The following is a 72,089-nucleotide window of genomic DNA, read 5'->3' as shown; positions in this document are numbered from 1 at the left end:
AACATTTATACATGTGATTTCTGCCTGCTGTGAAATGTATCTCAATAGAAGTGCTTCATTATTATGGTATTTATACTACTCAGTTGGCTGCTAATGTGCTTTTAAAAAAAGTAATTGCTAAACAAAAGCAGAAACAAGGTGTGGACAAATAACAAAATAAGCCAATAGAACATAAAAATCAGGTCATCCCCAATACATTCCATCGGAAAACCATTGATTTATTTTATTTTATTTTATTTTATTTTATTTTATTTTATTTTATTTTATTTTATTTTATTTTATTTTATTTTATTTTATTTTATTATTTTATTTTATTTTATTTTATTTTATTTTATTATTATTTTATTTTATTTTATTTTATTATTTTATTTTATTTTATTTTATTTTATTTTATTTTATTTATTTTATTTTTTATATTATTTAATTTAATTTAATTTAATTTAATTTTATTTTATTTTACTGGGAGGAGCTACTGATATATTTTGCACATACACAAAGCAGTAAAAGTTTTGAGTCCCTACCTGGGAGGACAAAGATTCAAAGATTGTACTATTTGTTTATTTTTGCTTTATAAATTCTACAACAGAATCTTTGACATATGACTCCAGTGAGGTGAGTGAAAAATGGTTAAATTTATGCAGTTGAGGGACCTGGCTCTTGCATAAGAAGGGCAGTAATCTCATTATTGTCATTGCATGCAAAATGACAGATATCTTACAGAATTCATACTGAAGCATACACTCAGATAACATATATCCTGTAATGACAAAATCTGATAAAAAATCTTTTTTATATGTTCTTTACATGGCAAAAATAATTGCAAATAATTAATGTATAGTCTTTTGTTATTTCTACTTCCCCAGTCTCATCTGGCTGACAATTTCACAGTATCGCAGAATCACAGAATGTTAGGGATTGTAAGGGACCTTGAAAGATCGTGTAGTGCAATCCCCCTGCCAGAGCAGGAACACCTATTTCCTATAAGAGTACCTGTTAATGTCACTGTCCTGAAAGAGCTTCTGCTCTTACTGCTATTCTTTTCAGATTATAACAGTTTTTGGTAGCTGAGTTCATTTTCATGTGTATATTTGTCTTAAGGAGTGAAGTATACACTTGGATGATGCACTTGTTTAATATACCTTGTCACTCTGAGGTATTTCAGAGACAAAATAAAAATCTGTACTGTCTACTGCAAGGAAAAAAATTATTTCCACTCACTGTAAAAATCCACTTTTAATCTCTCTGCATTTTTTTGGGGGGGAGGGTGGGGTGGGGTGGGATGGGGGGGGGGAAGTATGTCTTTCTCTGCCTTTTTTCATAGTGATATTTAAAGCTATTTTACCTGATTCAGCAAACCCCTGCTTGACTTTTTATATACGTTGTATCACTGAATTCAGTGGAGCAAGTTACATCCTTAAAACCAAGTTTATTTCTATTGGTGGTTGGAAAGCATTTGTATGGGTTCATTTAATGCACAACCCATCTTTGAAGACTCCAGTGAAGTAAATCCTACTGTTATTCTACCTAATACAGTGACATGTCCAGGTGTAGCAGTTATTAGGAGCTGAATTTGCTTGGCAACAAGATGATTACCCCCAAATCTGAAATCTCAGTGTTGCAAAGAATTTAACGGATGAGTTTCAGTTGAACTATTCTCATAATTGGACAAGGGCCTGAGCAACCTGGTCTAGTGGTCGGCATCCCTGCCCATAGCAGGGGAGTTGGAACTAGATGCTCTTTAAGGTTCCTTCCAACCCAAGCGATTCTATGATATGATAATTAAAACAGAGGGTGGTGCCTTGCTGATTGAGGGACTAGCCTAACACAAAGCTATGCAAGTGTTTACCTTTGAGGGCTAACAAACACAAATATAGGCCCTTAAGTTTCCACAAAGGATATTGACCCAGGTGACAGGACATTTGACTTTGGCTTAATTACCTTCTTGTTCCAGCTTAACAAAGGAGAAAGCCATTAATCAAGGATGCAGAAGCAAAGATTCCAGCACATCTTGTAAATGTTATCACCAAAATGGAGGAAATTAAAGATTTTTCTGACAGACCATAATCTATTCAGTGATTGCTTTTATGATGGGGCATGTACATATCTGTTAATTTTACTTTTTTTTCCAGTCATTTTATAAAATAATACCAATTGGAATGATTCTAAGAAGAAACAGAAAGAGGATGATAATGTCTACTGAATGTCTCTCACATGGGTGGTCCTGCGTGGAGCTAGGAATTGGATTCAATGATTCTTGTTGGTCCTTTCTAACTCATGATATCCTATGATTCTGTGATCAAAGATGTAGTTAGCATAATCCAGAATTTCTCTTGCCACACTTAGCTTTCAAATTGATGACAGTTTCCTGAAAGCAAAACCAGCCGTACATGAGATACTTACATTTGCGTTTCTTCTTTATGGATGTACTACGTTTGTTTGGAATTCCATGCCTATACATCAGCTTCCATATGCACCCTCAAAGTCAAGATACAGTAACAACAGAAGGAAAAATGAAATGGGGCTCCATTAATGGAAAGAAAAATATCTATCAACTACATAGCACTTCAACTAATATTTTCACTATTTGAAACTTGGATGAGTATTTCCAGAAAGACTACGAAAATTTGGCTCTAGTTTGTGACTTGTGAATTGATTCATATTAGAGCTTTTGGAAAGTCACATAATACTGCTTAGAGGTTAATTATATATGTATTGTATAAACAGAACAGTACAAAATTAAAAGCTACAAAAAAGAAGTTACATCTTTGCAATAATAACTTGATATTTGGTAAGTTTTGCAGATTTCTGTGAATACTATGTGAACATATTATATTTGAAGTTTTCAAGAAAAAAAAATGTTCTGAGTCTCTACTTCTATGCTATGTCTTCCAGCTGAAACATATACACAGGGTTACTTTCTGCCTAATTGCATGCAAATAGAACTGTATTAATACAAAGCAGTATGTCACTGAAGGCTAGGTACATGTTGTTCCCAGAGCTATGTGAAAAATAGCATGAAACAGATAATGTGTCATTCTGGAGAAAAAAGATAACTTCATAAAAAAGTATTTTTATTTGAATACTACTTAAAACATTTCTCTCTCTCTCTCTCTCTTTTTTTTTTTTTTTTAATTTATCAGCTGATCAAACAAGAGTTTTAGCTTTGTAGCTACTGTTCCTCCCTTCACTACACTTTTATTAGCTGCAATTATTTAAGTTAAATTTCCTGTTACTGCTGTAGACAAACAGAAAATTTGTTAATATGCCTCTATCCTTTATTGATGAAATACCAATCTTTAGAAGGCAAATTCTACAGAAAATATATTTACTAGAGATGTCTATAAATGTAATACTTATGGCTTTGGTAGGATTTCTATCCTCTCTCCAATAAAAATAAAAATAAATATAAATGATATTTTTGAGGTTTTGGTTTGACAAAAAAATGCTAGACTAAATTTTGCACTCACTGGAGATGATTCACATCATGCTCATAGTTCTGCCAGAGATGGATGCAGACCTAATAAGGATACAACAGCTCTAGGTGTTTCAGTAATTAGATACTACTGATATTTAGAATAGCACTGATTCTGCAGCTATGACTGTTAGTGTGGACATTCTTCCAGATCTTCTTGTCATACGTAAGTTGAAGTGGCTCTGGTTGTACTATTTTTTTCCCAAATAAAAAGGAAAACATTGAAATTTTGAACCCTAAACCAGCCATTAAGTGAATCAAATGGATCCTTGAAAGCCAAGGATGGTTCATGCTACAATGATGGGATAAGAACCAGAACCTGAATAAGTATTTGATGGTATACTTGTTGTAGGGGAGACCCGGTACATAAAGAATCTATTAAACCAGGAGATGCAATGCCTCTTACTGAAACTGTCATACTCAACACTTTGTAATGGTCTGGATTCACCTGGTCCAAACTGGGGTGTCTTAGAGATTAATTCACAGTGTGTTTTAAGATTTCTAAGGCAGAAGAACATCATTACTTTAATCTTGCAAACTCTCAGCTGTATGAGAAGGCCTGGTGCATGAGGTTTGTGCATGAGGTTTGTGCATGAGGTTTTGACAGTTTCTCTCTGAAAGAAAGTGCCTAAATCCTCCTTAGTCTACTTTTTGGGAAAGGAGTAATCAGTGATGCCAAGTCCCTACATACAATTAGTGAACACTAAGTGGAACTGATACTGTAAAAGCCGGTTGATGAAACTCTCTAAGACTCAATTTGGAGTTTTAGAAAGCAGACATTCTTTATTGTTGTGCCAGGCACACAGGGGATTGCTCTACCTAGTGTGTGCACTGAGTTGCTCAACTACAAAAGTTATATGCAATCAGAATATACTCATCATTAGATTTCCAAGAAATAATTAACATATTCATACTATTTCCCAGAACCCATTAAAATAGGTAAATGTCCCTGAATCATGTGCATTTGTTTCTACTGGTGGTCTTTCAGGGTCTTCTGGTGGTCACTGATAGTCTTCCACACTATGTTCACTGGATGAACCCCATTCTTGCAATTGCTCAGGTCATCTCATTCTTTCTTATTGTTTCAATTTAGGCATGCATACCAAGCTAAATCATTTACATATCCAAGGCCATACGCATACCAGGAGTTCCTCACATAATCTTCTGACACATCCTCGAGCCCAGGTCATCTTGCTTTCATTCTGAGATAAAAGTCTGTATGATCTTACAGATAAAAATGACTAATTAATCAGTAAGGTAGGGTCAGGGTTACAAAGTTTCTAAACTTCCTTCTATCTAACTAAACATAGTAAAAGTTTGATCTATCTGTTCAAAAAGCATTTCAAATTTGAATCCATCACTCTATCGGGGAGAAAACCACATGTCCTTTTGGCTCAGTATCAGAACACAAGCAGTGACAAATACCTTGCAAGAGAATGAGAAGTTAGGGAACAAAGAACAGAATTGCAGAATCACAGAACGGCCGAGGTTGGAAGGGATCTTTGAAGATTATCTAGTCCAACACCCCTACCAAGTAACATTGCCTAGAGTACATTGCACAGGATGGCATTCAGGCAGGTTTTGAATACCTCCAGAGGAGACTCCACAACCTCTCTAGGCTACCTGTTCCAGTGCTCTGTCACCCTCACAGTAAAGAAATACCCTCTCATACTCAGACAGAACTTTCTGTGCTTCAGTTCATGCCTGGAATCATGTTAATAACTTGTTTCAAAACTTTGAATGTTACAAATTTTAATTACATGAAACAAGTACTTGAGCTGTATTTTTTTTTTTTAATTTTATATAAGGTCTTTCTTTATAAGGTCTACTTATTTTTACAAAAGAGAATGGACATTGTAATACATAATGGCCTTCAGTATATGTGTATTTTTGAGGGAGTTATTTAATATTCAAAAGATATATATGTACATATTTAATCTTAACTCCATCAGGTGCTGTGTTGGGAAGGATATTGGAGTGTATGTGTGAAGCACATTTCTTTGGCTCATATCTCTGCGGTGTTGGTTGACCTTGGTCAGCTGCCAGATGCCCACCCAGCCTCTCTTTCACTCTACCTACTCAACACAATGAGGTGAGAAAATAAGACGGAAAGTTCATGTGTTGAGATAAGGGTAGGGAGGTCACTTACCGATTACCATCATCATCAAAACAGACTTGACTTGTGTAAAGTTAATTTATTACCAATTAAAGTAGTTTTTGTCTATTTCTCACCATTCAACCCCTTCTTCCCAGGTACATCATCACTTCTCCATTCCATACTCCTCTATCTCCTGCCCAACCAGGCAGTGCAGGGAGGATGGGGAATGGTGGATTATGGTCAGTCTATTTCACTTCCTCTCTGTTGTTCCTTCCTCCCCACTCTTTTCCCCTGTACCAGTGTAGGTCCTCTCCACAGGCTGCAGTCCTTTTAAGGTAAATCTCCTCCTCTGTGGTTTCTCCACAGGCCACATTTCATAGAATCATAGAATCACAGAATTATAGAATCATGGAATCATAGAATGGTTTAGTTTGGAAGGAATCTTAAAGATCATGTAGTTCCAAGCCCCCTGCCATTGTCAGAGATGCCACCTACTAGACCAGGTTGCTCAAAACCCCATCCAACCTGGCCTTGAACACTTCCAGGAAAGGCGCATCTGCAACTTCTCTGGGAAAGCTGTTCCAGTGCCTTACCACTTAGTAAATAATTTCCTCCTAATATATCAATCTACCCTCCTTTAGTTTAAAACCATTATCCCTTGTCCTATCACTACAGTTCCTTACAAAGAGTCCCTCTCCAGCTTTCTTGTAGATCCTCTTTAGGTACTGGAAGACCACTACAGCTTCCTCATGAGGGGGAGCGGTGAAGGCCATGCTGATCTCTCTCTGGTGACTAGTGATAGGACCCAAGAGAATGGCATGAAGGTGTGTCAAGAGAGGTTCAGATTGTATATTAGGAAAAGACTATTCACTAAGATTGTGGTTGGGCACTTGAACAGACTCCCCAGGGAAGCGGTTATGGCACCAAGCCCACCAGAGTTTTGTGGTAGTCCTTTCTTGAGTTAGGAGCTAGCTCAATGATCCTTGTGGTTCCCTTCTAACTCAGGATATTCTATGATTCTGATTCAAACTGGTCTCTTGGGCTGCAGTCCTATCTCTTCTCTGCTACCTGGACTACCTGCTCCCCCTCCTCCTCCTTCTCTTACCTTGGTGTTTGCAGGGTTCTTTCTTACACTTTGTTTCACTGCCTCACTGCAGTGCAGTGTTTTGTGCTTTCTTAAATATATGTTCTATGAGGTGCCACCAGATCGACTGAGGAGCTTAGCTGTGTTCCGTGGTGGGTCCACCAGAGCTGGCTGGAACTGGCTGATAGTAGTAGTTCCTTTCTGTCCACAAAAGACCTTGACAACTACATCTAATACAATATTTTAATGAAGAAAGACTGATTTATCAGAACTCTTTTTTTTTTTTTTTCATTGCATGAAGTATTTGCAGGGCCCTGTTGAGAAAGAAAATCTGTAGAACACAGAAGATTGGTGGGGTTCACTCTATTGCCTACACCATTCTATCTGATGGCATACTGCAAAGCCAATTATTATGACTCACAGGGATAGGTGGACCCCATTGAATATATGTGACTGTTGCCAGCAGCAAAATAGCTAGGATGAAACAGAAATGCACCCCAGAAGGAAATGAAAGAAAAGCCAAGCATGGGTTTTCATAAAGAAAAAGTTAAAGTGTCTTCTGTGAATAAATCCAATTTTGGAAAGGGTGACCTTTGGATTAAGTGTTAATCAGTTTCAGCTGATAAACTGATAAGTGTGTTGATAAGACCGTGAGAGTCAGGAAAGAGAAAAAGGAAGTGTTTTTTAAGTTAATAATACAATGATTTGCAGTAGAGGTTAAGTTTCCTTGTTTAGCAAAAAGTAAGATGAAAAAGTATACTAATGCCTGCTGCTGCTGCTATTTTTCCAGAGCTTTCCTAAATACCACTTTGTAGGTAAAACGTGTCATATAGTTACTGCCAACGACTCAAATACCTTGTTTGTGTTCTTCTACCTATTTCATTTAAGTTCCAGGCTTTAATCTGTGGTCTGCAATTTCCCACTGATAAGTATTAGCATTTAGTTAGCATTTAGTAATAGCAACTAAGCAGATAATTGTCAAATGACAGTTACAGAAGTCAGACACAAGCATATGCTTACTACCTAAATTATCAGTGTCTTCTTCATGTCTGCTTTTTTTTTTTTTTTTCCTTCTAAGGGCATCACACATTGTAGCACTGAATGTGGTTCTCAGTGTCCTATTTCTGTTATGGTGTCATATAGGAATATTCCATTTTCACAGAGTCACAGAACCATAGAATAGTTAAGGTTGGAAGGGAACTCTGGAGATCATTTAGTCCAAACCGCCGGACAAGCAGAGTCACCACCTAGAGCATAATGCACAGGATCATATTCATGTGTGTTTTGAATATCTCCAGAGAAGGAGACTCTTTTTTTTTTTTTTTTTTTAGGAAAATAAATGGTCAGTTAAGAGAGAATTTTTTTTCCTCAGCTAGCAATTGAGACCAGGACTGATTTTCTTACCTAACTGTTCTTCTCCTATAATTCAATACATTTTTTGGAATGGTTATCTCAGACTTGTTAGTTGCATAATGTTACAATGACTTCAGTCAAAATCTCGATAGGCATAGGAGAGCAACTTTTGCCTTGATTGGCAAGGTTTTATTTCAGGTAGATACAGAGATAAACAAAATAAGGAAAGAATAAGTTTACAAGAATGAATATACAATAAATACCAAAATAGTTCCAGTAAATAATCTTTTTTTTTTATTTTTTTTTAAATCCTATAAATGTAATCAGAAAACCCAAAGTGGTTTCCTTGTGTTTTTGTTGTTGTCTAGTTGTTGTTTGTTTGCTTGTGTTTGTTTATCAATTCAGTTTGGAGAGAAAAAAACATTCTTGCTTCCACCAACCATACACACACACACACACACAAAAAGCAAGATAAACTAAATAATGGAATTTCAGGAGATTAAAGTGCTCAAAATTTTCACTGTATAAGCAATATAATTTTTAATAAATCTACTCAGTGATTCTCGTCAAACGTTCTAATCAACTGAAAAAGCATCAATAGTCTTGTATTTTTTTTCAGCTTTCTAATTAGTTCAGCTTTTTTCCTACCCTGACATTACCTTCTGGAGGAAATTGATATTCACTTCAGTGTTCTCCTGTTTCTACTTTCTCTCATAGTGAGTATCAACTCACTTTCTTAATGCAATTTTCACATAATGAAGACTGGGTCTCAGCTGCTACTAAAGCATAAGAAGATATGTCTCTGCTAATCAGAATTGGAATTTTTAATGTTTATACTACTAGAAACGTGAAGTTCTAAAGAAGATTTTGATTAATATGTGTGCTCTAAATGGGACATGGACATGGGAGATTTTGTATTTGTCATGTTTGTATTTTTATTAATTTGTATTTTTTAGTTTCTTGATTGAACACATAGAGCATATAGGAAGTGATAGATATATATATATTTTAATCATGCACATACTGCATATGGAAGCCTCCATGCATATGGAGACATTTGTCTCCAATAAACACATATTATTATGTGTTTATTGGATCATATATTATTTTCAGAATCACAACACACACCACAATGTCTTCAATTGTTTGTCAACACCTGAGAATGAGCTTGGATTAAGATGAAGAGTAAATGTACAGTAGGTTTGTGATGACCCAGTGAATGAACACTCCTGTTCTGGATAAAGAGTGATTTATTCCTCTTTCACGATAATCCGACTCAGTGCACAGTAGACAAGTTATAAGACAAATCATTCAATTACTGTGAACAAGTCTATAACCCGATGACCAGTAAAATCAACATATCAGTAAAGGATTAATTGAAAAGTTCTATTACTTTGAACAAACCGAACTAATACTGAAGGCAAAGCTACTTTGACAAAATGATCATTCATATATTCAAACCACATATCTTTTCAGCTTAATGTCCTGAATAGGCTAGACAAGCAATCTAGATTTCAAGAGATCTTAAATCTTATTCTGCATTGATCAGTCACCTGTCTGCTTCTTAATTTCAGCAATTATTTTTTATCTACGATTTTTCTCCCAGAATAGAAATACTTAAACCTGAGTTTAGCTCTCTGATCTTTAAACATTACAAATAAACAAACAAAAATCCTATAAACCAGAAATCAGTTTTCTATACACATAAAAACTTTCTTTGACCACAGTAGCTAACTAGTTAACTAGTTATGATACTGATATACATCATGCATCTAGGGAAAAACAAACAAAAAAACCACAACACAATAATATTAGAAACTTGAGAAAACACACAAAAGAAAACCCAAACGCGTATTCAAAACTGGGCTTATGCTTTATATTTCCAAGTGATTGCTATTTATTTCTTGACTGTTATTCTTTTCTGCATTAGAAATTGGAGCATTCATAAATGAGTTCGGCAGAGACTTGTTATATGGTGGCAGCAGATCCAATCTATCAGTGGTAATAGAGATAATATCACTTAAGCTTCCTGGTAAATTAAAGTATATGATATTAGATTTTTGTGCCTAATTTACCTTGTATCAGAAATCCATCTGCCATACTGATTCTTTTCAGGATACCCCTTTTTTTTTTTTTTCCCCCAAGTGATCAGATTATCATATTATTAGTTGCTATTGTAATTTTGTTCTCTGATCTGTTTATAAATTTTAACTCCCCCTTATTAAGTTTTATACTGATGATTCATTGGGCAGTTATTCTATGATGCATTACATTATATGAATTTTACAAATCTATTTTTGAAAACAGAGTACTAAAAATCAGATAATCTAGTCCTCATGAGATTACCAAAGTAAACATCCTCATTCACAAAAGTCAGATTGTACTTACTTGACACTTCTGAAAGTCAAGTCACATATTCTAGAGTTCCATTCTCAGACACTCAAGTCTAATGTGTTAAATACATTTTTCCAAGACATCAAAAGTTGGAACTAACTGCTCGTGTCAATATAACACTCCGGGTAAAGACATTAATAATTTTTAAAGGTGCCTTGAGGAAAAGAACTACAGAAGCCTAGCCTAAGGTTAAGAACTCATCTTAGTCTTTCAAGTACTCCACCTGTGTAATGCTGACATGCACTTTTGTTTATTGCTTAGTGATTTTTTTTGTCCTCTTCTTGACAATTCAGGGATATCCTTTTGGCCCATAGGTTATAAAGTTGCATAGTGGTATCTGAGAACAAGACATCCATTTTGTTATGGAGTTGAAATATACCTAGAAATGAGAAAAAGAATACTATACCCCTTTTCCTTTTCCAGACCTCACTTTTCTTCTTATTCTTTTGAAATACATGTGTATGAGTCGATAAGCTAACTGGGATCAAGGTCATGCTATATAAAAATTCCCCAATCACTCCTCCTTAGTGAGCTTTGTTTTACACTGCAGTGCAGTAATGGAACATGCAAGGTAAATTTCTCTGAGATAGAAATAAACTAGAAGATGGGTCTTTAGCCCACAAGTTCAGTTTATACCTACTGTGAAGTAGCATCTACCCTCATCCCCAAGGTGTGTATGGTATGAAAGTTAGGTCCTCAGCACCAATTTATGTTAAAAATCCAAGCCCATTGGACCAAGTTCTAATACAAATGCAGAATATAACAACTTTTTGTCTACTCCAGACTATATATAGTTATCTAGCCACAAATGTCTGGCAAACACTGAAACAAGAAGTAACCAAAGAAACCAATAATTAACCAAATTAACAGTAGTGAAGTAAGCTAATAAATCACTATCACCGATAGTTTTTCCTCACCAAGGTGTATCTCAAAAATAGCTACCATCCCAACAGAAGGAGGAAACTGTCTGTTTTACCATTTTACCCATACTTGTTTCTGAAGCAGGCTGACATGAATCTGACATTTAAATATTTTCAGAATATAAATCTTTTCTGTTTTAACCCCTTAAAACAGAGAAGGCTAGACGGAGGTGGGTGTGAGAACAGAAATGGTATCTTAGAAATTATGAGTCTGCATAGCACCAGTGAAATCAAGAAGGAAAAGCTATTTTATATTAGTATCTTTTTAGAAGTTTGAGTAGTATTACTGTCTAATAAACTTTTGTAAGAACTTATCAATAAATACTTCTCAGTAATATTTTAGGACTGAAGAAGTAGACCTATGACACGAATTCTTGCAAATGGCATTTGGGGAATGTTTTATCTGCAGCAAACCTTGAGGCTTGTTCTTGACTTTGTAGAACACAGTCAGGCTAGACAGCCCCTTCTTGAATTGTATGTAGAAGAGGAAATAGGCAGAAGATGAAGGAATAATTACTTCACAAAGAGTGATATTCCTAAGGTCAGGTGTAATACATTGGTTTTATCACTTTATCACTTCAAGAAGGCTATGGCAACTGCAGAATTTATTTAAACCTTCAGTGGTGAAGGACAGCTGACCATCTTCTAAAATGTCCCTTGGTAGCCGCATATCAAATATAACAAAATTCAGTTACAAAAAATTCTCTGCTCTTTCAAGTGGTTTTCAGGACATTCATTTAATTTAGTCTGAATCCAGATGAATGAATATTGTGTCAGTTCTGAATAGATACAGTTGCAGGAAATGCAACTTACATGTTTAGTGTTTTATTATTATTATTACTAAAGTAATTTTTCAAAATCAGATTTGCATGAAGTCTGATACATTCTCCTTAAAAAGCTGAATTTGAAGATCTGTACAAAACTGAGAGGAGATGTTGGTTTGAAAACTCATCCTTACAATAACTCAGTAGCATTTCTCAGCACTTAGCAGAGATCTTCAGTCCTTTCTACAAAATTTTATTGACTTATAGCAATGGGTAATTTAAGAAAAAATATCTACACTGGATTAGACCAGTGTTCAGTCCAGCCCTATGCTGACACTAATATTACCAGAACAACAAACTGTAGAGATAGATAATATGAGGTTTATTTAATTTAATTAGCATTGAAGTCCATAGGCATTTCTTATTAATGTAAAAGTCAGTGCTTTGTTTATTTCTTTATAAATTTCAAACTCATTTGAACACCTTTCACTAATGTCAAAAAACACTTTGACACAGTCTTTTTTTGAGAGGCATATCAGTATGAAAACTGTCATACTATTTATTGTTGCTAATAGATATTTTTAATATTAAAAGTTTTGTGAAGTGTGAGCATTAATTTTCCCATATACTCTTTACAGAAAGTCTAACTTAAAGGATTGTTATGGAAATAAGATTGAGATATAGCTACTAGGTAGAAAATTTTACATGAATATAAATTTCATGGTTTAAGTGATGTGACCCACAAGGACATGCTTGTCAAATAAGATCATGGGTGAAGAAATATTAATCTTGTAAAATCTGAAAATGAAAGGAAGTGATACTTTAACCCATTTTACTCAATTGATGACATTTCATGTAATTAATATGTTTCAGTTTACTAGCAAGTAATGTACATGTGTTTCAGATTTCATCAACATGTTGAATGAATCTTGAATTCTTTTGAGTACTTTGATACTTCAATAACAAAAAATAATATCTATATGAGTAGGGGATGTGATGGGACATGCATGTGTACTACATGTGTATTACATACATGTACAAATGTACAACATTTCTGGTTGTAGAAAGTGCAAAAAAATACTTCTATGTTTAAAACTAGAGTTAGACAGTTTCAAAGAAAAATGAGATACAGGCTTTTAGTATTCTTTTTTATAGAAGAGAATGTCTGGTAGCAAGACCTGAGGCAAGGATTTATTTCTGTATGTTTGGCTCTTAGCAAACTATCATAGTAGTCTGGTACCATCATAGCTGTTTTTCTCTCCTGACCACACCTTAAAACCAGTTTTTTCCAGTGAAGCAGTGATGTGGAAAATATCATGGCCACAGTCACAAAGTGAAGTGGAGCTTTAGGAATCAAGTGTGTTACCTGAATGTTTTAGCATGTCTTCAAATTTGTGTTAACTCCAAAATCCTTCTGTTGTAATACCACTCTTTTCCTGCCAGGATTCCTGCACCTGAATAATCCCTAATTGCCATTGTAGTAATTTCACAGCCTTGTCCTGAACCTGAAAGATTATGTCTGTCATCTACTTTTATTTGTTGACTGGAAGACTTAATTTCTCCAACGTTCTTTCACACAAACCCGAGAAAATATCTCCAAATACATTTTAAGCTGATGAAGTCAAAGAACCTGAATAAATGCAGCTAGTCCAATTTTAAACATCATAATAACGAGAAAATACAAAGAGTAGCACAGTAACATTTACCTCCACAGTGGGATAATAAATGCAAATTTAGCACCTGAATTTAACAAATGATTTAAGCATATGAGATAAGTGTGTTCAGGTCAATAGTATTACTGATGTGTTGTTATGCATGAGTGAGAGTTATGCAGATGTTACACCGGAGAAACCAAACCAGTGAACCCAGACATCTTTTCACCTAAAAGTCCTTAAAAAATTTTATGGTTTCCTGTGGAGATCTTAACAATTGCTGACTTCCATCTCACTAGGGTTAACAGGAAAAATTTTGCATCAAGAATATCTACTTTTTCAAGATAACTTTTTTTTTTTTTTTTTTTACACTTGACAGTGCATCTGGCAGCTCATTTAGGTAAAGGACAATTATTAATCACCTTTCTTTATTTCACTTATGATGTATGAAGTCTTTCACACTTGTGAGATTTCAGAAGTATTTAAAGCTTATACCTCCCTCCTGCTAATTTAAAGTTTATTACAAATAGCTTTCTTTGTGGAAACAGCCACCTGTGTTCATTTAGCAGCTCATGGTCACTCTAAAATTCATTACTCTACTGCTGAATTTTGTTTGCTTTCTTCTGGAAAAAGCTACCATTAGATGCTTTTCAATTACCATGCCCTTCAACTCAATTGGCTGGGTTTGTTATGAATCTCTCCTTTTAGAAGTTAATCATGTGCTTAATAGGAGAACATCAGCCATTTCTCACTGTGTTGAAATTGAGAGAGGTCAGAAAATAAATGATAAATTCAGAGCTCAAAAGTGCTCTATTTACAGCAATGTAAAAAAGATGTGAGGTAGAGGGCTTCATAATGCCCCAGCTTATAATAGTTTACCTTCCTTATAATATATCTTTGTTCTCCTGTCCTTCAGTTTTAAAGTCTCGGGCTCTTTGAAGCCAATGCTGCTTTTCCCCACAGCTTCAGTGGTGTCAGGATTTCACCCATATTGTTCATAAGTCTGTGCGTTATGGGAGCAAGTGACACAGGCATTCAGAGTTCAAAGAAAAAACTGTTGTGTTTACCACAGTGAAGGTTTGCAACAAGTGTTTTTGTAAAATGTACATTATGGTTTATGCAGTGGCAGAATCTCGTATAAAACATTGTTGCTTGTTCTTTATCAATTTTTCTGTTTGTTATTTTGTTTGTTTTTTGTTTAATGGCAGTTTAAACATTTTCCTTAAATGTGAAGCTATATGGAAAGTAGCCCAGGTATACTCTCTAACACACCATTTCTCTTCAGTAAATGATAATAATACTAAAAATGTGCTGTGCTCATAAAACATGACATGTTCTTCTGTTGAGTAAATAAGAATCAAGATTATTGTCTTACAATGTTGGAAGTCCATAGTTTATTGAAGGACTTGAAGACTCATATGATTTTTAGACTTAGATTTCAACATGAATCAGAGCTACCTAATCAGGATTTGTAAGATTTGTAAGATTAGAAGTCATTATTTCCTTAAAGAAACAAAATAATTTTATCATGATCATGAAAAAAAAGGCATTTCAGAGTATTCTTTATGTCTCTATAAGTAATCACTTTCTTTGGATTTAAGTAAATTTATCATATTCTGTCCCAAAAAAGCCGCTTCAGTGTTAAAGATCTCCAACATGATATCTGAGTTTGTTTGGCAGTTTGGGAAATGCAAATGGCCTTCCTGCTTCTTCTTAACTTTGTTCTTGCTTTGTTTGCTCCTATTACACAGTTTTTCTATTTCAAGAAAATGTTGAAAAAATAACAATTAAAATTTGCAGCCATTTACCTCATAATGTTCTGAATGAAAGATGAAGAAAATAATGGTGGTGGGGATTAAAATAAGTCTTTAATAATGTGTTAAAAATGAGAATCTTTCACTTAATTTGAATCAAGAGCAGCTATTTTTTAATTATAGAAATTGTGACAGATCAATAGTATCTATTTCAATGGGTCCCATAATGATAATCTGATTGTGATATAATACATTCTAATGCTAATTCATCTGATTTCCTGAGATGATCTTTGCTTTCTCCACAACACACATGTGCAAAAAATAATTAATAAATAAATAAATAGATATGTTTCTGAATTAAATGCATCCTGAAGTTACATAAGTAGGGATTTCTTAGGATTAATAAGGAGCGATTAATATTTCCGTTGGCTTACTGAGTTTGTAAAACTGTCATCAGATCCAATCAAGATCAAATGCCAATTATGACAGATTTTCAAAGGAAAGGATCTAAAATATAATATGTTGTTCTATCTAGAGTGATTAACATGATTCTGGTCTATTATTAAAGTGAAGATAAGAAGATACAGAATTTCTGATGTCTAAATATTTCATTCCTGCTTATAAAGAATGTATTTCCTGTTCATCTCAGTTGGTCAGAACATGGATTGACTTTTTCCATAGACAAAAGGAGTTCTAAAGAGAAACATTTACCTAGATAACCTTCCATATCCATCTTCTAGGGAAAGAGAAAGGAATATATTCATAGAAGGAATATGTACTCGCAGAGCTATATAATGCAAATTTTCTGTATGTGAAGTCCCTTAGAAACCATTTCAAGCTAAGACAACTCCAGATACTCCATCTTTTGCCTTGCCTGGAAAGAACATTTGAATTTGCCTAAGGTAAAGCTCAAAATTCAGACCATGTATTTGACATAAAATTCATCAGTTGATACTCCTGTATTTCCCAGAAGATGAGGTTATTCACATTCATTTACAAGCAGTCATGCAACCAGCTGTCAAATGGGCAGGGGAAGGTGCTGTACCTCAAATCATTGTCCTTAGCCTGCTGTCCAGCTGAGCAGGAAACATATATCAGGCATATGAATGAAGCTGAGAGTAGGCTTTTCTGCAGCTGGTGAACAAGGTGGCCAGGAGACTGGGTATTGCCTGCTTAGAATGGAAGTTCCATCAGTTCATTCATTCTTTTTTCTGTTGTTGTGTAGTCATGTATATGCTATTTGTGTTAATGTTGCATATTTAGTTACTGTAGTTAACAATTTTAAATCTAGGTCAAACCCACAGTATGCAATCAAATCAATATTCATTGTGTTCCTTTCAACATAACAGTCAACAATAACTGAAAAACATGTCTCTTTAAAAAAGACATCTTTAATAACATGGTCCACTAACCATAATAAAGTTAGCCTTCAATGTTCCTTACCCCCTTCTGTGGTTAGTATTAAATTATTTCAGGTTCAGCTGTAAGCAAAATACTGAAACATTAACCACATATATACTTTGTGCTATTCTATAAAAGAATTGTTATCCTAGCTGCAAAACTTATATCATGAGTTTGGCTGGGACAGAGTTAATTTTCTTCACAGAGGCTCACACAATGCTATGTTTTGAAGAAAATGGTGGTGATAACACAGCAATGTGTTTAGTTGTTGCAGAGCAGTGCTTGCACTAAGTCGAGGACTTTTCAGGTTCTCATGCTGCCCAGCCAGCAAGGAGGCTGAGGGTGCACAAGAGGCTGTAAGGGGACACAGCCAGGACAGCTGACCCCGACAGACCAAAGAGATATTCCATGCCAAATGCAATCATGCTCGGCAATAATAGTTTGATTAGAGAAAAAGAATTGGGAGGACTTTCAGAGTGATGGCATTTGTGTTCCTAAGAAGCCATTACAAATGATGAACGCTGCTTTCCTGGATGTTGCTGAACACCTGCCAGCCAATGGGAAATAGTGAATGAATTCCTAGTTTTGCTTTGCTTGCATGCATGTCTATTGCTTTACCTAGTAAGCTGTCTTTATCTCAACAAGAGTTCTTGCATTTTCACCTTTATGATTCTCTCCCCCATCCCACCTGTAGAGTGAGAGAGCAGCTGTGTGATACTGAGCTGCCTGATGGGGCTAAGCCACCACAACATAATAAAATGATATGAATTTCCTCTTGAATTTCTTGCTGAGAAAATGAAAGCTGGAAAGAACAGAGATGAGCCTGAAAGGGTGTGAGTTACCATAGGAAACAAGATTGGACAAACAAGGAGCTGTATTAAACAAAGCAATGTCAAACCTACCCATACATCATCTAAATTTCAGTGGGTACAAATGTAGAATTCTGTATTTTTGGTATAACAAGGATGTATCATTTCCTTTTTCTTAAAAATAATTGAATGATCCATTTCATTAAGTACAACATATACATATGGTTCTTCCATGCAGCCTAGTATCTTATAATTTTACTGTTGGTGTTGAAATTAAGCATATATATCACTGGCTCTAGTCTGAAAGCTTACATATTATACTGAAGGTTAGTATAAGCAATGTTAACATGAAAATTTTATGATCAAATATATTATTTGAATATTCACTCTATAATAATATACAGGTTTTATTTTTTAAATGGACAATGAGTTTGAAATATAAACTGCAAGTGAAGGATAATGGTAGTCCCTATTGTGAAGGGTGGATCATCTGGCGGGTAAGGAATTTCTTCAAAAGCCAGAGAGTAGTGGTCAGTGGTTCCATGTCCAGGTGGAGGTCAGTGACAAGCAATGTCCCTCAGTGGTCTGTTCTGGGACTGGCACTTTTCAATATCTTCATCAATGACATAGAGGGATTGACCCATGTGAACCAAATGAGGTGTAGCAAGTCCAAGTGCAAGTTGCTGCACCTGGGTCAGCACAATCCCAGACAGGAGTACAGACTGGGAGAACTCTTTGAGAGCAACCCTGCAGAGAGAGATTTGGGGGTTCTGGTGGACGAAAGGCAGTGTATGCTTGCAGCCCAGAAGGTCAACTGCATCCTGGGCTGCATCAACAGAGGTGTGATCAGCAAGTCGAGGGAGGTGATTGTCCCCCTCTACTCTTCCCCCATGAGGCCCCACCTGGAGTACTGCATCCAGGTTTGCAACCCCAGCACAAGAAGGATGTGGACCTGTCAGAGCGAGTCCAGAGGAGGGCCATGAAGATGATCAGAGGGCTGGAGCACCTTTCCTATGAAGACAGGCTGAGAGAGCTGGGTACGTTCAGCCTGCAGAAGAGAAGGGGCCGAGACCTCATTGCAACCTTTCAATACTTAAAGTGGTCTTATAAAAAAGTTGGAGAAGGACTCTTTTCTTGGGTAGATAATGATAGGGCAAAGGGGAATGGTTTTAAACTAAAAGAGGGGAGATTAAGATTAGAGGTTAGGAGGAAATTCTTTACTCAGAGGGTGGTGAGGCACTGGAACAGATTGCCCAGAAAAGTTGTGGATGCCCCATCCCTGGAGGTGTTCAGGGCCAGGTTGGATGGGGCCTTGACTAACCTGATCTAGTGGGTGGCATCCCTGCCTATGGCAGAGGAAGGTTGGAGTTAGATGATCTTTAAGGTCCCTTCCAATACGAACAATTCTGTGATTCTATTCCTATTTACATTTGCCTGTAAATGCATTATAAATATTGATTTAGGCACTAGGCTAAAAAGGGGGTACTGTAATGAACAGGAAGTTCATTAGGAAAATCATTACCACATACAAAAAGTATGATCATTTTAAAGTTAGATTTTGCATGAAAATCATGTCCTGCTGTTACACGAAAATTTACGTTCTTTGCAAAAAAAAAAAAAAAAAAGAAAAGTAAAATATCCCAGTACATACTTAACTTTTCCTTGGAGAGGAAACAGTAGGATGGAAATCTGAGTGGCTATTGAGCATAACCAGCCTTCACAGTCATGTACAGCACACTCAGTGCAGGTTCCTCATCATTTTTTTTTTGTTGTTTGTTTGTTTGTTTTTTGAAAGTCAAATTTCTTCATTAAGCTATGTGATTTCTGTCCTGATTTTCACTTCAGCAAGCTAACAGGGAGGGTCAGTTTGGTAGGACAACATGGTGTGCTAAGACATCAGGAAAATTAAAACAAAATAGGAAATATATTGGCTGTTCAAGAAGTAGTTGGTTAGACTTAACTTACTTTGTTATTCTTACTATCTGTTTACTTTAAGGCAAATATTTCTGTTTTCATCATTTTTCTATTGAAAATTTTAAGTTTTCAGACACTGCTCTGCTTCTAACTTTTTTTTCTTTCCTTTTTTTTTTTTTTTTTTCCTCCTCATTCAACTCCCTCTAGATGTCAGTTACCACTTAATATTAGCATCAGCTAAAGAGGAGACATGCCTGTAGACTAAACTCCTGCTGTGATATTTCCAGGAATATCCTGAAATGTCCATTGATCCACAAGTCTCATCATTGCTTATAATTTATAATTTTTGCTCCATTACACATTAGGAGAGCTTAAAGTCATTTTTTTTTTTCCCCTCTGATTCTTTATTTACCAAGTGTCACAGTGGAAAAGGGAAAAGAAGAATGATATGCACTTCACTCGAAAGAGGGAAACAGCAACACGATTGTCCTGGTTCCAGCTAGGACAGAGTTAATTTTCCTCCTAGTAGCTGGTAGGGTGCTATGTTTTGGATTAGGATGAGAAGAGCGCTGATAACATGCTGATGTTTCAATTGTTGCAGAGCAGTGTTTACACCAGGCCAAGGACTTTTCGGCTTCTCGCTCTGTCCTGCCAGCGAGCAGGCTAGGGGTGCTGCAGGAGCTGGGAGGGGATAGACCCAGGACTGCTGACCCAAACCGGCCAAAGGGGTATTCCATACCATCTGACGTCGTGCTACACAATATATAGGGGTGGCTGGCTGGGGTGGGGGGGCCGGCTGCTCGGGGATAGGCTGGGCATCGGTCAGCGGGTGGTGAGCAATTGCATTGTGCATCACTCGTTTCATACACATTATTATTACTAATACTATTATCATTATCATTATTATTATTATTGTTATTATTATTTTCCTGTCTTAATAAACTGTCTTTATCTCAACTCACAGGCTTCACTTTCCCATTTCTCTCCCCCATCCCAGACAGGGAGGGGGGAGGGTGAGCGAACGGCTGTGTGGTGTTTAGCTGCCAGCTGGGTTAAGCCACAACAATTTATTGACAACAGAGCTCATGTGGCTTAAAGATTTAATGATGACAAGATACACCTGATTATAATTGGAAGATATTCATAATCACATACTATATAAAAGACACTATATACTCCTCAAAGACACTAAATGAAAGACATTATACTACATGAAGACTGCAAAAAAGGAACTAGGTTAGGCAACATTGCATCAAGGAGTCTCTTCTGTTGAGTTATGAGGTTCAGACCGCCTTGCTTTCTAAACTCCTTGAGATAAAGAGCCTAGGTGTGGCAGAATTCACTCCTAGTCCCAGACTTGGCCAATGGATAATGTTTAAAAGATTATATGAATTACATAAATCCTGTATGCTACTTAGCTAAGATCTTAAAGGGTGATCACAAAGCACCATTACAGTGCATTAGCATGCTGTTATTTTCTCAATCTGCTTACTGACTCTCTATAGCAGTAAGGGTCCTCTCAATCTGCAGAAGTAATTTTGGGAGGCATCTCTGCCCAAGGGGAGGTCCTGGTGTGCAGCCTGCTGTTGTGTCAGGAGAGCACAAAGGGCTTCTGGGCTGCTCACTCTTTGTGGGGTAAGATGATTGACTGATTGACTTACGGTCACATTTGCATACAGATGTTATTTTCTTCCAAATTTGGCCAGTGCTGTGGTTGGGGTTGGAAGGGTGGGGGTGTGTGCATTGATTAAAGTGGCCGTTGGCTATTTGTGTTCTGTCTCCCCTGCCTCCAGGGTACAGCCATCATGACCAGACACTTCTATCATGACTGCCAGTGATGGTTATCTGCTTAGGCTGGATTCTCTACTTAAGCAGGGAGGTTGTGAAGGGGAGTACACTGTCACATCAAGCCCTATCACAGCTCGGTGGAGAACTGATACCCCAAAAAGTTGGTGGTATTCACAAAAACTGTATATTTGAAGGTAAAAATTTAAGCTAGACCATAACTTATACATTCTACATATCAAATGCTAATTAATCTGACATTTTTGCCATGGTAGATTAGTAGCAAAGTTAAATATATGGTCTATTTTAAATTTAGCATATTATCAATATTTTGAAAGCTTGGAAAAGCTGACTCTAATAATTAGAGAGAAATCTTGGACTATAGTGAGCAGTTCAGGGTGATAAAGATCAAGAATTTATTTTTTATTTCTTTACAGTGAATATCCTACTAATCATGAAAATAGAGCTTGAAATGGTTTAACTTTAACTCAGACGTGATGAGTAGCTCATAGAGTAATTAAGTTTCATGGCCTTTCTAAAGAAAGAAAATTGGTATTTTTTCTCATCATGTCTATGAAAAAATAGTCTTATATTTCCATTAGCTTTGCTAACAAGTAGCAGATGATATTGCTATTGCAAAGTCACATTTAAAGTTCAGGCACTGTGTGTATTTTACTGTTACAGATTCACAAACTAAATCTTCTGGTAATTTCAATCTGACTATAAAACCATAACATCAATAACTTGTGTGCATATCTTAAATGATAGGCTATAAAAATGCAGTTCTATTTTAAACATCTTTCAAGAACCCTTACGTGACTTTTTTATACTTCACACTGTTGAAGTTACCACTATCATCGTTTTCTTATACATCGGGCAACTGATCTATACCACAATACCACAAAAGGTTGCTTGAGTTGCTGACATCAATGAGATTTTAGTGTGCTTCTAAGCAGTTGTTACTGTAACTGTTGAGTTTCAGGAGATAGCAGGTATTTAATATTTCTACTTTTAAAAATACACAAGTCACATAATTGTGGGTTATTAAAATAATACCTTTTTTACTTGTTCTTACCCCAAGTATAGTCTCCATAATCATAAAATGGGCCCTTTGATTCTGTCCCCGCTTCTGCCTCGACATTCCTTCAGGAGTTTCTGTCCAGAGGAGTTCCATTCATTCATTTCCTCTTCTATCATCCATTGGATGCGCTTCTCCACTGTCAGAGATGGGTTCTTGTTTGAATTTACTCTTTTCTGATGATAGCAAAAGTCTTTAGATCAGACAACTATCAATTACTTTCATTCAGCAATTATTCAGAAATATTCTGCTCATCCTTCCATAACTAGGGACACAATATCAATTTCCTTCATATATGTATATATCTATATGGATATTTATATATGTACCAAGATCATTAGTATATGGTCTGAAGGCTGTTGCATGAGCAAGGAAAACTATACTTTCACTGAAATTTCTGAAATTGTTATTTTTTTCCCCTTTTTTAGATACTTTACTGATTTGTACTACATTTCAATGATCTTTAAATTCCATGTGGAGATCAGAAATCAATAATGTAAAGTGTTTTGGTCTGAAAAAAAATCCTTCTGAAAAATTTAATTATTATTATTTTTCTTTTTTAGTTTTACAAAACATATCTTTTGATACAAAATGTTATTTCATTTTAGAGTTTATTGAAGTTGTTGTATGGGCTTTTATTTTTTAAAGATGTTCCTCTGGAAAAAAATCATACATTCAAAAGCCATTTATGAAGTACAGTTCACAAAATATATTAATATATTAAGTCCTTGACTGCCATAATTTCTCCTTAACTCTCCTGCAAAAACTGTACTTTTACTGTCTTTATCTATGCAAGTGGTGTTACTGAACTCTTTAGGACTACTGATTATGCATCAAGTTAAGCAATTAGTATTGCTTTATGTTGCTACTACAATGTCTTATGGACCATGTAAATGGTGCCGCATTGCTAGGATTAGAGAGTGGGCTTGAGACATAAGAATGAAGAATGGTGTAACGTCATACTGACAAAAACTTTGGAAAACAAACAGTTTTATCAAGGCAACACGTCTCCTTTGAGGTTTATATCTAACTCATTTCTTACACCACGTTGTTGATGGCAACAGCCAATTTATACACCCAGTTAGAAAGTTCTCTGTCACAGCAGCAATCTCATCAGACATATGCACTGAGATATTTGATTTCTGATAAGATGCTCAAGTATACAACTGTGAGTTCTTTATTTCCAAGTGGCTTACTTCCAGATGTATGATGTGTTGATTTCACTTATGCAAGTGGAAAATGCAAGAGTTGTTTGGGGTGGAGATTGAAGGCTCAGTGAGGTAAAGTACAAAAAGATTCTAAGTCCATCGCTTATGGACTTGATCTTCACTAGATATAAATGACGTCAAGAGATGCAGAAGTCTTAACTGTGAACTACGGATCCTCTGTAACTATTTTTTTCAGGCCCTAAACCCAACCTGGTTGAAAACGATTCTTAAGTTTTCTATGAACCATAAATTACTTATTTAGCCATAAGTGTTACTTTTGTGGTCTCTGGAACATTCTCATACTTGATATACTCAGGTAATTTCATATTAAGACTTGAAATTAGCCACTATCTGAAAAGAACAGTAGTAATCTTCACACATTTATGAGCTTTATCCAAAAAATTTACATTGTCAAAATATTCATACTAGCATGAACAAATCCTTGTTCATCATTGTTGTGCCACTTTCACCTAAAATTGTTCCCTTCACAGTGCAAAATCATTATGAGAAGAAGTTAAGGAAAATCTGGAAAGAGTTGTGCTCAGAGACATTTATATAATGCAAATGATAAAGTTTAATCAACGATGATTATCCCATTCCAAAGACTGTGTTTAACCTAATAGTCCAAATCCTCAAATCTTCACTTGGCTGCCCTGCACTCAAGTTAATGCATACAGAAAGTTTTATATCAGATTAAGATCTGACCAGAAGTTTTATATTTCTCTGTTAGCACTTAAATTTTTCTTCAGGAAGAGAGCCTGATGGGGTCTTATTTTCTACAAAGCACTGTATTTCAAGTCGAGTGTTATGATTTCACTGAAGAACAAAAATAAAATAAGAATAAATTAATTTATTTTCTTAGAATCCATACTTTTTCTTTGTTTTAGAAACGTCTTTCTACTGGGGTGGCTTTTGACTTTGCTATTTGGATAAACACAGTCACAGGGCACTAAGGGTAGATGAAAGGAATTCTTGCGAGACAAACTTGATTGCTTTTGTTCTGACGTAAGGCTGAATGTCAAGAAAAGATTCTCAACAGTTTATAAGGCAGTGGACTACAATCTCAAGAGAATGGATGAAATATCCCTCTCTCTGGACATTTAAAATTAAATTGAACTAACCCTTGAAATTGTGCTTTGAGGCACAATTGTTTATTAGCAGGAAAATTAAATAGAAGATACATTTCACCTTACCTTCTATGATTCTTATGCTATGTTCTGTGGTCATTTTGTTGTACTAGAGCACATTATTATAGTGCTTCTGGAAATTTTGGCCCACTGAATTAGCTCCTAATACATTTAAAATAAATGAAGAAATGCCAAGAGTCTCATTTGCCTCTAAATGTCTTCCTAAACATAAGTATCTTTGATTAAAATTGAAGTTTGTTTAGCAGCTGTGTTCTTTGATGCCTTTACTGCTTTAAAATTTACCTGCCATGCTTCATTGTTGTAAAGTACAGGGCATGTTTTCTCGTTTTACACTATAAATAAACATATGTATAGATTACTTCTTCTATTAAATTTCTTCACTTAATGGGATTGTCATTTATTGCTTTATTTCTCCTTGTTTATTCATGCTGACCTTTTCTACATTTTAGATTAGCTGAATTTAGATCTGAACTTTTAAAGAGCTTAAGCCTTCCTGTACTGGATAATTATATTTAAAATTGATCCCAGGCTCTATAATAGCAGAACTTTGACAGAATGATGTAAGAAACCAGCAGTGATGGACGGACTGCTGAGTTCATCTATTACTGCATCCCATACAACAGGAATGCATGCTTGATCTTGCAGCAAACAAGAACTTTAGCCTTGCTAGTAATTTAAAGCTACCAGGGAATTAAGGAATCTTCTCTCTTGCCATGGAACAACACATGCTATTTTGCAAGCACTGTGCAATCATAGTGTATGGATTTATATGGCCAGAACACATTATTCTGAGATTTGGGTTGTGGAATGTCTCTGTGGAGACACCCCTGTTCTGCACCAAGGAGGAGACCTGAGCACTGTTGTTCTTTGTCTGTCTGAGGCAAAGTGTGCTCAGCAGTGAATTGCATGGGGATGGGGCACCTGCCTCCTTCATTTCTCCCGATGTGGGGCACTGCTATGGTTGCAGGCAGCACACTGATCACACCACCTGCACCTCTGATTTAGCCTCAGAGGAGGCATTGCTGAGATGCCAACCATGATTCCCCATCTTCTTTTATGACCTCACTGTGAGATCATAGGTTTTATGTTGTTGCCAGAGTATATATTCTGTTAGTCCTTCAACAGATTTCCTTGGAAACTGGGTTCGTACAGATGTGTTTAGAAGTAATGCATGTCAGAATCTTTTTTTTTCTTTTTCTGTTTTCTTGGTATGTTTTTTATTATTATTTTTAGGGGAAGAAGGGAATTGGATTTCATAGGAAGACATGATGTTTGCTTACAAGACTTTCCATCTGAACTTTGAGATGATGCAGTAACAGCAGTGTCTAAAAGTAGAACACAAGGAGAGGCAGAAGTGAAGGTGAGAGGGGTAGTGATTTATTAATCCTTTTCAGATAGCTTGCAACACGTCTTAGGATACTGAAAAGGGATTTAGGATGAGCTGAAAGAAAGGGTAAGCATTGCACCCTATAACTACTCAATTTTAAACTGGAAGGTCAGGAATTTCTACAACCTCTCTCTGGTGCTTGGTAGGCTAAAACACACAGAATTGTTAACCGTGCAGTAAAAATATAAAGCCCAAAAGATTTAGTGAATATCATTTCTAAAAACTGCACTAATGCATGTGCTTATTAGATAACTGCTCCCCATAAGAATCATAAGATACACCAGATAGCTTCTAGACTCATAAGTTTTAGTGCACAATGTAAGTACTCTGTTAAAAGTGTAAAGTGGTTTGTTTAATTAGAAAAGCTATTGTGGGAATTATATAATGTAGACTCATTAGGAGTGGGTTTCTTTGACAAGAACACTGGATAGCAGGGCTCCAATTGTCTGACTATATGCATGACTTACAGATGCATTTTGATGAATGTATATTGATCTCTCTGTCAATATTTCAGAGTATTTGCTAGCTGTCAACACTTCTCAGAATTTTTTTGTAATATACACTTCACAGGAGACCTAAAAACTGTGTAATAACAAAATGAGCACGTGTCTTCGTAAGTATGTGATCCTCGTCATTGGGACTGCTGAATGTTTTTAACATTTTTTTGCCGTGTTTCACCATAGATGATGAAATAGAAGAAAAGAAAAACTGTAAGGAAGGAAGCCTTTTCATCAAAATGATTCTGGCATTCTTTATGAAATAAGAGAGTCTGGGAGGGTCTGACATAATAGACATAAGCATCTAAATGAGAGACAGTATACACTTTAAGAAAGTGTGACAAATAATACATTGACATGAATGTTAAGTATGCCTCTCTGTGTGTTCTGTTTTGAACTGAAATGTATCAATTAAAAAATAACCATATAACCGCATTCAGAAAAAACTTTTGATAAGACTAAACTTTGTGATATGAAAGAGCGGGCATATTTCATCTACTTGTCCAGTAATCTCCATGAATCCAGCAACATTAATAGAGAACCAAGAAATGGAAGAACAATCCTACCATCTTCCAACCTTGTTGCAGAGGTGTGGTTTGAGTGTTGAACTGTTTCTCACTCTCCCAAGACTGGACTTTTCTTTCTTAGGTGTTCCCTGCAACAATAATCTACTATTAAAGCTAATCCTCAAAAATAAGAAAACTTTTTGATGTATAGCATTACCTTCATACAATTTTTACATAAAAAAAAAAGGTTTGTGTTAATATAACACATTATATTGTACATTAAATTACTTTCTACTTAGATGGTGCTAGAATCAAAGTAGAGGTTGTCTTCATTTGCAGCCATTCTGATTATGTTTTGAAATCCCATCTTATTTTTGCTGCTTCTCCCCATGTATGCAGCATAGAGTTTGTGCAGAATTCACAATGCCGCCCTAATGAACACTGCCATGTGGTTTTTGGATGAACATTTTTTACCTCCACAGTGGCCAAACTGGTTTTCCTTGTAGATTTTACTTTGGGGCTCATATTCACAGATGAGTGGTTCATAAACAGTAATGTCTGTGTTCTGACAACACTGTGATAAAAGACTTTATCTTTTTTATATAGATGGAGACTGAGAGACACAGACATTATTGTCTAAAGAACTATTACTTTTAAGTTGTTTAGCTTGAAGCACTTGGGGTTTGTCTTGTCTGTCTCTAATATTGCATAGCATTCACATATTTCAGCACAGTTTCCATTGACTTCATATGCAGCCGTGAGTTTACAGCAGCTCTGCAACTTAAGCTGCACATGTCTTAAGTCGGACACTCAGAAAATAAGGAATATACAATTATAGTGATCATCTCCAGCAGTCTTCAATGTTTACTACTTCCTGCTACAAATGAACTAGGGCACCTTGTGGCAAGAGCCTCCTTCATTGCCCCATCATTCCTACATCATGTTTCATTTTTCAGCCTGATCCCTTCTGTATGACCAGTTGTTTTCCTGAAATTCTGTGGGGAAAAAAATACACAAAAAAAACACCTTCAAATATGTGGTCATAATGTACAGAAGGGGCTGAATTATGTTTATAAACACAGTCTTGATTCTGGCCCTTCTCATCTTCACAGAATCACAGAATAGCTGAGGTTGGAAGGGACCTCTGAATATCATCTAGTCCAACCCTCCTGCCGAACAGGATCACCTAGAGCACTTTGCACAGGATGGCATCCAGGTGGGTTTTGAATATCTCCAGAGAAGGATACTCCATAACTTCTCTGGGCAACCTGTTCTAGTGCTCTGTCACCCTTATAGTAAAGAAATGCCCTCTCATATACAATGAATTAAATTTTGCCTCTTTAAGAATATTCCTTCAATACAAATTTTATGTTTGTATGCATGCGTGAAATTTCCTCTTTTTAGATAATGTTACTATTTTTATAATTTCTGTTTTAATACTGAATTATACTGATAGTCACGTGAATAATCAGTGCTGTTGGGGCTTTTGATCCACCACATAAACTTCTGTTACCTGAGCTAACAGAGCAGCTGATACAGCAGTAAGCTGTAATTCATTCCGTGGGCCTTAATGAAAGGATGAAACTGTCAGAAAATAAAATAGAAAAAAACAAGACCCTGAATTCTGTTCTTAGCTGTAGAGTGAGCACATATTGGGGAATTAATTTCTAAAACAACTATTGTCTATCTTTTCCATGAACTTTTCCCTTTGGAACAGATTTTACCTCAAAACAGCAGAAAGAATGTCTGATACTTGGAGATGGTTCCTCACTTAATTTCAAGTTTCTTCAGGGTGTAATGGTGGCAGCTACATTCCAAACAAACAAACAACAACAACAAAGAAAACATTTCATTAAGGAATTAACAGTGTATTTTCCCCTTGGTCTTGTTCTTTAAAATGATTTAAAATCTTCACAAAAGTTAATAAAGGCAAGATATAATAATAGGTATAATCCATATGGAAATTCTTACCACAACAGCTTAAATTTAATAAAGTTGCAAGTGACTGGCAGACGGGTCCAAGACTGAAAAATGTTGGTGTGCTTTAATAAATGAGAAAACATTTTAATTGTGTTGGATAACTTTAATTAGCTAAAATGGGCTATCAAGGTAATATAGAAACATAGAATCATAGAATCATTAAGGTTGGAAAAGACCTCTAAGATCATCTGGACCAACCATCCCCCTAAAACCACTATCACCCACTAAACCATGTCCCTAATATATTTCTGTGTGGGTCCCTTCCATTAAGAAATGTTACAAATATAGAAAAGATTACAGTTACCTAATTCTTTCTAGCAGAACAATATCTCATCTCTCCTCTATGATAAACAAATATGTCATTTGGTCAAGAAGTTTTAACTCTCCTAGTGAGTAGGGGAAAAAACAGTAATGCAGTGTTCAGCAGTTGTCCCAAGATAATTTTTTTTACTAAAGAAAGAAAACTTTCTGAAATAACAACATACACAATGCAATGGTAAGTTCATTCTAGGAAAAAAATGAAAAATATTCACAACATGTTGTATACTTTTGGCTAGCAAAGTTGTTTCATTGTCAGTGTGTACTAAAAATGATGCTTCTTGATGCCTGTCAAAAAGTGTATCTGAAAAAGGGAAAAGCTTGAGAGTGTATGTGAATAGTAAACAACTATGAAATGAATACACAAAACATTCTATTAAATAAGAAGGTGTCAGTCAAGCTAGCTGCTTTTCAGAAAAGAAATTTACTAATTAAATTTACAATTGTAAAAGTTTTCAAAGCTAGTATGACAATAGCAAATGTTATGTACAGTAGTAACTATGTGTAGATAGTAAGAATAGGACTCATAATGTAAGCTGCAAACATTTCTCTTTCTCTCATATTTCAAATTGATGCTATATTGTTGATCAGAGGCAGTAATTTAATCTCTTAAAGATAGATTTATTAGCTATAACACATCAGTTGGGACATAGATTTTTTTTTTTTTTTAATATAAGAATAATAAGGTAGTCCAGCCTGCCTTTTAACAGGGTAGTATAATTGAGGTTCTCTCAAAACTGGCATTTTAAAAGCATATAAGACTTCTTTGCTAATAAAATCATTCCTTTCAACTTACCAAATAAAAATCTAGACAATGAAAAAATTATTCACTCTGCCATCATTAGAAGAAGCGAATCATCACTTGGAGCAAATGAGTTTTGAATTGGAGTAATTATATTTGAGGCTGTGTAACTTTGCTGTCATTTCAGTGAGATCCTCCTACACTTCCCTTTCACCACTTATTCAGACAATGGAATTTGGGTGAATGTAGATTTGCTGTTAATAAACTAAATTATTTTCTATCTGAAATGCTTTCAGATGATTTTACAGTTCTTTCTTGGCAATAAATAATATTTTTAACCTTTCCATTATAAATCCCTCTTGAAATTTGCTTTAACACATAGAAATAGCTACCATCACAACTTTTTCTGTTTTTTCCTTTCCTTTGAGTTTAATAACTGAACCACGTGGGGAAAACAAACAAACAAAAAAAAAAAAAAACAAAACAAACTAGAAAACAGTCTTTATCTCTGATTATGAAATTCTGAGCTTTTTAATGGAAATTTTACTAGATCTCTATTCCATCAGATTTGTATTGAAACCAGCACTGTTTGCCTGAAATTCACATGAAAGTGTTCTGAAGAGAGGGTGGTTCTCCATACCATTCTCTATATGGTTCCACATATGGTGGAACATATGGCACACCATATGGTTCTCATTCTCCATATATGGTTCTCTACACCCTTCTCTAACAGATTCAAAGTAAAAGATATCACTGACACCCTGAGAATTTTTTTCAGTCACATTGTCCACTGAGCAGCCTATGTAGCGAACCGTGGAGAAATCCATGGAGTACCCCTGAGTGATGGCTTCTTGGCCTCCTACCCCAGTGAGCAGCAGGCAGGTTGTGCTCTGTGTGCCTCAGTTCCAAAACATGTGGTGTCAGGAAAGAGCTGAAATTGCAGGTGAAACTGTCACTGATTATTGTCATTCTCCTGGAGATCACTAGGAGATAAAAACTGTCAACTATATGCAGGTGTGTAATGCAGCAAAACCCCCAAGTTTTCCCCAGCTACGCAGCATATGCCAGCAAATTCTTGCTCTTTGCTCAAAACAAGTGACAGTAGCACAGAACAGCTGGAAGGACATGTTTGTAGCAAAAGTACCAATGAAATTGAGAGGGCTGAACAAACAGAAAAAAAAAAAAGACCAAAAAGGGTGGGATCTTTTAGTCATTTTAGGCCAGTTTTTGCTTTCACGTTCAGCTGTAGTAACAGATGATTTCAATAGACTTAATTCAGCTTTACAGTTCTCTCTGTTTATTATAAACACAGAAATCACTGAGCATATATCATAGACACATAGAATCATAGCATGGTTTGGGATGCAAGGACCTTAAAGATCATCTAATTCCAGCCTCCCTGCCGTGTGCAGGGACACCTCCCACCAGACCAGGTTGCTCAAAGCCCCATCCAACCTGGCTTTGAACACTTCCAGGAATGGGGCATCCACAGCTTCTCTGGGCAACCTGTGCCAGTGCCTCACCACCCTCTGAGTGAAGAATTTATTCCTTGTACCTAATCTAAACCTACTTTCTTTTAGTTTAAAGCCTTTACTCCTTGTCCCATCGCTACACTCCCAGTAAAAGAGTCCCTCCCCAGCTTTTCTGTAGGCCCACTTTAGGTATTGGAAAATTGCTATAAGGTGTCCCAGGAGCCTTCTCTTCTCCAGACGGAACAACCCCAACTCCTTCAGTCTGCCTTCATAAGAGAAGTTCTACAGCCCCCTTGATCATCTTTGTGGCCCTCCTCTGAATTCGTTCTAATAGGTCCATGCCCTTCTTTTGCTGTGGGGGGTCCCAGAGCTGAACACGGTACTGCAGGTGGGGTCTCATGAGAGCAGAGTAGAGGGGGAGAATCACCTCCCTCGACCTGCTGGCCACATTTCTTTTGATGCAGTCCAGGATATGGTTGGCTTTCTGGGCTGCAAGCACAGTGTTATTTCGTGCTGAGCTTCTTGTCAACCAACACCCCCAGGTCCTTCTAATCAGGGTTGCTCTTGATCTATTCCCTGCTCAGCCTCTATTTGTACTTGGGAATGCCCTGATCCAAATGCAGGACCTTGCACTTGACCTTGTTGAACCTCATGAGGTTTGCACAGGCCCAGCTCTCAAGCCTGTCAGTGTTCCTCTGGATGACATATGTTCTCTCCAGCATGTCGACCAGACCACACAGCTTGGTGTTATCAGCAGACTTGCTGAGGTTGCACTCAATCCCACTGTCCATGTCACTGACAAAGATATTAAACAGCACTGGTTCCAGTACTGACCACTGGGGAACACCACTTGTGAATGATTTCCACCTGGACATTGAGCCATTGACCACAATTACTTGAGCATGATCATCCAGCCAATTCCTTACCGACCGAGTGGTCCATCCACCAAATCCATTCCTCTCCAATTTAGTGACAAGGATATCATGGGAGACAGTGTTAAATGCTTTGCTTTTTGCTAGATGTGGTATCGAGATATTGTGATGACCATTTCCCACCCCAAATCAGTATTTATCTATCTATCTATCTATCTATCTATCTATCTATCTATCTATCTATCTATCTATATTTAAAGGCTGCAGGGATTGAAACCAAATATTTTTCATTGGCATTCACTTCCATTGATATCGTGCTTCATTGAATATAATCTTGATCTCCCTTCCTCTAATTCAGCAGGTTATCCTCTGCCCTTAACATAAATGACAAGGAAAATAATTAGTTTTCTTCTTTATAACTAGTTTAAAGACATTTGAAGACTGATGTCTCACACCACAATGCTTTTTATGTGTCTTCATCAATCAGATTTTCTAGACCTCTGCTGCTTCTCAGCGCTCGTCTCTGGCTTCTCTTCTGTTGATCCATATCTTCCTGAAATGTAGTATTCGAAACCAAAATGCTTTGGGAAGCAGCAGATACCAACAGGTCTGAAGAATTACATAATATATTAGGAGTAAAACTGCTTTTACTACATATTTCAAGTATTTGTCATCTCTTCTGCAACAGCGTGACACATCTGACTTATGTGCAGCTTTGTAATACTTATGTCACTTATGTTTTGAAGAGTTATTTTAGCATCTATGCATCATCCACACTTTAAATTCTTATGTGTCCAGGGTATTTTGAATTGCATCCCACATTCTCCAAGGTGCAGCTCCAATTAAAATGGTTTATTATCCTGAGTTCCTGTATATATGCAGCCCCTTCAATTTGTAGACATACATAAGTTAACCTTGTTCTCTACTTTTCATTCATAAATGAAAATCTATCTGAATCTCACCATACAGTGGATAGATCATAGTGAAATCTTATGCAATATGTTTCTTCTGCTTAACCCTATATATTCTAATAATTTAAAAATGAAAAGAAAAATATTTCTAAATAGTTTCAACAAGCAATTTACAAATAATTGATTAGAGTGGTATTTGAAAGAAGACTTGCTTTTTCCTGGTTACGTAACTGCTTACTCACATTTTAGGTATTCATTTAAATTTTCAAATTGAAAGTAGATGATCTTTAAAGTCCCTTCCAACTCAAATCATTCTATGATTATATGCTAATTTTCTCCCTAACAGTGCAGTTCTACTATTGGGGTTACATCAATAGTCTTACTGGATGTGAATCATAATAAATGACAATTTACCTCTTGCCAAATGTATTTTCAAAACATATTTTTTTTTTATATTCTTATAATAACACTTTGTCTTCATGTATCGCTCTGCATCACTGGCTCAGCTACCACATAAACCAATTTAATCATGTCTCTTTGCAGAAGAGAAAGCTGAAGCACCCAAGAGATTTACTTGAGCTTATAGTTGAAAGAAGAATATAAAGCCTGTTTCCTGAAATGAAGTCTGCACATAATCAATATAGTAAGAATTTCTGAGGGAGCTTTTCCCCAGTCATGTCATTTCTGCTGACAAAAAACAATTTACAGATTCATTATCTTACCATTCAAAGTTTTTCCATTTTGGCACTAACATTAAAAAAGGCAAAACAAAACAATTCCCCAAATACTGTCTTAATGTTGGTCTTTTATATATGTGTGCGTGTATGTGTGTGTGTGTGTGAAAACACTGTTAGTAAGTAGTTTTCAGAGACTTTGGTGACCTCAGATATTTTCAGTACTTCTCTGATTCACAAGACTTACACATATACTTTTATATTTTGCAGTTCATCTCTAACTTTAGTGTTTGTACATTAAACAAAAGCACATATGCTAAATGTACTGTTATCTCTGTCTTCATTTCCTCTTCATGCTTGTACTAGAGACATGTATTTACATTCCATTAGTGCTTTTGCTTACTTTTTTTTTTTTTTTTTACTTTCAGTATGAATATTCTGATGAGCCATGTAACTCTGGTCATAGATTTGGTATTGTAATGCTTTATATTTTTATGCTTTGAAAAGTTTCCAGACTACTTATGTCAGTGAGGCTGTTAAGACTGAAAATAAGTGAAGAAGGTATTCAGTAACAAGGTATACTGCACTGGCAGACTGAATATGTTTTCTTGGTCTGGAATATACTGGTGTTGGCTGAAACAAAGGTATATTTTCATTATTATTATATTATTATATTAAAGGTATATTTCATTATTATCCTAAGTGGACGCCAAGTCAGCATGGAAACAGCATATTTCTGCCTCCCCCCTTCAAGAGAGTTCCAGCACAGTTTGCTTCTTGCTTCCTTGCGTTCTTGAGTTGTTTCCCTGGAGGCTTGTCTTTAGTGAAACATGATGCTAACATAACAGCTTTCTCCTTTCAGCCTATGCACAAAAACAAAATTCTGTACTCTCAACCATGTTCTTGTTAACAACACACTGACATTTTTGTCTTCAGTTTTCCTTATATCAGCCACATTGCTCTGGGTGCTATCACAGCCATTTTGCCTTTGAAAATTAGACTGGAAAATGTTTCTTTCACATGAAATCTGCAATTGTAACTGTGAGGTGAGGAGAGGAAAGAATACAGTTTTTGTTTAAAATCAAACTAACAAGCTAAAACAACAAAATGGTTGATGTCCATTTTCAAATAACAGGTTTCTCCTGGTTTTACCTGTGTGTAATTGTTGTGTAGTTACTGAGCATTTGTAGAGTCATCAGTGAGTCTGCTGAAGGAGAAAGGAAATATATGACATAAAATACAAGCTAGGTATGTTTATTAGAACAAATAAACTGGTCTTTCTGTTGAATTTGTATGGGTGACATATAAACTATGTATCCTGTTTGATTTCTCAGATTAAATATGGATTTGATAAGTGGCTTTGTACTAGAACTGAGGAAATTTGTATGTCAGCCAAATTAAAAAGTATTCAAAAATAAGTTTCCCTGATTCTCACACAAATATAAATCAAATGCACATTATCTTCTTTCCTCCCCACCCAATTTCTGAGTAACCAGCTTGTAAGAGCTGAACATCCGTTGGAAGCCCCAGATGGAGTTCTCCACCCAGAATGGCCAAACTCTTGAAGCTTAAACTTTGGTTCTATTTCAGACATAAATTATGATTTCTAAAGGGACCATTTTAATGTTGGAAGTTATGTCTCAGAATCTTATGGTGTAGGGTCTCCTAATCTTTACCTGCATTCTAAGGTATTTCATTTAGGGTTGTTTTCTCTCAATGAATTCATTTTTATAAACAAAAAGAGGAAAGAAATATTCTTAAGTAAAAAGATCTCCATCTGTAGAGGATCTGTGTTGGGTTCTGGAAGATATTTTAGAAACTTAATTGACTTACCTTAAAATAATAATCTTACTCCATTGTAGTTTTCACTCTCTCCCTTTTGTGCTCTTAAGCTCTATGCTCTTCATACACAGCAAATGAATAGAAGCATGGGATTCATTTGCTTTCTGTAATTACAGTCATAAATTTGAAGAGATTCTGGGCACCACCCACAACTCCTTTTGAAAGCAGTTAAGAAACCAGGTTCTTAATATATCTCAAAACTTGAAGCTTTGACAGAACACAAAACAATCCCAGTTTGTCTGTCTGCTATTAATGCAGGACAAAAATATGACACATTTTGTTTTTCTCTCATTTTAACATGACAGTACTTGTAGTCTCCTATGCCTGGAGACATGATTTGAGTTTAGCTTATATATGAAGAGATTTTAAAGAACAATAACTGCACTTTGCCTTTGGGATACCCTAGTCAAACTGCATATTGCTTTTCTTAGCATGTTTCTCCCTTTTTTGTGTTTCTTGATCCCCAGAGCTAAAGGTCTGATTGCCAGCCAGACCTCCGGGCAAAGCTCACTTCTGCTTCCTGAATGGAAATCTGCCTCAGCAGACACAACTGTTTTCCCAGTTTGTGTTTTCACATGAGGAATAGCTACTAAGTATTTGTGAGCCTGTTATGCTCTTCTGAAGCATCCTCAGTGCCAAGATTCTTGATGTGCCATTGCTGGAATATGCCAGAGTGGAGCTGCAGTGTATTGCAGGGCTGCCCAGCTGGTGTCTGATGAGCCTGGCCAGCCCCATCATAGCTCTCTCTGCTGCCTGAGCCATTTTCTCCCATCACATAATGTAAAGCTTACCTGCTATCCATGTCTGGCACGAATGGCTATAAAGGAGAAAAGGCCGTGTCAAGAAGTTGGGCAGAGTTGGTATGTTATGCTCGGAGCAAAATTTTTATTAATCCTATGACTTTTTTCTTGATTAATTTTAATATTATTCATTGAATTACTTTGTGGCTGATGATTTACAGGTGTATATTCTTCTGTAAGTAATAATTCTCAAGTTTTCATATACAGATCCCCGAAACTTTTTAAAAATATTTCCATCATTTGTAAAGTGAAGAAAATAATCTTTATAAGTTCAGCAGCCTGTAGTATTTTACTTGCTGGTGACAAATCTTCATTAGGAGGCTGAAATGTGTTGTAAATGAAGTGCTGATCTGAAACTCTGAAAAAAACATGCTCAGCTGATAATTCAGCTGAGCCACAAACATCCTCTGTGACCCTGGGCTTCACATTTATACTTTTCTGTCTCTATGAAATTGAAACAGTGCTTCCTTTCCTGAAATGGGTGTTGAGAGGTTATATATTTATGTTTACTTATATTGAGAAAGCATAACAAAAAGGGAGAGAAGAAAGAAGAGTAAGGAAGAAAGGAGTGGACCTATTCATACTCAATAGTATATTATTATGGCATCTTCCCTTATATGTAGTACTTTTGAACAAGTCTGTTTTGTGCTTGTTGTAGCGCATGGTTGTGTTGTTTCTTTATAACACAGGGCAAATGATTAATAAGACTAAAAATTATTGAAATATTTTCAAAATAATCACCTATGTTTTCTGTACTATTTAATGTCCCCACACATTTGAGATGTGAAAAAAATGTTTGTGGTGGGTTAACCTTGGCTGACTGTCCCATGCTGACCCAACCACAGCAACACAGGTGGAGGAAATGGGCTGAAAAAACTCATGGGTGGAGATATGGACAGGGAGACTTACCAATTACCATCAAAGGCAAAACAGGCTCCACTTGGGGAAGATTAATTTAATTTATTTCCAATTAATAACAGATAGGATAGTGAGAACTAAAAACAATCTAAAAACACCTTCCTCACTTTCCCACCCCTTCTTCCCAAGCTCAGCTTCACTCTACATGCTTCTACCTCCTCCTCCACTCTGAGTGGTGCAGAGGGATGGGGAATGGATGTTGCAGTCTGTTCATAAATCTTTGTCTCTGCCGCTCCTTACTCCTCACACTCTTCCTCTGCTCCAGTGTGGGCTCCCTCCCAGGGTATATAGTCTTTCATGAACTGCTCAACATGGGTCCTTTCCATGGGCTGCAGCTCTTCACAAACTGCTCCATCATGTGTTTTTTTCCGCATGTTGCTGTTGTTCAGGAACACACTGCTCCTTCATGGGTTCCTTCATGAGCTGCAAATCCTTCCAGTAGCCCGCTTCTGTGTGGGCTGTCCATGAACTGCAGCTTCTTTCAGGGCATGTCTACCTGCTCCAGGGGGTCCTCCACAGGTGTCAGTGATCACTGAACCAACATGGTCCTTCAGGGGTGGTGGTGGGAAAACCCTCTCCAACATGGTCTTCTCCACAGGCTGCAAGGGAACTTCTGCTCCATTGCCTAGAGCACCTCCTTCCCCTCCTTCTTTGCTGACCTTGGTGTCTACAGGGTTGCACCCCCATTACCAAAACCTTGCTACATAAAACCAACAGAGTGAGACAAAATGTTCTTCAGAAAGACTCAGCTATATATATCATCTCAATTAGCCCCCCTTTTCCCATAAACAGTGTAAAAATATCTTGGCTTATTAAACTTATACTGTAAAAATGTTGACTTTGACTATCAGAGTGATTATTCTTTTACAGGAAATAACTTTCAAGGACATGTATATACAATCATAAAATCATAGAATGGCTCAGGTTGGAAGGGACCTTAAAGATCACTCAGTTCCAAACCCCCTGACATAGGCAGGGATGCCACCCACCAGATCAGGTTGCCCCAGCCTGACCTTGAACGCCTCCAGGGATGGGGCATCCACAACCTCTCTGGGCAACATGTTCCAGTGCCTTATCACCCTGTGAGTAAAGAATTTCCTCCTAACCTCTAATGTAAATCTCCCTTATTTTAGTTTAAAACTGTTCCCCCTTGTCCTGTCATCTGATTGAGCAAAGAGTCACTCTCTATCTTTTTTTTATAAGTCCCCTTTAAGTACTGAAAAGCCACATTGAGGTCACCCCAAAACTTTCTCTTCTTTACGCTGAACATTACCAGCTCTGTCAGATTTTCTTCGTAGGTGCTTCAGCCCCTTGATCATCTTTGTGATGAGAGAGAGAGAGAGAGAGGGAGAGAGAGAGAGAGAGAGAAAGAGGAGTTCCAAATCAGAATAATTAATGTCAAATCATTGTGTATGCTTACAATCTGCAAATTTCATATTTGTAGTCTCAGAGATACAGTGTGCCTTGTTGTGTAACACATGCTTGAGCATTCCTGGTCTTTCTTTCAGAAGTACCTCATGGTACCTGCAGCTGTGAAAAGGTTTAGCAAAAGGTCAAGATTTAGCTCTGCAAGTGTCCTTTAAATCTTGTAAATGTTCATGCTTATTCTATTGAGAAACATGAGTGAATAAAATACATTAATCCATAAATATTCTAATACATTTTGGCCATCCTGACAGAATAAATTTTTCAGGTGTTCCCCTAAGTACCAACAGACAGATCAGATGGGCTTATCTTTCTGTAAATTCAGTACAGTCCTTCATGGAATAAGAATGAGCGTTCATCCAAGGACTGTAATATCCAATTCTCTCTCTGTACTTCTCAAACTGCAGAAATCCCAGGCCTACTCCTTCTGGCAAGGCTCCAAATCAAAGCCAAATGATGTGCTATTCCCAGTGTATTCCCTCTAGTATTTGCAGTGCAGCCAATGCGTACAAGGACAGCTGGGGCACTCAAGGGAGCCTGAGAACATGAATACAGATATGAATCTTCCCCTGTGTAATGGTTATGTACTTCTAAAATGTTAAAAGTCACCACCTTTGCAATATGAATACTTCTGGAGAGCATTTGCTATCACAAAGGAAATAGAATGAAAATTATTGTATTGCCTACCTTATTAACTGGAGCTTTCACAAATCAGAAGATAGCAGTATGTAATGACAAAGCCAGAAAGATGGGAAATGCAGAACTCCTGTTTTGGACTACTACTTTTCTTTTTATTTTTATTATAGTGTTTATAACTCATTGGGATGGGATAAATGGATATTAAATCTGTGGGTGAACACATAGATTTCTACTTACAGTCAGAAGACATTAAAAGAAAAGACAGTTTGCTCCTGCTGCTGTTTGCTTCTTACGTGCTCCAGTGAATAGTTGCTGCTAGAATCAATATCAATTACCTATCTAAAACATTTTTGCTGCTACTCTGAGCAGTTTAGGAAGGATTTTAGCAGTAAAACTGGAGTCTTCTGTGGACAGAGTAATTTGCAACAGATCACAAGACTCTGCCTAGACTCTGTTGTTTGAATCATTTTGATTTCAGGTGCTGGAATTTAGCAGAGTGGGAGTACTGGTGGTTGGAAGGTGAGTCTTGTTTTTATCTAGAAGGATTTTAAAGGGTACTCCTGCTAGGTTGCAACTGCCAATTTATATTCCTGCATATCCCTTTTTAAATTACAAGGATTTAAATTTTACAAATCCTATAAAACACATAAAATTATCCTGTCTTCAGTGTCCCCACGGATTAAAAGGATGGGTTATAATTACCTGCTCATTCAGCCTTGATAATCTGGGAGAACTGCACTGGGATTATGGTCACTGGCATTCTCTCAGTTTGGGGGCAGACAGTGACAGAATCTTAAGATGAAGACACTCCACATGTCAGGAAGACACTCCACAAATCTAACATGTTCATTCTGCTCCTGAAATGCCAAAATGTTGTTGGTTTACAACCTTTTGGGAATTAACCCCTGCATCTCCATATTTTCTGAGGCACCTGTATGGCAAATGTAAGTCCCCTGATGGTAGTTTTTTCTTAATTTACCTTTCCACCTCCTTAGAAATAATCTTGGACCCCAGGCCTACATTTTTCATATTAAGCTAAACAGTTTGGGGGACTGGACCTGAGCAATAGCCCACAATCATCCCTTCTGTGAAACTGTTAGCATGCTTCTTATCACATTTGATGTGTGATGATAAATAGAGTCACAAATACCCTCTGGATCATAGGACACCAGGTCTTTATGTGGACCAGGGACCATCACAACACTCAGTTCTGACAGACTGCCTTCACTAGGAAGAAAAGAGTCTTTAGCTATATGGATGACAGCTGTGCCATGCCATGTGACCTCAGACCTACAGAATGGTCCCTTATGCATTCTGTCAAATAGACTTGAGGTCAACAGAGCAGGGAGAGGAAAGGAAAATCACTGTTCTACAAATCCATGCTGTTCAGGTTATCAGTTAATAAATTGAAAGCAAGAAAAAAAAAAAAAAAAAAAAAGAACCAGAGACCAGAGATGAAATAATAGATATGAAGAGCATATAAACATCTCTGTTTAGGAAGATGAGTAAAGATGAAGTATAAATCCAAATTATATTAAACTGACCTGCAATGTAAACAACATAGAAATGAATACAGCAGCTGTTAGTCCTATGTGTTCAGTACACAACTAAGCCAAAGCTTAACTGATTATTGGGTTATTCTTGAAGTATGAATAAATTAACAATGGCTAATTAAGTTTCAATAAAACAAGAGGTTAGGAATAGTAATTTTTAATGTCCTGAAGATTTGGTAAAGGGTATTTTCCATCCTAAAAGTAGAGTGATAATTAAAAATGTTAAAAAATTACAGAGAAAAAGTGTGTTTTTAGGGAGAATTAATCAAATTATTCCACTTCATCATGAAACTTTTTATTTTTTAATGTTACTAATGTCTTGTTTTAATGTTTTTTACTAAGTATAGCTTCAAAATGAAAAGCTATTTGTATAGCTTTTGTAAAACTGATTTGTATGTTGATTTTCAAATATATTTTTTTCCAGTTATTTTGAGGTCAAGAAATTAAAACACCTCTCATCTTTTCCTACACAAGTATTTACTTCCATGACATGCAGTTTTTAAAAGATAATTGTTTGGCCTAAAACCTCCTAGACAACTCCACTGAGGCTCCTTGTCTCCCTGGATCTGAAAGCACAGTTTCCACCAAAGTCAAAACCAAATTAAACCTCTTGACAAGAAGCTTGGTAAGAATACTACATCTCTTTAGCATTGGCTAGATTTATAATTATTTGAAGATCACCATTTTCTCATGACATCTGAACCTTTCTGCTTGTAGTCTGGATTGGATTCAGAGATAAACCACTGCCACATTTCAGAAACTGTCAAATTTTCAAGGATTTTTTTTTTTGTTAATCAATTTCTTTTATCTTTGGATAATATAAATCCGCTATGCATTGATTTATAATTAACATTTTCTATTCTATAAAATCATCTGCCTCAGGAAGTCAAAGACACATTCTGTTGTCCCATACTGTAATGTGAAGTGTTTTTTTCCCAAGGAGTTCTGAAAGATGGACTACATGATGGGGTCTGAGCTCTAATAAGGTTTTTTTTTGTTTGTTTTTTTGCACCAAGAGCCTTAAAGCGGAGTTGAATATAAGTATGGCATAAGGAAAACAACATGGAAGACAAGTTTCCTAGACAATGACAACACCTAGGGAATTGATTTCTGTAAACCTGTGTGATAAACATTGTTTTGAATTGCAATTATAGTATTTCAGTGATACAACTTTTGTTAATTTAAATCACACTTCAAGCGTTCAGAACCTCTCTTAAATGGAGTCCGCTCTGATTCCGTGTGCATGCCTAAGCATGTTAAAAACATTAAATGGAAAGAAGTGTTTGTACTGAGCAAGGAAAATCATAGACAAAAAATTACACAATCTCATGGGTCTTGTAAAGATAGAAGCAGAGTGTGGTGCCAGTACAACTACCCTGCGTTTTCTAGCTTCTCAGAAGATATATTATCATCTTAGATGATACGGGCATATTGATCACCCAGAGTCTCAGATGTTTTTAGTAATTTGTGTCAGGAGACAAAGTAACAATTTATGGAGTACATTTCCAATGAGGTACATATAAGCACTTAGATTTGCAATTTTCATTACTAGTTTCAGAAGATGTATGTTAGCTTCCCCACACATCCAACTAAATATTTTTTCAATATATCAATAGAGCAAATAATTTCTGTAGAACTGCTTTGCAACTAAGAAGTGATTACAAGGACTTTTATGTAGCTACAGATTATGAAAAAAAAAAACACAAAAACAAAAAAACCACTACAAGTCAAAACTGTTTTTTGACTGCACATTTATTCATAAGGTAAGAGGAAAAATTATCAGCCACATCTTCAGTGACAGAACAGTGCTTATATAGTAGCCATTTATGCCTTAACTTGTAGAAAAATGTATACTAAAATCAAGTGCTTCCATTGATTTTTGATTTATAGGCAGCATTGGAGTTTGTGTTACAGTTGCTGTAAAGATTTTCTACTCATTTCATTTAAGCTACTTTGGAGGGTATTCTGTAATTCCAACAAACATGAAATCCATAGTTTTGCGGTACAGATTCAGTGGAATCAGGTTTTTAGACAAATAGCCCTTTCCAGTTCTTAGGATTTGGAAACCTTTAAAATTCCTGCAGGAGAGGTACATTTTTCCAATTCTTTTTTAACATATGTTTGGTAAGGAGACGGTGGCTGGAGAGCAGTGAGGAGGAGTGCTAGAATGCCCTGGAGATGTAATCCATGCACAAATGGCATGCTGTCCTGCCCTCTACAGTCAGGATCAAATGACATCCTTTGGAAAGGGGATCAGATCACGTATACTTCCTCAGGGAAGTGGTGGGCTGAGGTAGAAGGAATATTTAAAGTGCAAGCAGGCCAGGCAGAGACACGAAATCCATAACCTGAGTAAAGTGGCTGCTGAGACGAGCGAGGGTCAGGCAATCAGAGCTCTGAGGAGGTGGAAAGAAGTTTATCCCAGGTGAACCATAACCACTGTGTTATGCTCTCTGCAACTCTGGAAATGGCTGCTTTGGATGGACTCGCTACAGGACTAGGAGAGTGGACATGACCTTCGCTGACATAGTCAATATAGGGAGATTTCTTTTCAACATGTTTTTAAACTATCTGATCCTGCAGATCTCAGTTGCTTCTGTAATAAAGGTGGGTTGTTCAGTTTTTGTTGAAAAAAGTGGATTAAACCATGTGGTTGGTGTGTCCTGATCCACATCAAAGCTAACTTAAAGCCCAATAATAGTTAGAAAGAGCTGACATTTTACCTCATCAAAATGAAACAGATTTTTTTTTCTTTCCTTTTTTTTTTTTTTTTTTTTAGAAACAAATTAACTTTAAATATGAAAAAATGTTCTTATCTCAGTGTTTAATGATGTGACCCCCATGGGAAAACCTTGCTGTTGTTTTCTCTTATTCTTTCAATAGAAAACATCTAAGCAAGAGAGCAAACCCATCTGAAACTAGTTGCCAGTGCATCTATGGCCAAATGGCTCATCACAAGATATTTAAAATTCAAGTAGTCATATTTATGTGCAATTAATTTTTACTAAAGTAGTAGTATGTTAAACAACAGAGAAAATAGTCAAAATTATGTTTACCTCATGTATCTTTGAAACTTATTGTGGCTTGAACCCAGCACTCTGCTTCTGTTTTTGTTAATAAATTGTGTATAGTACTGTCTAGAGGAAATTTAAGCCTTAATATTTGAGCTGGATTCAGAGTTTACACATAAAATACCACAGAGAAATCAGAATGAATCTCTGCACGTTCATGCTCATCTATTTATTTGGAGTAAACCGCACATTCTTATTTCTTGAATTCCCTTGATAACTTTGTTTGTTGTAGTTGGGTCGTTTGATGTAAATAATAGCTTCTGCAGTTTCTTGAAGGTGGTTAGTCAGTATCTGTTGTATTTGAAGCTGTGGTCAGGGACAATGGACAAAACATCTGCTCCCTCTTTTCTCATAAGAGTCTGCAAGTCAAAGAATTCTTACTATATTTAAAGGGCCTCACTTTGCATTGGGATCAAAATAAATACACTTTTTTTTTCTTTCTGTTAAATACAAGATTTTTTTATTAATTAAAATGTTTGTTTTCTAAAACCTTAGAAAATTGCTTACTAGGGTACCTAGCTATCATCTCTAGTTTCCATATTTTTCCCCATTTTTGGTCCCTCTGTTATGCATTTGCACTGCAGATGTAGACTATTCTGTGTACATTGCCCTACATTTACACTCCTTTGTTGAAGACTCTCAGAAGAGTCTCAGTGTAATCTTGAAACTTGTGAACATGAAACAAAGATGGAAAGTATAGCAACAGCTATACTTCTGACCTACATACCAGGTCTCTAAGTGTCCAGCCTGATAGGCATGATGGAATCTAGAAGTAAGGGATACATTTAATCTAGAAATGAGGAACATCACTTGTAGCTGCTTTGAAAAGAGATACAAAATGTTTACAGTCATATCAAAAGGCTTAAGAATAACACAGAGGACAGATTACTCTTTGAAGAGAATGATAAATTAAACTAAATGAGTCCCTGGTACTTATTTAAGATACTCAGAATGCGGCAATTAAGTGCGCAGAACAAATTTATTTAGTTTTGCATAATATTTTTTTTCTGCTTCAATATGTACTACAAAATAAATTTTAAGAAGCAGTTTGTCTAATATTGCAGATGGGGGACCTTGTATAGTATTTCCAAACACCACCAGCATCAATGATCTATGCTTAGTATTATAAATAACATTTTTCAGACTCTATTGCTTGTAAAAATACTCAAGTATAAATATTTGAATTAAATACCTGCTAAAATCAAGAGTATTTAGAGTTTTTATTGACAATAAGCATTTTTATTATTTTAATTATATTTTAAAAATATTTATTTAAAATAAATAGCAGTATATTGTTCTGAAATCAAGTCTACTCAGAATTAACCACAGTTATGATTTGATGGATACATACTTAGGTGGCAAAGAAAAAGCAGCTGAATCTCCCAACACTGCCAATGACTTGCACAGTCAGTCATTTAGCTTTCTATTACTGTTACCTTATATTCCAATTGCCCTAAGTATCTGTGCTTCTACTAGGCCCCATTTACATAAAGTAAATGCACTGTAAGATTTTCTCTATGTCCTGTGAGAGCTTACAATTTCTAAAGATAAAATCTTTAAACCTCAAAGAAAAGGCATCAATGAAAGATAATAACTGAACCAAATCTATCATCCACACCCCACTCTGTCAAATAAGATGTTCACAAATAAGATTCACAAATAAGATGTTCAGGAGTCATTTTCTAAAAGACAACAACCTATGTGGAAGCTTACTAAGAAGGAAAAGGAAGCAGTCAAGCAAACACACAAATGTCAGGAAGAAAAGTAATAAAAGAAAAGTGTTAGTAATTTCCTATTTGAATCTGGCCGGAAAAAGTGATATGCTGTTATGTCCATTAAATAATGGAAAAGAATAAAAGTTTCTCTCTTTTGTAGCTGTCTCTTAATTTTCCCTGCTTCATGACTAGAATCTACTTAGGCTTGTACTCCAAAGCACACTGAAGGAATAAAGTTTATTTCAAGAGTGTCTATGGATTTGGGAATTTGCTAAAGTGATGAAAGCATGTCTATGAAAATTATTTAGTGTTACGTTGAGGGAGGGTCTTTTCTGGAAACCATTCCTCTGATACTTAAACTACTAAGTCTGTTGAGCTACTCAGTCTGTTAAATTTGTGATATGTGAAATAGAAACTCACAGCAATATAATTTTACCTCCAGAATTTCCTTTTCACCCTTAAGAAATTAAGTACAATTTTTGAAGTTGGCAATGAATGCAAAATTAAGTTCCATTCTTCATTGTGTCTTTCTACCTTGATAAAAAAATATAAAAAAATTGTTCCATATATTGTATTTTTCAATGAAATCTGTATTAAATTTAGCAATACCTTTTACCATCCTTCTCAAAGCATAAGAAACTAAAATATTCTCAAATAAGAAAGGTATTTGTAGCTAAACCCTTAAAATGCACTATGTTGTTATTGTCTGTTATTCCTCATGGTTGCAAAAGGTTAATATATATATATATATATATAATCTTTCATTAATGTTGTAGATATTTCCAGAGTGTTTAATCTGAGAACAATATTTTTTGAAATATTAGGAAAATTCCGTATACTATAAGGAAGAAAAAATATTTCTTGTTCCATTAAAGAAGTAAACCACAGGCTGTTATGAACAAATTTCCTTCAATAGTGCTTATGTATTACCTTTTAAAAGAAGTGAATTTTCATTTGATGAAGATGAGAGCTAGAAACTGAAACATCAAACTGTTCTCTAAGTGGTGGCTTGCATTGTGAATTCCTGCTAAAATTGGTAGCTGTATTTGCTGACTTTTTTTCGTACTTTTTTTCTCCAGTCTGTGCTTTCTGTTCAACGAGGTAGATGTTCACTAAGTATTTTATAAAAATAGCTCAAAAAACATCCTCTACCCATTTTAATGTGGAAGGTACATCTAATCTGCATATAAATTAAAACACAACAGATAATGAACCATATAAAATGGATAACTTTTTCTTTTATCTTTTATTTTGATTCCACCACTCTTTTGGTTCCTATTTGTACTGTATCTCAAGGGTGTCATTGACAATTATAATTTCTGCCTGTTTTCACACTCTAGTTTTCAATACTACAGTAGAGAATGATGCAAACATTGTATTTAGTTTTTGACAACAGAAAATAATTACAGGACGTGTCACATGTCAAGTATAGAAAAATATGATAGACAGTGGTACCTCAAAAATAAAGTTGATTTTTTTTTCTTCTTTTTTTTGTTTCCTTTTTTTTTTGTTTCTTTTTTTGTTTGTTTGTTTGTTTCTCTCTCTTTCTTTTTTTTTTTTTTTTTTCCCCCTCATAGAAATGACTGAAATACAGGATAGAGATAGCTAAGCAAACTTTCAACTAGCTTGTTTCTCTAGTGGTTGAAGTCTGTCTAGGACTGTATGAAATTTAGTCCAAAATCAGTCTGATTTATGGGTTGGATCAGCTCCTCTGTGCCACTGCCAGTTTCCTATGGACAGACAAACTAGCTAATAGTAAGCTCTTCTCTATCTTTTCTACACTATAAGCACTAACTTGACGTGTGTAGACATCCTTCTGACTGTAAGTTAAAATGAGGAAGTTTTTTGCTATGTGATCATCTTCATGCCACAGATAGAAATGCACCATTCTCTTGCAAGAGATCACATTTTACTCAGGTTATACATAACTATTTCCATGTTTTTTCTGCAGCTGTTAAATTTTGAAACTCAACCATCTAATGTATGTCAGTAGGCAGATTTGATATTTTGGAAATGACTTAGAAAGGAGAAGTTGCAGATATTCTAAAATATCTGTCGGGCTAGACACTAACAGCATATTTTAAAAGTCTTGTGAGAACAGATTTCTCTCTCTCTTTTTTTTTTTTTTTTTTGAGGTCTGTGAGAAGAAACTACTCAAGAAGAATGCACCTATGCATTTTTAAAAAATATATTTCTGTAACCTGAAAGACTGTTTCATATCTCTGATACCCAACAGGAAATTCTGATATGAAAAAAAAAAAATAGTCTCCATTATTTATGCAGAGAAATTAAGGGAGGCAGCAATCTTAATGAAATGGAAAATTCAGAAAGTATATTCAGTAATGTTTAATTTCTGTTTGGTATGAGATTGAAAGATGTTTGTCAAAAGTACTCTGGTACCTCAGAGATGGTACAGATCACATGCCATGGGCTTGCATTCTCCTTTTAAAGGTGAATCCCCCTCCGTATCTGGGATGGGATGATACAACAGTGACACACCGGTGGCTCTGCAGAATTTAAAACACATATTATCACAAGAGATGTAGACAATTAAGGAAGTCTGTCATAAAGCTAATATAATCACATAGTTCCCAAATGGCACCTTCCTTAATTTACCATAATGTTATCTATATGTTCCCTGTAACATTGGGCTCAGACCTTAACTACTTCCAAACAAATCCCAAACTCTTCTCAAGGTACATGTACACACCACGTGGCTAACATTTCAATTCATCACAGGAAAGCTGTACCAGGTATTGGCACAAACAGAGCCTGTAAAATCAGTTATGGGAGTGCAGGTGAAAATTTGCCAGGTGTTTATGTCTGACTTGGGCAATTTGGCTTCAGATCTGGATGGAAGCACAGCCCAGACTATTAACTTCAAACTGCAGCTAGTAGAAAGCAGAGAGACACACAAGAGGTGACTACAACCCCAGACAAAACAGAACTGTTTCTTCCAGGTTTGTCTCCACCACAGGTCTTGCATGCATAGATCATCTCAGGGTCAAAATGAGAGACCCTATGAGGACATTCAATGTTGAGTGGAAACACAACACCTGCAGCTTGTGCAAGTATTCCAGGCAGTAGCATATCATACGATGGTTAATGTCAAACTACCTAAAACAAAGCAATGCTGTTTAGAATGGTACATTATTATTAGAATGTGCAAATTTATTTTATGCAATGTAAAACACAGGTTCTTTCCACTCTGTTTAAAAGTGATTTGGAAAGAATCTAGGGCAGCATTTCTTCCCTCTTCTCCAGCTCAAGTACCACATGAGTGTTTTAGTAAAAAAAAATATAAATAAATCCAAGGACCAAGTGTTGCTTTGTCTTAGTATGTGTGGCTTTGTTTATGAATCTGATAAAAGTTATATTTTTTTGGTTTTTCATAGTTAGTGCAATCTAGTAAATGGGATGACACTGAGCAGCAGGGATGAGGGCTACCTTTATGTGTTTTATTATTATTATTATTATTATTAATTACTATTATTATTATTTCTTATCTTGGTGTTGATGCTACACAAGCAGTTCAGGTGAAACTCTTTGAGAGAGAATGGAGACCATGTTTCCTGGGAGAAGCTGTGTCTCATCACAGCTGATAAAATCACAGTGATAAAATTAGATTAAACTTGGAATGCTCTCTTTTTAAAAACTCTGCTTTCCCATTGTTATTCTTATTTGGAATGCATACGCAATTACCGGTATATTCTTTCTGGTATTATTTCATAGATTTCCTGCCAAAGTCTTGTAGACTAAGAGCATTTCACAAAGCAATTAATGAGAAGCGCTGATTTGGTGGCTAGCAATTTAAAGAAAATTGATTTACAGCATTTCATTGCTGTTTAGATGATGTGCAGCAATGGACCAGTCTCTTCATCTCCCTGCATGTCTATTTCCTTTAATTTTGTTCTATCTCCCTCCTGTTTATACATTTTGTAAGCTTTTTATAGCTCCCATTGTGATTCTATGATGCTGAACAGGATTCACCTCTGATCTCAGGGCATTTGGACACTGCTCTCATACACAAAATAGTGTGTGTCACTCGCAAGATAAAGTGTATAGTTTTGAAGTCTGTTCTGGTAGTAGCTGGCATAATAAAGAAAAATGTCCATTCTCTGTACAGCAAATGTTTTTTAGCACTAGAACATAAGATGACAAGTAATCCAGACAGGCATTAGTATGGGTACTCTGTAAGTGATGGACAGTAGTGAAGTAGTGCCATAACAATTTTATGAAAACCATTACAATTCATTACGGTATTGATCTGCATTGAAAAATTCAGCAAGATTTTTTAAAAGAATGACATAGCTATACTTTTCTTCACATTGTTAACAAATAGTTCTACAATACTTCCTAAATTTATCCTTTATCTTTCTGCTACTGACTATTGATAGAGACTGATTATTTTTATGCATCTTCAACAATGATTTTACTGTAGGTAAGGAGACTGATACTGAAGTATTAATATTATTTTTAAAGGCTTGAAGGCCAAGAACTATCTGAGATGATATCACAGTCCTTTGAAACTCCCTGTTTTCTTCAGTATGGTAGCAATTTTGTCTTGTGTTAGGAATATAAGTGAATGATCTCTGGTAATTTAGATAGCTTGGTCATTCAGGCAGACCCATAAAAAACAGACTGAGTAGAATGACTAACCGTTGATTACATACAGCTTGTAAAAACTCAAAACTTTTCTTCAGCTGTTGACTCCTGGTTCAGCATTTAAAAAAAAATACAGTTCACTGCATGACTAATGTCTTGTTTTTGTCAATATACTACTAGAAAGGAGAGGGGAAAATATTGACTTCACACCAAATCTGGGAAGCAGAAAGCAGTGCTCTATGGAGGTACTCATGCTTTGCCTGAATCACTTAAGCTGGAATAGTAGCTAAGCCCAATAATGTCCAACAAAACCTACAAGTTTAAGAAGAAACAATGTTTCTCTGACCATGCCTCACAGTTTAAAGCTCACTTATTTGAAAAGTCACTTCAGAAATAAATATATGTTCAAGATGGTTAATTCTACCTTGTAGATGAAGGGGTATGTAACACAGAATTCAATGCAAAATCTTGAGCCTAGAATTAGAAGAACAAACAAACAAAAAAATTATAGCTGCTTGAAATTAAAATTGTATTTCAAAATTTTATACATTTTCCCTGAATTTTCAGTAGGACCTTGAGAAGTGCATTCACTAAAGCATGGATGCGAAGAGGAGAGAGGGAGAACATGGGAAATAAATCAATTGTCTCTTATAGGGTCTGTTCTAATCCTATGGCATTTAAGTGAGTTAAGAGGATATTCTACCTTCTCATGTTCTTTGTTTGGTTTAAAGAAAAACAGAATTAATGTGTTTCCTCCTCCCTTCCAACTTCTCCCCACCCAAACTCAGTAAATTTTCTTTGGCTGTTCAGAAACACATTTGGACATAGTGAGAGAGAGATTTCAGAAAATCTCACAAGTTAGGGGCATCACATTTAGGCATACTGTACTGCCCAGAAACAAACCAATATAAAAAACAATGAAGGTCACAGTACATTTATTTAGTGTCTATTTGCTGCAGGAAAAAATATTACTTCTAGCAGCAGATGACTTATCCTTCCATACTCGCTCATTTCTGGTATCTGATGCAATACATGGAAAATAACTTTTTGCATGCTTCTCATTGCCATTTCTTTATTACCCACCAGTGCAAATAGGAAGAAAAAGAGTGTCTCCAAAGAGACTTCTCTACTTTACTTCTGTCTTATATTATGCCTTGCAAATAACTAAACCTGCAAGGAATCAAAAGCCTTCTATATTTCTTTATTCCCCAGAGGATGTGGAAGAGAAGAAACAATGTTGCCTCTAAAATATAACAGTTCTGTATACATTTTCTGAACCACCTAGAGGATTCCACAGTAGTCATGCACTAAAGATTAATGCAAAATTAAAACCTCTAGAATGTCTTAAATTCTTTACATTAAGAAATGGTAATTTTATTCTAACCCTGAAGATCTCGCCCCAAGTTGTGGATATATTTCTAAGAGAAGAACAACACTACAAAAACAGTAACTAATATTTCTTTTATTATTTAAATCTTGGTTTACTGCAGTTTTAACACAGTATCTGTAAAGTATTTTCATTTTACAGTAAAAGAGCTGGAATATGACAGAATATCAATAACACTCAGGGCTCTTATGGGCACACTTTTTTTTTTTTTCTTCAAAATGTTGTTTATGATACCTCCAATTTGTCTAATCTCCTCACAGAAGACCATATATACTAAATATTTTTACTGTGCTTAAAAACGGGAAAATACACATTCAGATAATTGTTACTTGAATACTTTCAAGCTCATTAATTGTGAACAGTTCTTTGCAGCAAAGTTAGAAGAAATACTTTTTTGACTGATGTACAGTATACAGTTCTGGGTAAATATTTCTGTGCATAGAACAAACATAAAAGGCTGTCTCAGTCTGAAAGTAATACATTACTCTTTTGCTATCATAAGAAAAACATTCCTTCCCTCCTCACCCTCTGCACCAAAGTTTTTTGTGCTTTCAAATGATTTTGAACGCCTTGATCTAGCTTTTCTTCCTGATGATATCGTACAAGTTACCGTCACTAGCTGACACTTTCTTTCTTTATTTTTAAACCATGAAAAAGAACCATAAAATTTAACAGAAATATGAAATCATCTGATCTTCTTGATGAGTTTTAGTACCCTGCAGTGAGACTGTATAAAACTTTCTTCCTGATTAAGGGGAAATATGATATCCCCATTGCACTGCAGGGTGGTCTGGGTTCAAACAGCAACAGATCTGTCTTTTTTTTTTTTTTTTCCATAAATCTGATGGATTCTTTGTAGGGCAAGAGAGTGAGGGAACCAAGATTATTTATTTATTTATTTATTTATTTATTTATTTATTTTTTAACGCAATTTTGCGGTATTGCATCTTTCTGGCAGTTACAAACAACAAACAAATACATTTTACCTCAGCCTATTAAGCTTATATTTTGCACATGAAATGAAAATGATTTACAGTTCTGTGTACCTAAACTTGGATAATACACGCATTCCAGGGAGGAAAGGATCACTCAAATTCTTTTCTTTATTTTAAAGCAAACATCTGAATGCTCCCTCAGTCTTCCAATGTTCTTTCCAAAGGAACAGCCTTCATCTGAGGGTATGATTCTACAACACTGTCCTCAGGACTGTTAAAATAACTGTGTGCATTCTTGATGGTGAACATTGTCTTTTGTAGCATTATGGATGCCACCTACTAGACCAGGTTGGCCAAGGACCCATCCAACCTGGTCTTGAACTTCTCCAGGGATGGGGCATCCCCAACTTCTCTGCTACTTTTCCTTTTCTTGTGGAGATAAAACACTCAGCAAGGATAATCAGAAAGAGCAATAATAAACGCAAAAAAAAAAAAAAGTTCTTTGGAGGACCTGAAAATACTTATCTCAGTACATCAGCCTTCACGCTCTACTTGTCAAGGTTAGAATAATGCTTTGAAGTGCAGGGAGAAGATTCCTTGTCTTTCTTTGGTTGCATTTCTTTGCAGTTCCATAGAGGAACATAGTAATCCCTAACACTGGAAACAGGGAGCTTTTTCAGATCAACTAATGACCAGATTCAATATGGTATGCCTATCTGTACATTCCCTGCAGACTTGTGTCTTTGTAGCAATAACTTCACATACTTTTTGTGAGCCCAGGTATGCTTACTTGAAGTTCATATTATGTAAAACATAAAAATATCATGTATTATATTATAAAAAAGTATTATACATTAAATATAATAATATTAAATATGTATTATATATTATAAAATATTATATATTATTTACATATTATGTAAAATATTATTTGGAAATCTAGAGTAGACAAAGATGTAGTTGATATGGAGAAGACTTTTGAGGAAAGTTGGTGTAAAGACAATATGTAGTCTGACTCTGATTATCCGTAACACTGTTAAGTGTTGATTTTCTACTGTTGTAATCACCATACGATTATACTGCACTTCCCTATAAAATTCAAGTTGCTTTGATCTTTGCATTGGGACTGGAGTTGTACATGGGACACGTGATATCCTGCAAATCATCCTGAGAAGCTGGGACACCAGGGGTGGGATTTGACTCTGTAGTCATTACTTCTCCTTGCATCTGATGAATAATGTCCACAGTGAAAAGTACATACTATGTAAAGAAATTCTGGTTTCAATTAAGTTTTACTACCAAATTTTAGCAGGGACATTTGAAAAGAGAGTTTTTTTTTTGTTTGTTTGTGTTAATTATTGCCCTTAGCTTTCAAATCCTTGTCTTCTAAGAAAAAATATTTATTTATTTATTTATTACATTTGCTTCTCTCTCTTGATTTAAATGTACAGACAAAGGTCTCACATGTTTCTTTGTCACTTCCTGAGTCTAATTATGGGAGTGAAGCTGTTTCTTTTCATCTGCAGTTGTAGACAGCTGTTTTCCAAAATTCCTCTTGAGGCCAATGATAGACCTTTCCTTTACTGAAGTGAAAAGATTGTTGTGTATCTAGCTAACCTTTTCTTTTATGTGAACTGTTCAGTTACCACTATTTACTCAATATTGTGGTATAGCACATTATATGTGAAGTGAAAATGCAAAGAAGTTCTTCTTGCTACATGTAGAACCTTGTAAAATGCTTACCTGACACTTTTGTGGGAAATGATAAATGTTATCAAATAAGATGATATGATATAATACTGTAACCGATTTTCTTTTAAAAACACATCTCCAGATTCTCTGCTATACATCCTCAACTCCGTGTGGTTTTAATTATGTAAGATGATGCAGTGTTCTGTATTTCACAGATCCTGTAATATATACTTCTAGAGTTATTCTGGCTCACTGTGGTAATATATCCAATTTAAGAAAAAGAAAAGAAATGAGAAAAAGGTTTTGAGCAAGTCTTTCCAATGAAAGATTTTGAAGTACTTTTACTTTATATTAATGTCAAGTTCCGAAGTGGTTATATTAACGTACCTTAAATGAGACTCAGAGAAGCTCTCAAGATTATATGCATAAATGACTTCTAGCACAGCTCTTTGGAAAAGGCAATTTAGATACTGCTTGGTTTACTTATTCAAACTGAAGGGAGACTTGAAGAATATCTTCCTGAAGCTTTTTGGGTTTCTAGACCACTTTCTGTAGTTTGGATCTTCTTTTGATGGCCTGCCCATTGTAGGGTGATTTACTAATTTTGTATTTAAAGGCTGAGGAAAAATGTTTTCATTGTACATCTGTCCAGTAACTTGGACTTGGATTTTCACAAACCAACTTTTATGCCTATATGCAATCCCACAATAACAAAACCTGTTATAGAGGCTCTGATTTCAGCTTTAGGGAAAAGTTTAGCAAAGAGATCATCCAAAAGCATAACTGTATTTATCACATAAATATGTATCTATATATGAGACAATATGTGCACACATACAACTTTTCATGTTTGTCTTTTATGTGGCAATGGAGGAAAAGGATGGAAAGTTCTGCTATTTTGTCAAAGGTCTGCCAAAATATAATTGTATGACCCCAGCATGGCAGGTGTCAGGCATAACAGAGGCACTCAGTTCATGCCTGTCACTGCACAACAAAGATAGCTGGAAAGTTACTTAATCTATAGTTTTCAACACCAGTTTGCATATAGTGACCTAAAAGACTGCAGTACTGGGAGAACCCTTAAGGTCTATTGTGCACTAAAGCTAGCTGAAAAATTCATGACATTCTCAATTACATAAGCAAGTGTTCTTAAATTAAGTGAATTTAACAAGATAAACCCATTCTTAAGTTTCTTAAAATGAAAAATCAATTATTCAATATTAAGACAATAATTTGAAAAGCTATAACAGTTTTTCAGTATTATATGAGCTGAAGAATTTTCTTGTAATGGACCTTTTTCTTTCTCTTTTTTTTTTTTTTTGCCTCGAAAACTGGTTTCTTTTTAGTTTAGAAGTTTAACTCATTTCATTAACAAATGACATTTTAATAAGCAACGTTTTACACACTGGAGTGCTTTTCAGTTAATCTGAAAGATCTTTATGATTTTAATTCAGATTCTAAGTCATACTTGTGATCTTAAGAAACATTAATAAGTCTGTTTTTAAATTAATAAATCAAAGGTTTCCCTTGCTGGAAAATATTCTCATTTTCTTATGAAAATTATTATTTTTTAACTGAGAAATCAAAATCCCTAAATCTTTTGCTATGATGATTATGAAGCAAACACACAAAATAAAGCAAAAAAAAAAAAATAAAAAAAGGAATTAATGGCTTGATGTTTGAGGATTTCAACTATAGACACTGCACACCTCCATTTTCTCCTACTAAAGTGACAGAGGGCAAGTAGCACTCTTACCAAGTTTAATTTTGAAAGAGATTTCACAGCAATAGAATGATCCTAAAATAAATGTTGTATAGAGCATGAAAAGTTCATGATCAGCAGTAGGCTGAGTTCCCCAAATAGGCTAATTTTTCCATGACATGATACCTCTTACTGAACAAAGGCTGCAGACAGATTCAATGACTTATATATACATGCAGGCTGAATACTGTTTGATCATTTAACAGAAGTTAACTTTTTTTCTGCCTCTGATTCATTTTATGTGACCCATTACAATGAAAAGGTTTTTCTGATGTATATGAAGACAAGTTCAATCCCTGCGGTCTTCTAGCCTCTGTGAAATGGTAGTCTTTTCCATTCTCCAGAACACACAGCGACTACACAGATAAGTAAAAGAAACTATTATTGCTACATACATGCTTGTACAGGAAAATAAAAGAAAACAGGATGGGAGACAGGTCTGAGCATTCAAGGCAAAAATCCTCTGTATTGCAATAAGATGGGATTTCTAAAGATATGAGAGTTAGTTTGCTATAGTAAAAAGTGTACCTGATTACCCTATTGCAGTCATATATTTTCCTTCATGAAGCAAAAAAATCAACTCACTGAGAGGCTTCAAAGAAATATATATCTGCTCTGAAGAGACCCTACAAACTTATTACTTGTATTGTTTAAATGTCTGAACACCAGAAGGTGACTCCTTACAGTACTGGGAAGATGTACTAGTTGAAGGCCTGCACTATTAAAGCTATGTCAGAACAGTCTTACAAGTCCTGAGCTCAGTAGCCCTGGCCTGGTTCTTCATAGACACTCACATTTATCCAGCTTGTTTTGCTTTTGGACAAAAGCTGTTATTACATCGACTGCCTTGCATGTCTGTACCATGCATTTCTAGTTTTTGGTTTTGTTTGTAGAGAGAAGGTTGTGATATATAGTGGTGCTTAAAATTGAAATAGCTATTCACATATTACAAATATTTTACTTATACTTCAAATAGTTTCTATCAACAGTTCTAATGGAACAGAATTCATATACAGGTTCGAGGCAAGCCTCTTTTTTCTGGATTTGTTTACAGGCACCATTTGAGGATCTCTGCACATGTGAAGTCAGCACACCCTGGGTACAACATAACGTTTGCCTTCTGTCTTTCCCACTCTTTCATGGCTGAGATGCAGCTGTTGCAGAAGTCTCAGTGAAAAATGTTGGAGATACACCTGTTGATACACTTAGCAAATAATTTCATTCTGCACTCTTCTAGGTGGAATGTCATTCTTTCTCCAGTCCTTTCCACACACAGGGCAATGAAGGAAGATATTGACAAACAAGAACTATGAGATTGAAAGCACTATCCAGAAGGCAGAAATAGCTTCGCATAGGCAGAAAAGCAGTAAGTCTCTTAGTACTAAAGGAAACACTGATAAAAAGTAGCTTCTATTGATTCCCTTCTGATGCCAAAAGTCCCCCTCACTGAGCTGAAATAAATATACATTTTACTGCAAGTGATTCCTTCTTCATCTTGCTAAAATGGAAATGTAATTCAACCAAAATACTTCAAAAAGTCATCTCTCTGTGTGGTGCCTGTGCCTTGCAGACCTTTATGACCTCTGCCAGGGCAACTTCAGCCTTTTCTTGGCTTCCTTGATATTCAGCACTCTAACAGATCTGAACTGTAGAGGTAGGTGGGGCATAATCAACTGAATTTACAGATGCAAGTTAACATGAATAGTTGTGACTTATATGATGTCTCACTTCTTTCTGTGTCTTTAGCTACTTGGACCTGGTGAAAGATGAGGTAACTAGAAGAATCCTACAACACCAGGAGTTATTTCTCTTGGATGGCAGAACTCTTTAGACTGATCTTTCATAAACAAGGGCAGTTTATATGCAGTTTAGAGTCTGTAAAAGAGGTGAGATTAAATATTTAGTTAAGACAAAAACAATCTCCCTTTTGGTGTGGAATCTGGCAACAGATGTCAGACTCACTTTAGCCTTGCTGATGATGTGGTCACTCAGCCACCTACACAAGAGAAAGTTCCTTCCTGCAATCACTGTTCAAATCTTGGTAACTCTCTCAGCTGAGGTCGCTGTGACAAAGATGCAAAAAAGGAAAACTGATGAATCAGAACAGTATCCCATTGTGAATTGGGGCCCCATATGTCAGGAAAGACCTTGCTCTGTCTTCCTAGAAATAATGGAATAGCAGCAATGTGTCTTTGTCTCTAAAATCCCTTAAGAGTTATTCCATCGGGTACTGGGAATAGTTTAACATTGTTACTTCAAAATAAAGTCATAGCTAGTTATTTATGAATACAGGAAAGATTGTGAGCAAGAAGAAGCATTTTTGTCACTTACCCACCCCCAAGAAATATTCTAGAATTCCTCAGTGATTAAAAATATAACAGAACCTTGATGGATCTCAAAAGACCTTTCTAGAAACAGGCAAGTGAGGTATTGGCACAGCCCTCTTTGTTAAGGGAAAACAGGAATGACATAAAATGATGAAAAATGCTAGGTTGCGATTTTATTTCTGTTGTTAACCTGAGTAATAAATACAATCAAACTCTCAAGAAGTAGCCATCCTTATGTTAAAAGAAGTAATCACATATATATAAACTAAAGGTAGTTAAGTCTTGTTCTTTTGGAGGGTAAAAATAATAAATGACTTTGGAGACAGTAGAGCTATACAAATTCACCCATGCTGACAATTTTGCCCTCATGTGATCAGACTCTATTTGGCACATCATGGATATGTGCAAATTGAAGGACCCAGGAGCACTTTCCTGTTCTCAGAATGGACATGCACACTTGCTGTTTCTGGTTTGCACATCAGGTTCAGACTTGTGTATGTACACATACTCTTTCTTTCAGGAGAAAAGCAGACAGGGAGCAAGGGTCAGACTAAGAGACTCAATTTCTTTAATGTCGAGGGGTCTGGATTAATAAGAGTCCAGGATGCTGGAGAGCAGGATGGAAAATATCTTATTATAACCGGCCTGATCTATACCTGCATTTTATTCAGAGCTCAGAAGTTAACAGAAAAAATATTTTTATACAAATATACAACATAACATGGAAAAAAAGCACCTCTCTCCTGAGCCTGAAAACCTGTTCTTTGCAGTGACTGGTTGATTAAGTGAATATGAAAATGTTACCTGTTTGAGATCCTGAGGCAGATGTCATAATAGATCAGAATGTGTATTCAGAAAAAAAACCTCTATCTTCTTGGTTAATGATGTCCTAGCTAGCGTATGGCTCAGTGGCTACACAATACCATCATCCTAGAAAGTTAGTAAGGCATGTGTGCTAGAAAAGCTCTCACAACAGGAGGAGCAGCAAGGGTATTTTATTTGGGAACAACTGGCACAACACAGCCTTCAGCAATAAATACAGCACAGGCTTTGCTGCTGTAGGTTACTCTTCCGAATATGTCACAACAGATGTTTTGTTACTCAGCAGCTGAAAAAAAATGTAAAGAGGATGATTGTTGTAACAATTGCCTTCTCTGGGTCTGAAAGCAAACCAGTTTTAGCAAAGGGAACCTGAAGTCTTGCAACAAGGCAAAACAGCTGCCATGTCAAAGAACTAACAACAAATCAAGTCAAATGTACTCCACATCCTTACCGATGTTAACATTACTGCTGAGAAAACACGTGAACAACTGCCATGGAACTAAATTCTGCTAGTTATTTCAGCAGAAATTCTTTATTCTTTGGCAGGGAGTGTATTTGAGATCAGCAGCATGACTGAGAAGCTGAAGTAAGACAGAGGTGTTGACACAAGGGCCATCAGCCATTTAGAAATGCTATTTCTGCATTTTGGAGGACAGAATTGTCAAACAGTTTCAGTGTTTAAGGATAATTTACAGAGAAATGAAGCTTAGATCATGGAGCCAGAGAATAGAACTAATACTGCAAGTCTTCAAAGAAGTCATACAGTATAATTAGGAAAATGAAAGCTTCAGATCCCTTCAAACATGAAGCAGACATTAACATTCATTCACAGAAACTCTCAACTTGGTGCACCAAATAGATTTATACAGATCACTGTTTATGAGTAAGCAGTCAACTAAGACATAAACATGAGTTAATAGTGTTCATTATTAACAAAACTAGAATTAGAAATACATCATTAAACTGATTATAATTAACACAATGCAATATTTGGGTCCAACTAATGTTTTTTACTTTACTATTTATTCCAAATAATGCAGTCAAGTCTCACTGCAATGAGTAGAGATGATGTTTTGACTTTGAATACATTAGTTTAGGCTTCTAATCAATGCAACTAATGACAGGATGATGCTACACAGGAAAAAACAAAACAAAACAAAACAAAACAAAAAGAATAAATTGCATATGCTAGTTAGGTCTGTTTTAATCTATTCAGAAAAATTCTGGGGCCATCAGAAATAACAAACTACTTTTTGAAACTTCATAATCTTCTACTATAGCAGAAAATAAATTTTATTATCTTACTTCTTGTATTCTTCTTTAAAAGTTTTCAATATATTTTGGTTGCATGTGGGTAAGTAGAATCTCTGCAAAGCTTTTCCTGTATGCATCTATTCAAGATAAAGCTTGTATAAAGCTACAAGCTGATCAACAGAATCAGCTGAATCTGTTTTTACACTTTGGGTGCTGTTGTGGCAAGTGCAAAGGGGCCTGGGTCCACAACCAACTTGTAGTGACGTAAATTTATCTCTGGAATAGTTAAAAGTAAGCAGAACTATTAAAGAATCTAATCTGAACATTGTCATAAGAAAAGCCCTAGAATTTGATCAAGTTATTTATTAAGTCCATAATTTGTTAAGGGGAATAAGTTAGAGCGTTATTAAATGTTCATTCATATCAGTAGGTATGTGTATGAACAATGAATTCAGTGAAACTCTTTTGTATTTAATTCTGTGGGGAATTAGGTTTTGGAACTCTTTTTCCACAAATTCTCTGCACCTCACTGCAAGCTACTCCCCGTTCATAGGGAAGAAGCTAATGATGCAAGCTGAAGACATGGTAGTTCTATTTGGAGGTCTAGATGTCTGTAATTTACAAAATATGGTCTTCACAAAAGACCACTCTGACCTTTTCCCAACATTATGGAATCCAATTCACAAAGTTTTATCCTATTACTTAAATATAGATAGTGTCTTTTCTACTTGATAAATGGAAATTTAAAAAGTAGAATAATTAGCCAAAAGTGGAAGACTAGAAGTGCTTGAAGAGAACTGTTTGTGGATGGTTTCAATACATCTTTTTACTTGTATGTTTGTTACCTAGAAACCATATCAGGTACAATATTAATGCTTATATAAATAAATCTTCTAGCACTAATTCTTGAGCATCTTCTTCATGCTTGTCATAATAGAAGCATTCTGATAATCATGAAATGGTCTACATAATGTGACGTGACATGTACATGACACAGAACAACCGTAACACCTGTTCAAAAACATATTGTCTGAGGACTGTTGACCTGTGCTGGGTCTGGCTGGGATGGAATTGCCTTTTTTTTCACAGATGCCTGTAAAGTGTTGCATACTAGATTTGTGATCAAAATAGTGTTGATAACATGACAATGTTTTGTCCATTTCTGAACAGTGCTTGATTTGTGTTGAGGCTTTCTCTTTTTCCTGCTCTGCCCCACCAGAAAGTAGGGAGGGGACACAGCCAGGACAGCCAGCCTGAACTGGCCAAAGGGGTGTTCTGTACCATATGATGCTGTGCTCAGAGTAGAGCAAAAAATGGGGTAGAGGAAAAGGGGTCAGGGGGTCTGGCTTCCAAGGCAGCTGTTTTTCAAACACTGGGTGGGCATCAGTCTGCCTGGGGGAGGTGGTGAATGATTTCCTTTGCTTTGCTTGTTGGTTTATTTTTTACTCTTTCTTTCACCAATTAATTTGTCTTTATCTTCACCCATGCATTTTCTTGCCTTTGTTCTTCCTATTTTCTCCCCACATCCTTCTGGGAATTGGAGTGAAAGAGCACCTGTGCGTCTGCTTAGCTGCTGGCTGGAGTCAATCCACCACACAGCCATAACATGAGAAGTATTTGTCATGGGTATACGTATGTCTGTGTACCAGCGAAAGGAAGGAGGAATGGTAGCCTATATTTCTGATATAAAACAGACAAGCAAGATTTCTAGTTCTGGAGGTAGTAAAGGGTACTGAAATTTAGAAAAGGTAGTGAAAAAGCACTTTCTGTCTCTTACCTGCAAGGAAATACATGTTCAATTCATTTCTGATCACTTCACTATGCCTCTTGAAGGTCTCTCTTCTATTAAAAGATTTTTCTTAGAATATTATTAGTATTCCCTTGGAATTTGGCAAGGCTAAACAATGGCAGTCTGGTAGACTATCAATAGCCAGAGTATGAATATGTTCACTTTACTGTATCTTCTTTTAATCCATTTAATTTATATCATTCATAGGGTAATATTTTCTTCCTATTTTTTTTCTTTGTATTTTTTACTGCTGAGGGGATACACATTCCTGTATACATCTTGATTAAAAAAAAAAAAAAAGAAAAAAAATAAGACCTTAATTCGACATCCTTAGTATAAGTTATTATATTAAACGCTGTGCATTTCAGTAAATGGACATAAAGTTTTCATTGTCAAAGACAAATAATTCACACTTTAAGAGACTCAAAATCAGAATGGCAACTGAAGAATGGCTGAAGATCCTGGGAGCCAGATTATTCTACGCTTACTCACCTTGACTTGTTTCCAAACTCAAGTATTAAAATACCACTCATCATGGAAAAGGTATTAGAGCATCTGTCCATGCAATTTTATTTCTTCTTCTTCCTTTTTTTTTTTCTTTTTGTAAAATTTAATAATAGCACTTGTTCTATTTCAAAACAAAGAAAAATGAACATTGGATTTTAAAGAATAATTAATTTTGTTTAAAACTTGAGCTAAATTGGAATTATATTATGCCCTGGTCTACTATAAAATTGAAATATATGTTCCCTCTAAGTAACAATGAAGTCATGTCATGTTGTGTGCCCCTCTTCTCCCCCCAGCCTGTCCTCAATCCTCTTAGTGTGCAGCTTGTTAGAGAATATACTGAAATAAACAGCAAACTTTACTTTCCCAGGTCCCCCTAGGCTAAGTCATCTCTGTATAGTCTTTGAAGGGGGACAGTGGTACATAGCGTTACGCAGTGCTTCTTCTGGATGGAAATGGTTACTTTCAGGATGCCTGCAGGATCACAGCAAGAGGCACTGCCTTGTGTAGAGACTAGACATGGACAGTCAGCTGTTCCTGCTGGGTTTCTGAAAGCACGGCAAAGCAGGCTGCCTCTTGCAAAAGCAGAAGACCCCTGGTAGACACAAGCACAACAGGCACCAGGAGGTCCTGACTTTCTCAGAAGAAATACTGTAGTCTTAACATTGCACCTCTTTCCTATTAACAGATGTGAAATCAGTCTTTTCCCATATTACTTTTGCTCCTTTTCCACCACTACTACACTGCAGCTCCTGTACCTCACCTCCCTACACACCTCTTTCCCCCTTTCCCTCATGACACCACACGTTTTTCAGTGTGTAATGAATAAATACCATTTGAAAGTTTAGCAGCAGGCTAATTAATTGTAAACACTAGAGCTTGAATCTGAAAACTCATGACTTTCAGTTTAGTTGCTAATCTCCTTTAACAAACGAAAATGTTACATAATGAGATGATTAAATTTATATTCATTTCTAGTTATCATATTTTCTGGCACCCAAAATAAAACGAAGATTTGGCTTGTTAAAACCATCAATGAGAAATGCTTGTCTTTTAATGAATCCTGTTTCATCTTGTCTGCATCGACACATTTATTCTTGGCATATGTGATTGTTAAATATATCTGAACTGAAATTCAGTGATAGTTCTTCAAAACAGATAAACAATCAAAACAGATAAAAAAATTCTGAAGAATGTACATAAAGTAAAATTAGATATCAATGACAATTAAAGATTATAGGTTAGAACTGGTAAAAATCATACAAACAATTCTAACAAAGGATTTGAAACTCCAGTAGTAACAAATTAAACTGATAAATCAAATTAGTATTATCTCAAAATGAAACATTTTATCTATACTAATCTTCTCTTCTCTGGACAATGATTTTATTATCAGCACAGAACGTTAACTCTTAATAAAACTCTTATCAATCTGCTGATCAGGATTCATTTTGATCAAAGTATAGTACAATATACAGTACTGTCACAGATATTTCTAAACTAAGTAATTTTGACAGATTTGTTACTGAAATAGAAAGTCAAATTTTCCATCTAGGTCATGATAACTTGTAGAAAAAATTTTTTTTTTTGAAAGGGACAGTCAGTAGTCAGACATGATTTAAAAGCAGTATGACAAGAGTCATAGACATCTGCATTCTTTGGTTCCCACACCTGTTGCTTGTAACGGACCTTCTTCATCAGCTTTAGTGTGAATTCCACCTACTTTCCCTTCCTCTGCTTATATATAAGGGAGGAAAAATCCACTTATGCTGTCATTTTTTCCATAGTTCTTAACAAATGCTGGACAAATGAACATAAAAGTTTAAATGCAAAAGCAGATAAATAAAGGTGTAAGGGATTGAAAACATTCAAGGTAACAAAAAAAGAGTAAGGCACAAATATGAAGAACAGTCTGGGAGATAATTAATAAAATACTTGTGAGAAAAACTGAAAGAGAGCTCTGGGTTTGTAAAGTGAAGATTAATGACTGAAGATGTATTCCAAATAAAAGAATGGTGCAAAAGAACAAGGCAATAATCTGTTATCTGGGTTCATTGGAAATGAGAAGTACGGAATGAAGTGCAGAGCAGAAGATAGTCATATTTCTACTGTAAAGCACAATAATAGGTTGTTTACAAGGGCTACCAACTTTAGGGGATTATTTAGGAACAGTTACACAAACAGCTGTTAGAAATGGATTGGGTTTAGTTTGCCTTGCCTGGAGACAGGTAGGGGAATTAGATCTTGTATTGCTATCTCTACCAGCTCTGTTTTGTATGATCTCTATGAACAGAAGTCCAAGGCCAAATGAATTAACAATTAACAGAGAAAGTAAATGTAGGTCAGATGGTTTTTCTGTGGTTTTTCTTTTTATTTTTATTTTGTTGTTGTTGTTATTTTTTCCTTCTGCAGACAGATAGTCTAATAACTTGTCTGAAAGTTTAGGTCCCTGGATGTTTTTGAAATGAAATCTTCAAAAGGTTTGTAGGAATACCTGGAGAGAAATAGTTGAAGCCACTCTCTGCACTTAGGAAATGTAAGAAAGAAATAAGGAAAACCCACTCTTTGGAAGCTTGGTTATCAGTAAAATGGGAACTGCCAGTCTCTAAGTGTTCCTCACTGAGGAGTCTCAGGCTCTTACAGAGATAATTGACTGCAGATATGAATGTACCTCACATACACAAAAGTGTATTTGCTTCCAGTATGGACATGGCCATTCATTAGTAAAATGAATCTAAATTGTTTTTAGTTAATTCTTGAGGGAGAAAAGGAAAGCACATTAACTTCCAGCTTTAGGTGATTTGTCATAGCATTCCTGGGCCTTTCTGCTGAAGGAATTCTTGCATATAAAAACAACAGAAAGCAGCTGCTGACTACTATCCTTGAGATAATAGGGAAAGACTGTTGTGAGGTACAGACATATGTTGGTTTCCATGTGGGACTATTTGGCAAAAAAGGAGAGGTGGAGAATTATGTCAGAGACAGAAATTTCTTGGTCTTTTTTTTTTTTTTTATTGACATCAGTGAATTCAGATTTAATTATATAAAAACAAAAGCAAACTGACTATGCTAAAGTCTCCCATGAAAAGCAGTTGGATCACAAAAATGCCTTTTATTTTTCTTTCTTTCTTTTTTTTTTTTTTTTTCCATATAGGTAGAATTCATCCTAGGCCAGAAATATAAAAAGGCAAACTTGAAGCAAGCCATCTGTTTACACAAAAGTCTGTTATCTTATATATACTTCATTCAAATCATTAAAATAATTGGAAATTAAAATAATGAAATAGAAATAAGGAAAAATAATTCACTCTTTAGGGAAAATAGAAGTATTTATTCTATGAGAACAGGTTTTCAAGGAGAAATCATAGATTTACTATTCTGTTAACTATAAAAAAAATTGAATCTGTTCCTTTTTGTTGGACATGAGAATATGCGTTTTGTAGGTTCATTGTTGATAAACAAAGAGTTAGATGCTAAATATGACAAGGACAAACAGTGTATGCATATATTTCATTTTTTCTAATGAACTCCTAGTTCTCCAAATTGTAGTGGAAATGTTTGGCTCACATATTTTCAATTCTGGAAAAATATTGGCATATACATTCATAGTTATTTCCATTGTTAAAGATGATAGCCTATGATATATCATATATTTTTATTATTATCCTTTAATGGAATAGAAAAAGAAACACAACAAATGGAAAAAAAAAACGTACCAAAATTGTCAAGGTTACTCTTCATATAACTTAAAAACTTCATCACACCAAAGTCTCTGTAAAAGCCTCTGTCAAAGCTTACATCTCTGTGTAGTGTTTGATTATTGGCAAATCTGTTCATTATTTTGAGAATTAATGTTTTGTCCAGAGTATTTCAAACAGTAGTGCTAAATATATTCACTTTATTTTAAAATGTGATGTTAGAAAATATACATGCAAACCGGAAACACATGATGAGCTCTCTGTAAGTGATTAATATCAAACGTATTTTTAAAATATTGTCTATGTAGTAGCTTAAAATACCCTTCTGAGAGAAAAAGAAAGTGTTGATATGCTCCCAAGAAAGAGCAAACATGAATTATTGGCCCCAAAGTTGCTCAATGTAAACTGCAAATATTATACAATCTCTTCATAGCAGAGGCATTTATAGTAGTCTTGCCTACCACTGATCATAAAGTATCTTGGGTAAAACTGGTTTCTGGGTGCTTTTGTGAAATAAATGTTAAGGAAATAATATTATAGCTTCAGAAGCTAAAGAAGTCATTTTCCAAGTCAGAGTTCTGATTCTAGAAGTCATTAGGAGGTGAGATGACTTGCTCCAAAAATAATATTAATAATAACAATGTCTAAACACTGCAGTAAGTTATACTGACTATATTATGTGCATGCTAATCCCCTTCCAGACATGCACAGGAGTCTTGCACAGAAAGCAAAATACTGTTTTCCTTGTGCTTTCATTTGCATTTCATTTAATCTTTAATGACTATGTATCAGCTCATTCAGAATCCTATGTTTTATTGAATTTGATTGTGGACTGCCCTGGAGACCTGAGATAGATTCGCAGTCAGCCATCATATCATTGTCGTGAGAGCCAGCTACATTTCTGAAGAGAGGACCAAGCTTCATTGGAGGATCCCTAATTATCCACCTGCTTAATTGTCTTCCCCAAGTCAAACCATTTCAGGTAGTTCCCATCAGTACTCAGGTGTGGGACTGGAGCGGTTTATTTTGTGAACCCCTACCAAACAGCAAAAGGCATGAGACTTCACCATCCTGGCCTTACCATGGTTGTGCCTCCTCAGCTCCCAGTGCCTCCACATGAAATGGTAGTATCTATAACCCACTTACACCCTACAGAAACAACAATCCCGTAGGCTGCGTCCTACCAGACTATTTTGTCGGATTATAACTGAGAAACACATACAAGAAAAAACAAAAAATCGAGGCTTAGGGCCTCAAGGCTAGAAAGAGAATGGGCCAGAAAGAGAAACAAGGGAAGACATTGTGCAGGGTGAGGACAGGTAATTATCTTGTCAAGGAGCACTGATGATGAGTAGTGTCAATATGGCTGCTCACTTTGCAGGCCTCTGGGGCTAGTGAGTGCCTGCTGCTCCTCGTTTGTTTGGCACCACATGTACAGCTTCATAGTCACTGTGTGCCCTTTCCATCCTTGCTTTTCGCCTCTTCACTTTCCTGCCTACTGCTCCTGCTCTAAACTGTTGCCCTCAGTTCTTGTTTTCTGTGATGCCTCCCTTCTTCTCCTCTTCCTCAACTCTGCCTGCAGTCTGAATCTCTTCTTGACTGCAGCCTCCTCACAGCACCTCCTAGATGTTCGATTCTTACTGTTGGGCACGTTAAGAATTTGTTTTAAAGAAATGTGGATAGGGAAAAAACTAAATCTTTAAAAGGCCTAGTTAATTTGAAACTTTACTGCTTTCTGTAACTAAATGAATTCAGGATATAGTCTTTCTTTTTACCTTGAAGATAATATTTTTAACTGGGGAAGAGAGTATAAAAATAAAATATCATGCTGTTTTAATGTGTAGATAGGAAATCAACACTGTTTTGTAGCCATGCATTTTTATAATCCACCTGGAAGGTTAAGGTGTAATAATAATTTAGGTGATAAGGTGATATCTGTTGAGAAGGATTTGATATGTGTAAATGAAATATTATTCTATTCATGAAATATGCTTATATGTTGACAAAATATGGGTAAGAATGGTTAGAGAATGAATATATAAGTAGACAAAATAAGGGGTAGAAAGGATTTTTGGATACTTTTATTTTTTTCTGTGGCTCTTACATGTTGTATAACGGGGTATGTTGAAGATGCAAAAAAAGATTCATATACGTGCAAAAAATCAGAAAATAGAGTAAGAGAAGTATGACTCATCACTGTTTTGTGCATTTTGAGTTTAATAAAAAATGAAGATTTATAACTCTTGATTTTTTAAGCTGGAATAACTGTGACTGTAAAAGATTATACAGTGACTAATCAGAGACAAACCAACAAATAAACCAAAATAGGTAGAAAATAATAAATTTTTATAATTTATTTAAACTGAATTAATCTGACTCACAGCCTTATTTCTGGTTTCATTTTCCACTGGAGGACTTTGTTCATGTTGACTGACTTCAGAGAGGGGGGGTTAATAGGATCACAGGAAATTTGGGATCACTGCTTGTAGGTCTGATATTTATCTTAATAACTGGTAGCTTGTAGGATCAAGTTGGAGGAAAACTCATCTAGTCTTTCTTCTTGTTCTGGTTTTGAAAAAATTAAAAAATTAGCCTAGCATTGTAGCCATGTTTGCTGCAGTGTAGACTATTTAAGTTATTCATTTGTGTAATTATTTGAAAATCTGCAACTCAAAACTGAAAGAAAAGCATTTGAGACTGAATAGCCTATTTTCAAAGCCCACCCAGAACAAATTTGCACCAGCTGTGCTGTGAGACAGACACCAGCCTATACTTTTTCCTTGCATCTGTGTGTCATATTTCATCTTCTACATAAAATATATGCATTTGGAGACAACATTTTTTTTGTTTGTTTGTTTTCTGTATTTATTCTGTAGTCAACACAGTGGGAATCAGGTCCCTACCTGGAGATTCTATATGATGTGATTTGTTCTATATAGCACAAATATATGCAGGATTTATTCAGGCAGAAAGTCACCCTTGCTTTGTGTTTAGTTTGCTCGTGCAAGTAAACTGATCACTTTAATCTTGTTTGTACCTGTCTCTACTATACAAAACATTAAACTATATGGTAGATTAAACTCTTCAGGTTAATAGTTTACACAGGAATGACAGGTCTTGTTGCCCTGGCTGGCACTCTAACTGCATGGTATGATCTCTCCTTCTGGAGCAAGCTCCCTTGTCAAAACTTTCTCATCCAGCATGTAGGTGCAGTTCAACCATTCAACCATTCATAAAGTAGTTGTACAGGGAGCAGCAGTGGTCAAGTCTCCTATGCTTTGTCCCCTTGCTTATTTAGAGGCTGACCTGCAGATATGGTGTCAGGAGGATTAGTGATGATTTTCCCTCACTTTGAGTATTCCTTAGGAGACAATCTGGTCCATGGAATGAATATTGTAGAGCTAAATTATCAGATATATATATATATATATTTTTTTTTTTTTTCCCCAAAGCTGTGTTTTAATTGTTGTTTGGGATTTGAGTTGGTTGCTTTCAGGTTTCATTTTAAGAAATCCAGATGATACATGTAATCTCTTATTAAAGCCCTGGGAAAATGTAATTCTCAATTATGGTTTTCCTCATGTCTGTTTTATGGATGGCTGAAAGATAAATTAACTTCTTTTTCTTTGCTGGTACATTTATATAGTTCCAGAATACACTTTCCATCTCAAGAAAGGGACCGGTAAGGCTCTGTACTACAGAGAATGTGTATGTTTAAAAATGAACAAAGATTTCAGATGCAAAGAATATGTTCTGTCTCAGTACATTAGTCTCTTACATGTCTTTTACAGAAAAGTCCCCAAACTGAAGAAAAACATGCATGCAAAGAACTTTGTTCCTTGGATGTTAGCTGCAGAGCGATGTGAATTTACTCAGAATAACTCAAGAAGATTGGACATGTATAGCATTGTAGGCAATAGATGGCAGTCTTAACCCATTGTATTGAAAGTATTGCAAAACATCGGTATCTCTTGCCCCTCACCCAACAAGTCACATCTATCTTTCAGCATTTTGTAGGTCAATGTACAAACATATTTGAAAAGTTCATTTTGAAGATCTTTTCCTTCTACAAGCCTATCTTGATTTACATCCACCCTGCATGTCAAGGTGAGGACTGAAGGTATCAGGAAGTGGATAGTTTCCTTGCATTTAGCTCAGGATGTCATTTCAGGACTGTTACAGGATAAATAGAGAATATTTGTAGATATCTGTAGATATCCAGTCTGATGAGCAAATCTTTAGTCACGACAGAGAGAGACACACTGCATACTTTCTGAATAGATTTCCCCTTCATGGTTCACTCAGAGAGAAGCCACACATCTTGTTTCCCTTGTCCCTTGCCTGGATCAAATTGCCTGTTAAGGAAGTTTTACAGGGGGAGGACATGTCTGCCTGCCTTCCCTCAAGCCAAGGCACTTATGTAAACTGACCAAAATTCTTTTTGCTACAGGTTGTCGCAAGTCTCTGTGCTAACAGTCATGAAATGCTGACTAAAAGCTCGATGCATCTATGCATGAACTTCAGTGCATGTATGGATGAACTGTGATTTTCTTGTCCTGATCACACGTAAAGAAATTACAGGGTTTTCTTCATCCCTATGAAGTGATATCAAGAAATAAAATCCTGAAGGATATTTTTTCCTTCCCCCTGCACTTTTCTGAGAGATAACATGATTAGAAATCTTACCCAGGATTGCTAAGGGTCTTAATTAGTGAATAAATCAAATAAATCACTGCTGCTACAAACAGCTGCGAGTTTTATCTCCCACTGGCAGCTTGTTCTGCTATCCTGAGTAGAGACACTTATACAACTTCCTTGTACTTTCTGCAGTGTGTTCTGCAATTTTAATCCCAAAGCTACCAGCCAAGAATACACTGAAGTACAACAGTTATGCCTCAGTTACCATAGCCAAATCGTGGAGCGTGATGTAGGTCTACATCACCATTTCCAGAGATGTCTTAATATTCTTGTATATTGATGTATCTTAGACTAGAATCTGGACTGTCAAGTGTTGTCATCAATGCTGGATGGATGGAGAAAATGTTTATAAACCACCTACATAGTATAAGATTTTATATCCTAACCTCCAATATCCTTGATTATTATTTACAGGAACTCCCTGCAAAATACAGACAAGGGACTTCTGGTGACAGAA

The 72,089-nt window shown here is 35.8% G+C and overlaps 3 long non-coding RNA genes across 3 annotated transcripts; 1 reads left to right on the top strand and 2 right to left on the bottom strand.

The window, feature by feature from the left end:
- Positions 1-20,404: 20,404 nt before the first annotated feature.
- On the top strand, positions 20,405-29,530 carry LOC310893161. Its single transcript, XR_014578769.1, has 5 exons — positions 20,405-21,250; positions 21,409-21,597; positions 26,068-26,194; positions 28,337-28,440; positions 28,942-29,530. It is a non-coding gene; the product is annotated as an uncharacterized lncRNA (long non-coding RNA).
- Positions 29,531-33,223: 3,693 nt separating this feature from the next.
- Positions 33,224-36,135, bottom strand: LOC310892796. The gene is made up of 3 exons (XR_014578459.1): positions 36,027-36,135; positions 35,346-35,400; positions 33,224-35,232 (listed from the first exon to the last, which is right to left on the bottom strand). It is a non-coding gene; the product is annotated as an uncharacterized lncRNA (long non-coding RNA).
- A 741-nt stretch (positions 36,136-36,876) lies between these two features.
- LOC310892797 lies at positions 36,877-40,236 on the bottom strand. Its single transcript, XR_014578460.1, has 3 exons — positions 40,055-40,236; positions 39,027-39,072; positions 36,877-38,453 (listed from the first exon to the last, which is right to left on the bottom strand). It is a non-coding gene; the product is annotated as an uncharacterized lncRNA (long non-coding RNA).
- Positions 40,237-72,089: the final 31,853 nt, after the last annotated feature.

Source organism: Anser anser, assembly GCF_964211835.1.
Source record: "Anser anser genome assembly, chromosome: 1".
NCBI classification, from domain to species: Eukaryota; Metazoa; Chordata; class Aves; order Anseriformes; family Anatidae; genus Anser; species Anser anser.
This window is presented reverse-complemented; position numbering and strand designations above follow the sequence as displayed.